General features: G+C 42.0%; 1 protein-coding gene across 2 annotated transcripts; it reads right to left on the bottom strand.

The window, feature by feature from the left end:
• Positions 1 to 41,157: 41,157 nt before the first annotated feature.
• Positions 41,158 to 58,479, bottom strand: LOC120033682 (pseudouridine 5'-phosphatase). 2 transcript variants are annotated; one of them, XM_038980117.1, is made up of 4 exons: positions 58,425 to 58,479; positions 57,282 to 57,500; positions 55,194 to 55,423; positions 41,158 to 41,942 (listed from the first exon to the last, which is right to left on the bottom strand). In XM_038980117.1, exons 1-4 carry the CDS (start codon positions 58,465 to 58,467, stop codon positions 41,766 to 41,768), a joined length of 669 nt encoding a protein of 222 aa, XP_038836045.1. In that variant the 5' UTR covers positions 58,468 to 58,479; the 3' UTR covers positions 41,158 to 41,765. The 2 variants fall into 2 exon arrangements, with proteins under 2 accessions (XP_038836045.1, XP_038836044.1); XM_038980116.1 differs by lacking the exon at positions 58,425 to 58,479 and adding an exon at positions 58,136 to 58,300.
• Between the last annotated feature and the right edge of the window lie 13,610 nt (positions 58,480 to 72,089).

The raw sequence follows: 72,089 nt of genomic DNA, 5'->3' as shown, positions 1-72,089 counted from the left end.
CTTCACGTCATGTTTACCATTTCCCCTAGGGTTGGGTTGCCAAATTCCTCATAATCACTACAACACCTCACCACAACATGATGTCGCCAGTCAGAGGTCAGTGTGGACAGAATCACATACCTTGTGTCCCATGGCACACTATTCTCTACATATTACACTATTTTTGTTAGGGATTTTGGCACTGAAGCCCTTTATCTACTTCCTCAGAGTCAGATTTACTTGTGGATACCATTTGAATGTCCCTGCATGCAGTTTGAAGGAAGTTGCCAACTAGCATTAGCGCAATTACTCCAAGTCTATAGAAACAGCTAGCATTAAAGGGATAGTTCTATCGCTCTAATTTCCTTCATACTGGACACAAAGTTAATCTGATTCTTGAGAAGTTGATAAAGGGCATCATTGCCAAAATCCCTAACAATCCCTTTAATCTCGAAGCCACTGCCAAGCACCCATTGTTTTAAAACATAGAGGTGACAAAACATCACTGAACGTATTATTCTAATCTTGGGCCACACACACACACACACACACACACACACACACACACACACACACACACACACACACACACACACACACACACACACACACACACACACACACACACACACACACACACACACACACACACACACACGCCGGTACAGTCTACCTAAGGTAAGTGTCTGTCACGTTCCTGACCTTGTTTTCCTTTTGTATAGTTGTGTTTAGTGGGTCAGGACGTGAGCTGGGTGGGCAGTCTGTGTTGTTTGTTCTATGTTAAGTGTCAGTGTTAATTGACCTTGTATGGCTCTCAATCAGAGGCAGGTGGTTGACGTTTTCCTCTGAATGAGAACCATATATAGGTAGGTTGTTTCACATTGTTTGTTGTGGGTGGTTGTCTTCCGTGTCTGTGTATGTTGCACCACACGGGACTGTTTCGTTGTGTCGTTCGTGTATGTAGTCTGTTCCTGTTCGTGCGTTCTTCGTATATTGTAAGTTCTCAAGTCCAGGTCTGTCTACATCGTTTATTTGTTTTGTAGTTTGTTGAAGTGTTTTCGTGTTTCGTCTTTACTTTAATAAACATCATTATGTCCACATTCCACGCTGCGCTTTGGTCCGCTCATTCACCACAAGACGACCGTTACAGTGTCACGCAGAACCATCCAACATTCTAGTCAGAAATATAAACATTCCCATCACATGGTAACAATGACATTCTCATTTTTGTTATTTTTATTTTTATTCATACAAATTTTGATGTGTTCTGGTCATCTTTTTAGCCAATCAACTGCATTGAAACTGAAAGTTTGCCAAGTCTGTAGACGACAACCATTCTCTCTCTTGACATTTTGAACGCACTCTTCTTATCTCAATATAGCTTTACCTCTTCCTGCAGTTACTGTAAAAAGGCAGAATCTATTAGGTGTGTCCCAGAGGAGGCTGGCGGGAGGGGCTATAGGAGGACGGGCTCATTGTAATGGCTGGAATGGAATCAATGGAATGGTACCAAACACGTCAAACAAATGGAAACAGTGTGTTTGACTCCCTAGAGTTCATTCCAGCCATTACAATGAGCCCGTCCTATAGCTCCTCCCACCAGCCTCTGGTGTATACTGTATCAACCACCATTGCGTAGATTCACTCATACAATATTTGTGATGTTTGAGTTTCTCCGAGAAATCCAGCATTTCCAACGGCACTGCCAACCGCATTGTGCTTAAATTATAACCACTTTTTCCTTTTTCCTATTTAGGAGGAATGATTTACATAAAACATAGACCCCAATTCTATCTCCACAATAGTGTTTGGAAAAACTTCCAACATCTGTATCATTTGGGTTGAGCATTGAACACCACACTGCACACCAGTCTAAGTTATATTGAAACAGGAATTACTTACAGTCTTTAGTTTGGGTATCTACTTGGCTTAGTAAATATATAAAATCAGAGTTGCTATACGAATATTAACATGTCTGTTAAATAGGAATGAACTCATGATTAAATCATTATTTAATAACTCCCTCTGCCTAGATAAATTAAAGGGGATTCTTTAAAGCAAGACATTTTTCAACAGTTACAGGTTTCTTTCGGATTATAATGTTATGCAAATGATTTTAAAAAACAGTTACTGGAGACAAGAGATGCTAAAGCTACTGTAATAATGAAATATTCATGTCCTTTTCCTTTTTAATCAAATGAACAGGAACACAACAGGTCAATGGTCACACCGGTAGACATACAGTAAGGAGCTAAGTGACATTGGAAACTGTTTGGTATCTGCCCCTGCATGTCAGTGGTATGTTTACTCTAAAAGACAAAGCTATTGCTGGATTTTCAATAGTGTTCTTTTTCTCCTGACTCTGGCCTTGGCTCCTCCTTGTTCTTACTGTGATCGTTGTAATTGAATGAGGAAAGTGAGGTGCCCAGACGACTCTGAGCCTCATGAACTTGGAGTGATTTTATGCCCATCGGGGTTGCCCCCACCTCTGAACATGGAAAGTCCAGACCTTTGATCCAAATCACAAAGCGCGGCTGCCACAGCAAGTGAGCACGATAGACAGAAACAGTTTGTTATACACTCAGATAGAAATAGGTTTGGTAGATATCCAACCTAACAAAAGACCCCGATCACAATAATGAAGAAAGGTCAAAGTCCTCTGACTATCGCTGTTAGGTATTTCTTACTGGATTCTCTCTCGTCATTTACTGTACCACTGATCCTCTTTAGCCGCATCTATGATGTCTTGACTATAGTGTACATGTTGGTTCCTGGTCATCTATGACCTCTACTGACTCACCATTTCCCAATCAACTTGGCTATGATCACCACAAGTCATCTCCAGTCACACCCTCTTCTATGACTGAATCTGGATCCTACAGTAACATACTGGATCACAGTGTGGTGAATTAATGAAGTTCTCTGTATGTCTGGTCTACAGTAAAATGGCTTTCAGCTAGATTATGATGATCTGTAACACAGTGGGGAGGAGTGTGAAATTCCTCCATTCTGAGGGTGATTAGGAAGTCTTTAGCCTAGCTAATTTGTCAACGAGAGGCCCCTTCAACGGTTGGACTGTGAATAAGGCCTGGGATGCTCAATAAAGGACTCTGTTAATCAGGGGAATGAGATGACGAGGACTGTTGGATTCCCCGTGGATTCAAGATCCCCTCCTAAATGGGGTTTATGATGATTGGCTGGACTCGGGAACAGATTGTAAATCATTAGGAGCAATGACTTCTGTTGTCACAGAGGTAGCCTTCAATCTTTCTCCATATCCATATTTTTGTGATGATTTGTTTCACATTGTATGGTTTCATACTTTGTTTATCGAACATTACTGTAGTGTAAAATGTAAACCGGCCTCTAAAAGTAATGTTTGTGCTATACCTTTGTACCTTCCACTTCAGTTGGTGATTACCTAAAAGAACATGCAATGCTCTCTTACCTAAGCCCCTAAGTCACGTCTTGTCCTGGGTGGCTGTGGAGTGTGAAATATGGAATGCACAGGAGGCCTCAGGTTCTATCATGAGGAGTCTTTGCAGAACACCTGAGCCCGTATACATAAAACAGTGTGCTGATCTAGGATCAGGTCTTCTCTGTCAATATAGTCTTATTCATTATGATCTAAAAAGGCAAAACTGAGAGGGTCTTCCATAGTGGGCTTCAGTGGATGACAGCTTCTTTCAACATTTATCCACAGAGTTTCTGTCTTTCACTGTTTTAGGGAACGGTATCTCAGACCCAGAGTAAGCCTAGCAAGAAGCATATTTCATAGATTTTTGCCATTTAAAGTGCTTTTTACTCTAGGATTAGGCTTAATCTGTTTCTGGCAAACCGGCCCTAGAGTTTGTTTGTTTAAGTGTGTTAGTTTGGATCAGTAGCATCGATGTCAAGATCATTGAGGGGCAGCGGGACAAACATGGCAACATGGAGTGTTTCCTGACAGGCTGCGGCCTGGGCACACACACTGTTGATGGAAATGCTCACGTACTTACCCTCGGCTTTATGCAAAACATGTTATGATTGCCACTGCCATGAAAAACAATGGTATTTTATGTATTTATTTGCCTTGGGCAATCTGAAAGCTCATTTGTTGAAGCAGCCTATTGTTGGTGTCTATCTAGGGATGTCAAAATGCTGCAGCTGCTGAATTAAGTAGCAAAACAGCTATACTTATGCATTGATTCCTTAATTTCACATTTGTGAACACCGATACACATCAGAGAAATACCATTGACATTTTAAAGGTTTTCATTTCTTCCCAAGCCAAACCAAAATCCAGTATGAGCACCAAACACGGTTAAATACATGGTTCCAATTTGTCATCTGCCGTAATTGTCTGTTTTGGCAACACTATTCCACTCATTGAGGAGAAACCCATTACCTATTATGAAAGACAGACATTTCATAAAACAAATCAATGACTGTGTCAATTTACAGTGAAATACCACGAAATATGGGACTGAAGCTACAGTATATTTAGATATGAGTGTATATCAGTGTATTCCTGTGAAATAAGCTGGATAAAAAAAGACAAAAAAGTTGGGAAACATTTTTATTTGATATGAGCACCAAGCATGAAATCATTCACCAGCATGTGTTTTTTTTTGCATTGGGACTAATAGTCTCTCTATGAAAAATAACTGTCACCCCTCAACCCCTTCTTGTCATGTATTTCACTCAGTCACATGTGAACGTGTTAATGGTAAGGTTTGAGGCATTCCCATACTGTATACTATTCATGTAGGAGTCCATCTCACTCCCATTTCTTATACATGTTGTCACAGAGACCTGTGTAATAGACTGTGTTTGTGTCCCAAATGGCACCCTTTTTGCTATTTAGTGCACTACTTTTGGTCAGGGCCTATAGGGAAACCCATAGAGCTCTGTTCAAAAGTAGTGCACTACATATGGGATTTTGTGACGCAACCTGTGCTTTTACATATCTCTTCGTTTGACCAGAACATTCTGACCTGGTCTAATACTCTGTCGCACAAACTCAACTGCAGCTCTCTTTGCTGCAGTCGAACACACAGGGAACCAACTTTTTATTTATAAAACGCATTTTGAGAAGAGCAGATAGCTGGTCATGTATGACATCACCAAACCAGTTATATCACCCACAATTCATCTTTAAGACTTCAACTGTGAACATCTTTAAGGTAGAGGCCCAGTGGGCTCATGGGTTCTGGTCTTTAAAGCAAAGCTAAAGCATAATAGTAGCCTAGTGTATCAGTGAATTGATGACGGTCAGTTTACTAAAACGGAACAACCAGCAAACAGGGACTACAGTAGCTGATGATTCAACTCACATGGCACATACACAATGTACACGGCTCTTCTACATGGCTTGGTAATGTGAACATGGCCAGCCAAGGTGCACCTGGTGCACAGGGTCCAACCTATACACCTTTCCCAGAAGTTCTCTCTCTCTCTCTCTCTCTCTCTCTCTCTCTCTCTCTCTCTCTCTCTCACTCTCTCCATTTGTTTTTTATTCATCATAAATTCTCTGAAACCACTTAGAAGGTCTTCCGTGGGTCTGGGACAACGCAGCTATAGTTGTGTAGCTCTGGGAATTCATTGGGTTTCTCTTGTTGTTGTTATTTTGGTTGTTGTTGTTATTTTCTCTAACCTTGTCTCTAGCTCTCATACTGTTCATGACATGATGTGAGGACATGACTGGCCCATGACTGACCCATGAGTGACCCATGACTGGCCCATGACTGACTCAGAGCCATCCAGGCCTTGAAAGAGAGAGGCTGAGAATGCCCACCCCTCAGAGGCTCTGCTTTGGGCAACACTCCCTCTAACATGCAGCATCCCTTCACAACCAATGGCTCTCCACACCCCCTGTAACTGGCATGCAGCAGGAGCACTGCCCCAGTTCTCCCTCCCGTTGTGAAAGCATTCCCGGATGGCGCTCATCCGCCTCGCCCGCACGCGCCGAGAGAGGACATGCATAAAACAAGGCTGAGCTGAGCCCCCGAGGTTAGTGTGTGGACGAGGGCACAGACGCAGAAAATTCACTGACACAGAATACCTCTTATAAAACAAGAGAAGAAAGGATATGCTGCTGGACATGTTGGGAGTTGTATGCAGAGTGCAAAAAACACATCTTTTTTTACGCCTTTGCGTGTCTTTGTTTCTATATTTCATGAGGAGTGTACTGGGTATTTCTGTTGTTGGGTACATTCTATGTAGTGTATTGTATATAGTGTCTGCAGTAATATGACATCTTGAGGTTAGATATTGTACACGAGAGTCGTCTTCTGTATGTTTGTGGATATTACTCTAGGGTCACAGAAGCTGATCAAGGTAGGAGAGAAATCGTTCATCCAAACGCATCAAAGAAGGATAGGATAGCTTGGCTTGTGTCCATTATGATGTACAGCAGAGTACACATCAGTAAGGGACAACAGATCACAGAGGCTGAATACCAAATGGCACCCTACTCCCTACATAGTGCACTACTTTTAAACAAAGCCCCCTCCTCACCTTATGGGCCCTGGTCAAAAGTAGTGTACTATTGTAGTGCCAATTGGGACGCATCCAGAATGAGCCATGAACAAACAGGGTGTTGGATCCATGGGACATTTTCTTGGAATGACTTGATAGGTTTCGGTTCGGGTCGATGCAGTCACCACCTGCTGCCCATCTGTAATGTATTGCTGGCTCCATCATTCACGTCAACACCTGTGTGCCGCCTCTCTAACCCTGCAGCTTCTCTTGGAGAAAGCTCCCTGTCCAAGCGGTTACAACTTCCTCTGCTAAGAGGGCAATAGGGGTGTCAGAGCCGTATATAGCCTTAACGTATAGTCATGGCTCTGGATGTGGTTGTCACGCCTACTCCCGCTCCGGCGCTCAACGTCGCCGGTCCACTAACCACCGGCCCTCAGTAGTGTCAGTCTTCAGGCGGTATTGGTTTAGTTTTTAATGTCCAGTACGCTTCTCTTGTTTTGTACATCTTCATGTTCCTTGTTCTTAAACCCTCCAACCGCACTTGCTTCCTGACTCCCTGCGTCTTCGTTACAGTGGTTCCTGTTTTGAAGCTGTTGTTGTTCTGTCTTGTGCGTTCACGATCAATCTTGGAAAAATAAAGTAAGAAAAAACGATGCATAATTTGTCTTCCATTATTGAAATGAGCTTGTTTTAAGATGTGACATATTGACAAAGCTACTTAACTCCATTTGAATGGGTGTCAGTTATATTAACCATTTGATGGAAGGGAGGCCTTGACCCCTGAGCTAACCTGGCGAATACAACGTCTCCATTCGGCTGAGCTAGGAAGGGGGCCTTAGCTTGGACCCTCCATCAACTCTACCAGGCTCTCTTTATAGGCTACAGGAGCCTGTGTTGAGGGAAGCAGAAGTACAGTACATTACTTCCATCAAGATGCGTTCAGACGGAGGTGCTGAATGCGTTCAGACGGAGGTGCTGAATGCGTTCAGACGGAGGTGCTGAATGCGTTCAGACGGAGGTGCTGAATGCGTTCAGACGGAGGTGCTGAATGCGTTCAGACTGAGGTGCTGAATGCGTTCAGACTGAGGTGCTCTGGTGACTTCTAGATGAGAAATGACACATTTCAATGAACCATTCATGCCATAATGAAGCTTCTGAATTAGCCACTTCTTGTTATCTCTTGAGGAAAAGCAAATCTTCCCTCATTGACATTTTTACAAGGAAACAGGCATCGCTATAACAGGAGAGTGTAGAAGTCATGCGATATAAATCAGGAACATCTTAACATGGTTCTGATTGATTAATCATTGTAGACACCAATGGTTGGGAGAATCAATTAGGTATTGAACCAGCCTCCGGCTAATAGCAACCATTTAACTGGGCTTAAACAGCGAGACTGGTGATTGCATAAATCACAATATCAACATCTGTTTGTGTGTGTGCGCGTGTGTACGTGCGTGCGTGCTTGCATGCGTGTGTGTGTCCCAATCCTTCACAGGCATTACTGATTACTCTATCCAGCTCTACCCACAGGATCATAAGGAGAGGCTGACTATAGTGTCCCCAGATACGCTGTCCCATCCAGTAATGGTCAGTAATTGGATCTATCTGGAAATACTGTGGTGGCAGTGGAACCCATGGGGACGCTGCCAACGAGGGCTTCATTTGAAGGTGGAAATTGTGTGTGGAGATTAAAACAGTCACCTCTGAGTGAGTGTGTGTGTGTGTGTGTGTGTGTGTGTGTGTGTGTGTGTGTGTGTGTGTGTGTGTGTGTGTGTGTGTGTGTGTGTGTGTGTGTGTGTGTGTGTGTGTGTGTGTGTGTGTGTGTGTGTGTGTGTGTGTGTGTGTGTGTGTGTGTGTGTGTCGTTTGTTTGTGCGTGCGTGCGTGTGCACGTGTGTTGACCCACACACCGATGATGTCCATGTCCCCACTGAGTAAGTGCCATCAGCTTTCTTGTTCTGTGTCTATAAAGTATAACATGTAGGTATACTATGTGAAAAGTCTGTTGATATTACATGAAATCGGTTCAACTGTGCCTGGAACTGCCCATGCTCAGGTGTTCCAGTGAGACTTACTCAGAACCCTACGGGCAAATAAGTCACTGGATCACAGGTGTAAAACGAATCCCTGCATGGACTATAGTAGTTGCTAGGCGGATTTGTCAACAATTACAGAACATGTCCTGGATTTGACAGCCATGAAGTAGGGTTATTACAAAAGACAGACAGGCAGATGCTGCCTCCCATTTCTTCCTGAAATGTCTTGCACAGCCAAGGACACATCTGACAACGCAATTAAATAATCAACACATCATTTATTTTGAATTATACTCAAAATGATTCAATGCTTTTTGTATTATTATGTTACAGTGAATAGACACATTAGTCATCACAATTCAAGAGACCGTCCATTAAATGATGATGCTTCAGGTTATAATCATCAAATGTTTATTTTAATTGTGCTCAAAATGATTCCATGCTTTTCCTCATGATGAAGTCGTAGTGAATGGTTGACAATCATATCTCTGAGCTGGACTGTTGGCTGACAGTAGTGTTGCAGCTGGTCTCTCTCTCTCTGTTGAGCTGAGCTGCCTCTCTCTCAGTCTAATTGTCACCGTCTTAACGCTTCGTTCTCCTCTTCTCTTCCCCCAGCTCTCTCTCTCTCTCTCTCGCTCTCTCTCTCGCTCTCTCTCTCGCTCTCTCTCTCTCTCGCTCTCTCTCTCGCTCTCTCTCTCGCTCTCTCTCTCGCTCTCTCTCTCTCGCTCTCATTGATGTCACCTGTTAAATCCACTTCAATCAGTGTAGATGAAGGGGAGGAGACGGGTTAAAGAAGGATTTTTAAGCCTTGACACAATTGAGACATGGAATGTGTTTGTGTGCCATTCAGAGGGTGTTTGGGCAAGACAAAAGATTTAAGTGCCTTTGAACGGTGTATGGGGGGCGTGCAACTCAATATTAGGAAAGTGTTCCTAATGTTGGTATAATCAGTGTAGGTCAACTTAAGATTCCACACCTGTGTAGCTCAATTGGTAGAGCACAGTGCTTGCAATGCTGGGATCATGGGTTCAATTCTTTCCACCAATACAAAAAGTATGTGTGGACTAATGTGCTTTGCGATCTTTTCTTTATTTTGAAGTAACTATCAAGTTCATCCATCATCACATTAAACTCGACTCAACCCTGTAAACGCTCCTGCAGTATTCTAATTGTTAATCAAGCTGAATAAAGTGAATTGTAATAGGCTTTTAATAGCTATTGATCTTATGGCTGTCTGCATTTGAGAATAATTCAATTTGGCTTGGGTACCATGTTCCACCAGCTGGTCTCTAAACTAGCCTAGTCTCAGACCAACAAATGAGTCACAAGCCAACAATACGTTATTTTGCGTGTAAAGACAAAATACACAAAGGATATTCATTTGCTTCATTATACTATTAAGTTACAGAATAGCCCAACGGAAGTACTTCTGATTCTGAGTGATAATTCATTAAGCCGGCCCATTTCATTCTCATTCGAATATCTATGTCAAACTCTCAGAAAGAAGACTATGAACTATTTTGTTAATTCGCTTTGCATTGTTCTCCATCTGCAACAGTGTGAAAAGCCTCCCCAAATCCAGCGCTCTCCGGCGTTAAGCCTGTCTAATTCAGTCCGAGTTAGAGCGTGAGGCTGAAGCAGCGACTGCAGACAGTGTCTATAAACACAATGAGTGCCATTTGGTACACAGCCTATATCTGAACAGTAGCCTAGCTATCTGGCCGATGGCACAAAACTCATTTGTAAGCCATGAATGAACATTGGCTTTTTTTTCCGGAGCAGATCAGGATTTGGCACAGAGTATGCCATATGTGACATTGGTGAGGAGGTTTAGACAGACTGGATTCAATTGGATGTTTGATGAATGGTCTGTACAGTGAAAGGCATTTGACGTGACTCAAACTTGAAGAGGAGGTGGAGACCGGCTACATGTGTTTGTTGACTGCAGTGATCAAGTTTGCTTACAATTTTTACATACACCATACTTCAAATATATCCAGTCTTGGTCATGAATACAACATGCATTGTGTGTTTTGCACATTGTGTGTTTTGCACATTGTGTGTTTTGCACAATGGCTTCTGCAGACACCAACAAAGACTCAAGGTCTCTATCAAAACTGAAGAAAACATTTGCTACCCAAAAGTGTACAACGGAAAAATATGCGATCTGACATGCAGGTTGAGTTAGGAAAAGCAGATGTAGCCATGATTCATTGGAACAAACGATAACTCCATGTCCAACACAAAAAAAAAGTACACCATGACATCAAGCACTATCTGAAGAGACGTATAAATAGAAAGACAATCAAATGTGCAGTTTCCTGGACACAGATTACACCTAGTCCTGGACTAAAAAGCAAACTCAATGGAGAATCTCCACTGAAAGTGCTTTTTAGTCCAGGACTAGGCTTAATCTGTGTCCAGGGAAACAGTCCTAACTGTTCATCGATAAAGACAAAGAGTATTTGTTGTTCCCCACTTCTAAAACATGAAAGTCCTCTCCTTGGATTACCCACCCACACCATTTGAAGGAGGGGAAGAAAGGAGGGAGGAGGTAGGAAGGAGGGAGATAAAGGAGGGAGGAGGGAGGAAGGAAGGAGAGAAAGGGGGAGGAAGAAAGGAGAGAAAGTAGGGAGGAAGGAAGGGAGGGAGGGAGGGAGGGAGGGAGGGAGGGAGGGAGGGAGGAAGGAAGGAAGGAAGGAAGGAAGGAAGGAAGGAAGGAAGGAAGGAAGGAAGGAAGGAAGGAAGGAAGGAAGGAAGGAAGGAAGGAAGGAAGGAAGGAAGGAAGGAAGGAAGGAAGGAAGGAAGGAAGGAAGGAAGGAAGGAAGGAAGGAAGGAAGGAAGGAAGGAAGGAAGGAAGGAAGGAAGGAAGGAAGGAAGGAAGGAAGGAAGGAAGGAAGGAAGGAAGGAAGGAAGGAAGGAAGGAAGGAAGGAAGGAAGGAAGGAAGGAAGGAAGGAGAGAAAGAAAGGAGGGAGGAAGGAAGTAGGGAGAGAAAGAAAGGAGGGAGGAAGGAAGGAGGGAGAGAAAGAAAGGAGGGAGGAAGGAAGGAGGGAGAGAATGGAGGGAGGGAGGAAGGAAGGAGGGTAAGAAAGGAAGGAGGGGAGGAGGAAGGAAGGAAGGAGGGAAAGAAAGGAGGGAAGGAGGGAGAGAATGGAAGGAGGGAAGGAGGAAGAGAAATGAGGGAGGAAGGAAGGATGGAGAGAAGAAAAGATGCTCCACTTGAGCTGGGCTCACACAGGGAGAAAACTTTTAATTAAAGATCATTTCTGCATCATTTATGAAGGCACCCTCTCTGCTGCCCAGGTTCCTGGGTTGGCTTCTTTCTCTACGTCCCAAATGGCAACCTATTCCCTATGTAGTGCGCAACGCAGGTGGGTGACGTGACGGAACACAGCCCATTGGAAAAAACTCCTTTCAAAACAATACATGGTTTAAGCATGAGCACAGAACAACTCTCTACTCTCCTGCTGCTGCCTGAACAATGAACAGAGAGAGAGAGAGAGAGAGAGAGAGAGAGAGAGAGAGAGAGAGAGAGAGAGAGAGAGAGAGAGAGAGAGAGAGAGAGAGAAAAAAAAAAACTAATTACAACACAGTTGTACAAAACTACATTACTTTTCGGAAAACACAAGCACAAAGCAAAATGCAGTGCTATCTGGCCCTAAATCGACAGTACACCGTGGCAAACTATTTGACCATGGTTATTGATCAAAACCTTAGAAAAACCTTGAGAAAGTACAGGCTCAGTGAGCACAGCCTTGCCATTGAGAAGGGTAGACACAGGAAAACCTGGCTCCCTGTAGAGTAAAGGGGTGCCACAGCACCACAGCAGAACCCGAGACGGATCTGCATTTTCTGACAAAATGTAAAAAAATATAAAACAATTAGAGAGTGTCATTTCCACAAATTTGAAACCCTTATTCAAGGTTTCAAAGACCTCTCTGTTGAGAATAGGCTACCCGTCCTGTTGGGGGAGGACTCAGAGAGCTGTGGGTTGGCAGACCAACCAACCTGCACATGTCCACCATGACATTGTTGTTGTTCAATGTATGGTTATTTTGACCCTTGATTATAGTTGTTACTGTTGTCAAGATGACAAAATTGATTATTATTATTTTAATTATGTTAATATTGTAAATCTCCAAAGTAAGCGTTTGGCATTGTGTACATTGTTACGTCATGCCAATAAAGCAAATCAAATTGAATTGAATTGAGAGAGAGTGTGAGAGAGAGAGTGTGAGAGAAAGAGAGTGTGAGAGAGAGTGTAAGAGACAGTGTAAGAGAGTGTGAGAAAGAGAGAGAGAGAGAGTGTGAGAGAGAGTGAGTGTGAGAGAGAGTGTGAGTGAGAGAGAGTGTGAGAGAGGGTGAGAGAGAGAGATAGTGAGAGTGAGAGAGTGAGAGAGAAAAATATAGTGCGTGAGAGAGAGAGAGAGAGAGAGAGAGAGAGAGAGAGAGAGAGAGAGAGAGAAAGAGAGAGAGAGGGGGGCAGAGAGACAGACAGCGACAGAGGGACAGGGACAGAGACAGAGAGCTACTACAGTGCAGTTGGAGACTTTTTTGGCATCAATTATATCAACAGAGAGAGAACATAACATACTATGCATCCATGGGAACATTATAAATCCTCTCTGGATCACCCATCCCGGATCGGGGATAACTGTCATCAAAAACACTGACTAGCATAGCCTAGCCTAGCGCCACAGGGATATAATATAATATAATTTCATTAAATAACAAGTCCAATACAGCAAATGAAAGATAAACATCTTGTGAATCCAGTCAACATGTCCAATTTTTAATAAAACTTTGATGAAAAATACATGTTGTACATATAAGTAAAGATAAACATCTTGTGAATCCAGCCAACATGTCCGATTTTTAAAATGTTTTACAGCGAAAACACAACATATATTTATGTTAGCTCACCACCATATCCCAAAAAACACAGCCATTTTTTCACAGGAAAGATAGCTTTCACAAAACCCACAAATAGAGATAAAATTAATCACTAATCTTTGAACAACTTCATCAGATGACAGTCATATGACATCATGTTATACAATACATTTATGTTTTGTTCGATTATGTGCATATTTATAGCCAGAAATCGTGGTTTTACATTGGCGCCATGTTCAGAAATGGCTCCAAAATAGCGAAAGTAATTACAGATAGCAACGTGAAATACAGAAATACTCATCATAAACTTTGATGAAAGATACATGTTTAACATATAATTAAAGATACACTGGTTCTTAATGCAACCGCTGTGGTAGATTTAAAAAATACCTTTAGTAAAAAGCACAGCATGCAATAATCTGAGACAGCGCTCAGCCATTCTCCGCCATGTTGGAGTCAACAGAGTCAACAGAAATACGAAATAACATCATAAATATTCCCTTACCTTTGATGAACTTTCATCAGAATGCAGTGCCAGGAATCCTAGTTCCACAATAAATCGTTGTTTTGTTTTATAATGTCCATTAATTCTGTCGAAGTAGCAACTTTGGCTAGCATGTGTAGCTCACGTGTTCACACACATTTGCGCAATGAATGAAAACTTCAAAAAGTGATATTAAAAGTAGAATAAACTGGTCAAACTCAGTTGAGAATCAATCTTCAGGATGTTTTTCTCATATATATCCAATAACGTCCCAGACGGATAATTTCTTCTTGTCTATCTAACGCAGTGCAGACAAAGACATGACATTCCCAATGTGCGCGGCCAAGTACTGGCAATCTGCCTGACCACGCACTCCAAAGGCTCTCATCCGGTCCCACATGAAGCTATATGCTTCATTCCACGTTCTACTGCCTGTTGACATCTAGTGGAAGGCGTATGAAGTGCATACAGATCCATAAATATAAGGCAATTGAATAGGCGATGCCTTTCACAGCGACCCATTTCAGAATTTTCACTTCCTTTTTGGAAGTTTGCCTGCCATATGAGTTCTGTTTTACTCACAGATATAATTCAAACAGTTTTGGAAAGTTCAGAGTGTTTTCTATCCAATAGTAATAATAATATGCATATCATATGATCTAGGACAGAGTACGAGGCCGTTTAATTTGGGCACAAATTCATCCAAAAGTGAAAATGTCACCCCCTATACCTAAGACGTTTTAATGAAGTTGGCTGATGTTAATTACAGCTCTGTTAGGACTATGCTTTTCAATCTACAGTAGTTTGTCTCTCAATACATGTAAAGATATGCTTGAACATATAGTGGCTCACTCATCTCAAGTTTCCATTCAAGCTTATAAATGTGATGTCTGTTTTAAAAAACAAATGTTATTCACATTATGCATTTATGCTAGATAGAACAACCTATGCTTTCTCTTTCACTGGTTTCACTGTCTGCAGAGTAAACTAAGCCACAGCTACAGCCCCAGGCAATTACAGTTACCATTGATGTGCCCTGACCAGCGGTTGTTAGACAAAGTCATATCCATCCAGGCCACACATTTTATAGCACAGATTATTCTGTGCTTTAAAAAGACTGATGTGGTACGTCAACCAATATTGTATCTAGTCTCTGTATCACAGTGTCTGTCTGTTGGTGTCAAACAGGAATAGTGGTTGTCCTATTAGTATTGGTTCCTGTAACTACCTTGAACATGTGTGGAGATCAGAGGTTGTACTAAGGGACAATAGAATCCATTGAAGAACAATGTCATCCACTTCAGAACATCATGGTCCACTTGACAAAAGTGCCATATTCACCCAGATTTAAACTCCGTACTACACGTTATCGCATCAGGGTTATTCATTCAGAGATTTATTTTGTGTTATTGCTCTCCTCAGTGATTTGTTTTTAAAAATGGGAAAGTTTCCCTCGAGTATCTTCTCTCTTTTTCTTCTGCATTGTTTCTGACCATACTGAATGGTGTAGGCAGGGCAGACATACATTTTTTGTCTGTTTCTGAGCTAATATCCTGCAATTGACACTGTCAAACGCTCCCTAAAACACTTCTGCGAGCAGGCCTTTCTAATCGACCTGGCCCATGTATCCTGGAAGGATATTGACCTCATCCCGTCAGTCGAGGATACCTGGCCGATCTTTAAAAGTAATTTCCTCACCATCTTAAATAAGCATGCCCCTTTCAAAAAATGTAGAACTAAGAACAGATATAGCCCTTGGTTCACTCCAGACCTGACTGCCCTCGACCAGCACAAAAACATCCGGTGGCGGACTGCAATAGCATCGAACAGTCCCCGCAGTATGCAACTGTTCAAGGAAGTCAGGAACCAATACACACAGTCAGTCAGGAAAGCAAAGGCTAGCTTTTTCAAACAGAAATTTGCATCCTGTAGCTCTAACTCCAAAAAGTTTTGGGACACTGTAAAGTCCATGGAGAACAAGAGCACCTCCTCCCAGCTGCCCACTGCACTGAGGCTAGGCGACACGGTCACCCCCGATAAATCCATGATAATCGAACATTTCAATAAGCATTTCTCTACGGCTGGCCATGCTTTCCTTCTGGCTACCCCAACCAACAGCGCCGCACCCCTCGCAGCTACTTGCAGCTACTTGCCCGAGCCTCCCCAGCTTCTCCTTCAGCCAAATCCAGATCGCAGATGTTCTGAAAGAGCTGCAAAACCTGGACCCGTACAAATCAGCTGGGCTGATACGTGGACAACTACAAATACCTAGGTGTCTGGCTAGACTGTAAACTCTCCTTCCAGTCTTATATCAAACATTTCCAATCCAAAATCAAATCTAGAATCGGCTTCCTATTTCGTAACAAAGCCTCCTTCACTCACGCCACCAAACTTACCCTAGTAAAACTGACTATCCTACCGATCCTCGACTTCGGCGATGTCATCTACAAAATAGCTTCCAATACTCTACTCAGCAAATTGGATGCAGTCTATCACAGTGCCATCCGTTTTGTTACCAAAGCGCCTTATACCACCCACCTCTGCGACCTGTATGCTCTAGTCGGCTAGCCCTCGCTACATATTCGTCTCCAGACCCACTGGCTCCAGGTCACCTATAAGTATATGCTAGGTAAAACTCCGCCTTATCTCAGTTCACTGGTCACGATAACAACACCCACCCGTAGCACGCGCTCCAGCAGGTATATCTCACTGGTCATCCCCAAAGCCAACACCTCCTTTGGCCGACTTTCCTTTCAGGTCTCTACTGCCAATTACTGGAACGAATTGCAAAAATTGCTGAAGCTGGAGACTTACATTTCCCTCACTAACTTTAAATATCAGCTATCTGAGCAGCTAACTGATTACTGCAGCTGTACATAGTCCATCTGTAAATAGCCCACCCAATCTACCTACCTCATCCCCATATTGTTTTTATTTACTTTGCTGCTCTTTTGCACACCAGTATCACTACTTACACACCATCATCTGCTCATCATCATCTGCTCATCTATCACTACATCTATCATCTATCACTGTTAGTCTTCTAAATTGTAATTACTTTGCTACTATGGCCTATTTATTGCCTTACCTCCTCACGCCATTTGCACACACTGTATATAGACTTTCTTTTTTTCTATTGTGTTATTGACTGTACGCTTGTTTATTCCATGTGTAACTCTGTGTTGTTGTTTCTGTCGCACTGCTTTGCTTTATCTTGGCCAGGTCGCAGTTGTAGTTGAGAACTTGTTCTCAACTGGCCTACCTGGTTAAATAAAGGTGAAATACTTTTTTTTTTACAGTTTGACATGACTCAAGCATAATCATTTGGATGAGCAGCATAGAGAGAAATATGGATGCTCCCAAAAGCAGAACAGTGTAGCAAACTGACTGTGAGGTACAGTTCTCCACGCATTGTGTACAAAGTAGTAGAAACTCGAGCTGGTCGGCAAATATGCAGATAGGCGGCGATAGGGCTGTGGCGGTCATGTCATTTCGTCAGATGGTGATTGTCAAGCAAATAACTGCCATTTAATCGAGTTTAGAATAAGGCTGTTATGTCACAAAATGTAGAAAAGGTCAAGGGGTCTGAATACTTTCTGAATGCACTGTATGTACATATTTAATCATGCTTAATAGGTTTTATGTAAATAGCTAAATAAATGAGTGCAAATCTTTTTCACCAATGGTGACCCCAGAGTTGGCAATGGGCCAGATTTACATTGCTAAGGACGACATTTCTGAAGTAAGGAGTGGGCTGTACTCTGCGGGGAGCTCAAACTTCATCAGTCTTAATACAGAGAACTTGCAGAGATGCCATTATGACATCGAGCTTCCTGCCTGCCTGCCCTTGGACATGCTGACGTGACCACCACCTCCGACCACCACCTCCGCTGACCATCTAGCAGAGCTATGAGCTTCCAGATCCTCTCATGACCTTGGCTACCCATCTGCTGGATGCTTCAAACAGACTTGATCAAGCTGATCTAGCTACTGTAGGGCGGCAGGGAGCCTAGCCGTTAAGAGTGTTAGGCCAGTAACTGGAAGGTCGCTGGTTTGAATTCCCGAGCCGACACTGTGAAAAATCTGTCATTGTGCCTTTGAGCTAGGCACTTAACCCTAATTGCTCCTGTAAGTCACTCTGGATAAGGTTGTCTACTAAAATATACTGTGGTAGCCTATATTTCTTTTTAAATAATTGTTTGTGCTTTGATAAATAATTCAAGTGCTTTGAGATTCTGTCTGTAATGAAATAATAAAAGTTTGATAAATGATTGTTATTATTATTTCCTTGTCCTCAATGCTTCTTCCTTAAAATGTTCTGTTAGAGAAGGACAAGGCTGTTCCTCTTGAGATCACCTAGGTCAAAACTTGAAAATGTCTAAATCGCTTGCAAAGTTAGATGTATTCATAATACTTTAAATAATAAAGAAGCACTTTAATGAACTTCCACTGTCCTCCAAGACTTGCTTAATTTCCTCATCACTTTAATATATACTGAACAAAAATACAAACACAAAATGTAAAGTGTTGGTCCCATGTTTCATGAACTGAAATAAAAGATCCCAGTAATGTTCCATACGCACAAAAAGCTTCTTGCCTCCAAATTTTGTACACAAATTTGATTACATCCCTGTTAGTGAGAATTTATCATTTGCCAAGATAATACATCCACCTGACAGGTGTGGCATCAAGCAGCTGATTAAACAGCATGATCATTACACAGGTGCCCCTTGTGCTGGGGACAATAAAAGGCCACTCTAAAATGTGTTGTTTTGTTACACAACACAATGCCACAGATGTCTCAAGTTTTGTGGCAGCATGCAATTGGCATGCTGACTGCAGGAATGTCCACAATAGCTGTTGCCAGATCATTTAATGTTCATTTCTCTACCATAAGCCGCCTCCAATGTCATTTTAAAGAATTTGGCAGTACTTCCAACAGGCCTAACAAACGCAGACCACATCTATGGCGTTGTGTAGGTGAGCGGTTTGCTGATATCAACGTTGTGAACAGAGTGCCCCATGGTGGCGGTGGGGTTATGCTATGGGTAAGCATAAGCTACAGACAACAAACACAATTGCATTTATCAATGGTAAATTGAATGTACAGAGATACCGTGACGACATCTTGAGGCCCATTGTCGTGCCACTCATCCGCCGCCATCACCTCATGTTTCAGAAGATAACGCATGGCCTCATGTCGCAAGGATCTGTACACAATTCCTGGAAGCTGAAAACGTCCCAGTTCTTCCATGGCCTGCATACTCACCAGACATGTCACCCATTGAGCATGTTTGGGATGCTCTGGATTGACATGTACGACAGCCTGTTCCAGTTCCCGCCAATATCCAGCAACTTTGCACAGTCATTGAAAAGGAGTGAAACAAAATTCCACAGGCCACAATCAACAGCCTGATCAACTCTATGCGAAAGAGATGCCTCGCGCTGCATTGACCTCGCGCTGCATGAGGTAAATATAGTCACACCAGATTCTGACTGGTTTTCTTATCCACGCCCCTAACTTAATAAAAAAAATGTATATCTGTGACCAACAGATGCATATCTGTATTCCCAGTCATGTGAATTTCATAGATTAGGGCCCAATATATTTATTTAAATTTACAGATTTTCTTATATGAACTGTAACTCAGTAAAATCCTTGAAATTGCATGTTGTGTTTATATTTTTGTTCAGTATATAGACTGTACGTATTATCACAATGAGAGCACTGAAGTCGTAGTACTGTTCCACAGATATGTCTATGGAAACTGCAAACCTTACATATTCAAATGCATCCTACTCAGTTGGGAGAGGCTAGACGGACAAGCCTGGTGACCAAAATTGATGACGATGTACACTGAGTGTACAAAACATGACATAGACTGACCAGGTGAATCCAGGTGAAAGCTATGATCCCTTACTGATGTCACCTGTGAAATCCACTTCAATCAGTATAGATGAAGGGGAGGAGACAGGTTAAGAGGGATTTTTAAGTCTCGATGCAGTTGAGACATGGATTGTGTGTGTATGCCATTCAGAGGGTGAATGGGCAAGACAAAATATTTAAGTGCCTTTGAGCAGGATATGGTAGTAGGAGCCAGGCGCACCGGTTTGAGTCTGTCAAGAACTGCAAGAACTGTATCACTGTGACATCTAGATGGTTACTATACTAGCAAATACCAATATTACAAGTTATTTCTCTTGTAGGCTGCTATCCTCCTCGAAATATAATTGAGTGGGATGGAACAAATTGCCCACGTTGCTCCCGCCAGCGACATGTGATCTGCTGCCCAGTGGGAAGCAACACTAGTGGGAACTGGGAAGCACCTCGATACAACATCGTTGCACTGGTCATCCACACCGGCTTGTCATTACGTTAGCTAATTGGCATGTCACGGTGATACTACAAGTTATTTCTCCCTAACCCATCGAAATAAACCTAACTTTCTTTTGCAAGCACCATTATGCTGTTGTTGCCAGCTAGCCGGCATAAACTAGCTAGCTGGGAAGGGCTCGTCGTCAGGATGATTGACTGAACTGACTGAACTGAATCCATTCGCCTCGACTCAACTTTCAGCAGCGCGACATACGTCATCAATTTGAGCACCAGGCGTGTCTGCATAGCCTCTCCCTACTCAGTTCAGTCATTTCCCACAGTCTATTGGTCAACAACAATTTACCCTTCGCTAAGCTCTCCCCTCCCCCCGGTTACTGTTGCAACCTCGGACAACATTTTCCCTGGAAGACCAATTCCCCATTGAACCGCTGAGGGAATCCCCTCACAATGAACTCAAACTGTGTTTCTCATAAGGCCGCTGGGCCAGATGGATTACCAGGACGTGTACTCCGAGGATGCGCTGACCAACTGGCAAGTGTCTTCACTGACATTTTCAACCTGTCCCTGACCGAGTCTGTAATACCAACATGTTTCAAGCAGACCACCATAGTCCTTGTACCCAAGAACACTAAGGTAACCTGCCTAAATGACTACTGACCCATAGCACTCACGTCTGTAGCCATGAAGTGCTTTGAACGGCTGGTCATGGCTCACATCAACACCATTATCCCAGAAACCCTAGACACATACCGCCCCAACATATCCACAGAAAGATGCAATCTCAATCACACTCCACACTGCCCTTTACCACCTGGACAAAAGGAACACCTACATGAGAACACTATTCATTGACTACAGCTCAGCGTTCAACAACATAGTACCCTCAAAGATCATCACTAAGCTAAGGACCCTGGGACTAAACATCTCCCTCTGCAACTGGATCCTGGACTTCCTGACGGGCTGTCCCCAGGTGGTAAGGGTACGTAACAACACATATGCCACGCTGATCCTCAACATGGGGGCCCCTCAGGGGTGCATGCTCAGTCCCCTCCTGTACTCCCTGTTCACCCATGACTGCATGACCAAGCACGACTCCAACACAATCATCAAGTTTGCAGACGACACAACAGTGTTAGGCCTGATCACCGACAACGATGAGACAGCCTATAGGGAGGAGGTCAGAGACCTGGCCGTGTGGTGCCAGGATAACAACCTCTCCCTCAACGTGATCAAGACAAAGGAGATGATTGTGGACTACAGGAAAAGGAGGACCAAGCACGGATGAGAGCTTCAAGTTCCTTGGTGTCCACATCACCAACAACTATCATGGTACAAACACACCAAGACAGTCGTGAAGAGGGCACGACAACACCTATTCCCCCTCAGGAAACTGAAAAGATTTGGCATGGGTCCTCAGATCCTCAAAAAATTCTACAGCCGCATCATCAAGAGCATCCTGACCGGTTGCATCACTGCCTGGTATGGCAACTGCTCGGCCTCCGACCGCAAGACACTATAGAGGGTAGTGCGTACGGCCCAGTACATCACTGGGGCCAAGCTTCCTGCTATCCAGGACCTCTATGCCAGGCGGTGTCAGAGGAAGGCCCAAAAAATTGCCAAAGACTCCAGCCACCCTAGTCATAGACTATTCTCTCTGCTACCGCACGGCAATGGGTATCGGAGCGCCAAGTCTAGGTCCAAAAGGCTTCTTAACAGCTTCTACCCCCAAGACATAAGACTCCTGAACAGCTAATCAAACGGCTATATGAATTGTCCATGCCCTCCCCCATTTTTACGCTGCTGCTACTCTCTGTTTATTATCCATGCATAATAAACTCTACCTACATGTACATATTACCTCAATTACCTCTACTAACCGGTGCCCCCGCACATTGACTCTGTACCGGTACCCCCTGTATATAGCCTCGCTACTGTTATTTTATTTCTGCTCCTTAATATTTTTTTATTTTTCTTGTTTTTTATTTTTCATTTTATTTATTTATTTTTTACTTCAGTTTCTTTTAGTAAAAACTTTCTTAACACTTTTTTTCTTAAAATTTCACTGTAAGGTCTACTACACCTGTTGTATTCGGTGCATGTGACAAATACATTTTGATAGACTTTTTTATTTGATTTAATACACAATGAAATCAAACACAGACAAGCCCTTGCTAATCAGGAAACTATTGGGTATGTTGTGGTGGACTTTCATTACAATTGTTTCACAGGAACCTGGTAAAATTGTGTTTGCAGTGTGGCTCTGAATTCACTGCCAGCAAGCAGCCAACGCTATAACCACTTTTGGAGCCAACTAGTGCTCTCAAATGGTATCCTGATGTCGACAGCAGATGGGAGTTACACTCATAACGTTGCTACTTAGCTAGCTAACATACATTTTGAGAAAACAAGTTATATATTTAAGCAAGTCTTGGAACCGGTTCAAGGAAGAGAACCAAAAACCAGAAAATAACTCAATTATTTGAGGAACAGAACCCGAACCTGAAACAAAAGTGATCTACACATTTTTATTTCAAAAAGCATGAGAACTGGTTAATAACATAATTTTACATTACAGGCATTGTTTTCCAGTCCCACAAAAATCACAACAAAGCGCACACTCTGTCACTAAGAAACATATTCTAACTTCTGCCTGCCAGCTAGAAATCTTTGCCTGTGTGTGTGTGTGTGTGTGTGTGTGTGTGTGTGTGTGTGTGTGTGTGTGTGTGTGTGTGTGTGTGTGTGTGTGTGTGTGTGTGTGTGTGTGTGTGTGTGTGTGTAAGCTACCTGCCTCTCCCTTCTGAAGCATAGGTTTCTGTAGCCTACTGACGACGTTACACACATGGTTCAGAAATTAAGGAGAGATGTTTAATTAGAGAAGAATGGAATAACTTGTTCAATGCTAACGATAGTATAGTTATCACATTTCACATTAGATTTATTAACTACTAAAAGTTAAGCTGTTTTTAATTCTAGTGCTGCTCTGCACACACAAGCTTGTTAGCTAGCTAGCGAGCATTTGCTCTGTTCCAGCATTAAACCAACTTGGAAGTTCAAAGAAATTCAAAGTTCCTCCATAGAAGCCGCTCCTCCGTAGGTATAATTTTAGGGGCCTAATTCAGATAATGCATGTCATAACAAGATGCCCAGCACTTCAAGGCAAGCTTCCTACCGTCCTCTCTTATTCTCTCCTCACCTGCAAAATTTCAGTTGTAACTCGCACCCTATGCTGTGACTGGCTACCTGCTCCATTGCAAGCTACTCTATCCGCACAGAGGTTTAAAATAGAAAGGAACTATATAAACCACTACTATTTTAGGGTTCGAACCGGTTCAGAACTTTATTTTGCTGCTCGAAACAGTGGAACTGAAAGAAAGAAAATACAGTTCCAACGAAACGATTGGAAAACAATTTTGGTTCCAACCCCTGATATTAAGTGGCTAGCAAGCTAGCTTTAGCAACTTTTGATGGCCAATGAGACTGAGAACTAGCTAAGCGACTGAGTTAGCAAACAATGTAACAAAAGTATCATTTCGGATTCGAAAAATACAGCATTTCAGGAATCACAGTAGCAAGTACTCCTGCTGCACTGTTCAATTACTTAACCATTAAAATGTTGTTTTTTTTTTTAAAGAAAACTCTCTGGTTTTGCCATAGCCCTGACACTGGTTTCCATGTGATTTAAACGCGAGCTTGTCTAAGGTGTCGGACTCGACGACATTTGCTATCCTTTGGAGCGTCGCCCATAATTCTGGGCGGGGATTAGCAAAGTGCATGAATGTTTATGCATCGTTGGTTACAATGGCTCACGTACACTGTGAAATGCATCTACAGTAAATCAAAAGGATGACACAATGATTGATACAACATGACACGTGTCACTCCACATGGTACACCCGAATGTATGAATATTCTGTACAGGTATTTGCTATCGCCTATTAGACTGGCATCAAGTAATACTAAAATACCAGATGTTTCACCAGATGTATGAATCTGAAGCATCCGGTTGGCATTTCCACTCACCATCAAATATGGTAATGAGAGGAAGCCCAGTGGCTGGCAGTGGGAGAATATGGAGCGAGATGGATTTTGGCCGACATTTTGCTCATTTTGTCATCGATTAAACATTTGATCTCAACACAGTTTTCTGTTCCCAAAACGAAAATATGTTATGAACAGAGTGGACCACACGCGCGCACTTCACAGAATAGGTGTTCCATAACTGAAATATCCAAATACATGCTAGGATGTCAATAGAGTCTCGCTAGCTCGTGCTTGGCTCTGCCCACCTCCTTGATTGTTCTGCCCACTATGATTCATTTGCTCCCATTGGAAACGACAAGCTCTGGTCTATCTTGGGTTAGTTATACAAATCTTTGCTACAAAACTGTAATTAAACAAATCTTTGCTACAAAACTGTAAATTCAGGTCTATAAGTAAATTCTATATTGTATCCTGTAGGTTTTTGATCATATGCACAATACAGTTGTTGCTCTTTTGTGTTTTCAATATATTTACGGTTTCCCAGACTGCGAATAATGGTATGGTATGTCTGTGACAGGTGTAAAAAAGTATTGAAAATGTATCCTATGCTCAAAGCTTTCTTTTCTTTCATGAGCTGCTTGTTCAGTTCAAAGTCTCCACTATTCACCCTTGTTGCTTAAATCCGGGGCTGCAACTCTCTCTGTCAGTGTGTTTTAATGTTTTAATGGCTCCTACTCCTTTCTTTGATTATTGCTTACAAAATTGATGTTGATATAACATAATCCTCCACTGGATTTGTCTCTCTCCGCCTTACCTAATTGTTTTTGCGCTTCTGCACCTCTTTTCAGTCCACCATCTCCCAGTGGTGGAATTGTACCTAATTTCTGTTTTTCTCCTTCCTTTCGTTTTGAATATCTGTTTCCCTAAGATAACATAATAACCCAGAGAGAGGCTTGCGACGAAAGCCTCTCAACAATTCATTATCCAGAAATTGACAGCAGGATGAGTATAACATTAATGGAAAATGAATATACAATGCCAACATATAGATAGTTATGTATGTCTCAAAAACTAGACTACAGCCTATATGTACCATAAAACTGCTCTGTATAACCTAGAGGCCATTTCATGCTCTGAAAATAGTCACTTTTATATGTATTATGCTATGCTGTGGTACATGCATCAACCAACATCGTATCTAGTCTCCCAGAGTATTATGGGCTGTTTGTCAAGTAGTATTCAACTACCTTGAACATGCTAGTTCAGAGGTTGTACTAAGTGCCAATATATCCTCTGAATCATCCAAGTCTTTGCTGACACTAGTCAGAACGCTATGTCATCCATTTCAGAACATCATTCACTTCAGAAAAGCCGCAGGAGTTTTGCCAGATATAATATTTGATTTGTCATCAGTATCTTAACGTTGCACCATTGTTTCCAGCTCTAGCTCCATATATTGTCACGTCCTGAACTGACAAACAGTTGCCCAACAGCCCGGCCCCTTGATGAACGAACAACTTCAAGGAACAACCTGCTAAATGTGGATCCGGTATCCTCTGTCTTGCAGCGGAGAATGTCTATTTGTGGTGCGGTTTAGACATGAATTAATTCAATGTGATTTAGAATTCATGAGGAATGGCTGCTAACATCTTTCACCAGTCAACACGGTTCGTCTTCTCATCCCTCTCCATCCTCCTGTTTTACCTGGCTGACAAATGAAAGGACTAATTCATGCAGATGCATCGCAGGTCCCTCAGAGAGAAAGAGGGAGAGAGAGAGAGTGGGAGAGAGTGAGAAAGAGAGAGTGTGTGTCAAGTCGGACGCATCTCTTCTCTACAGTACATCTGGGAGTCGTACACATGAGAGATGAGAAATGAGCCTCCCTAAAAAAACTTTGGGGGGTCTCTAAATAATGCTAATTTAACCATTCTCCTATTTGTTTAAAATGCCATTTGTACTACTGCAGTGGTATACATGAAAATAAAAGCTTATTCCAAATGAAACAACCCCCCCTTCCCCGTCCCATGTGGCTGCACTTGTCATCCCGGGACAGTCCCGTATTGCAGGCCTTTTCAGGTGTCCCAACTTTAATTTTATACAAAAAAGGTAATTTTGTCAGCAGGGTGCATCAATGAATTCAGGCTACAAGAGTGTACAGTCGTGGCCAAAGGTTTTGAGGATGACACAAATATTAATTTTCACAAAGTCTGCTGCCTCTGTGTCTTAAGATATTTTTGTCAGATGTTACTATGGAATACTGAAGTATAATTACAAGCATTTCATAAGTGCCAAAGGCTTTTATTGACAATTACATGAAGTTGATGCAAAGAGTCAATATTTGCAGTGCTGACCCTTCTTTTTCAAGACCTCTGCAATCCGCCCTGGCATGTTGTCAATTAACTTCTGGGCCACATCCTGACTGATGGCAGCCCATTCTTGCATAATCAATGCTTGGAGTTTGTGGGTTTTTGTTTGTCCACCCGCCTCTTGAGGATTGACCACAAGTTCTCAATGGAATTAAGGTCTGGGGAGTTACCTGGCCATGGACCCAAAATATCGATGGTTTGTTCCCCAAGGCACTTAGTTATCACTTTTGCCTTATGGCAAGGTGCTCCATCATGCTGGAAAAAGGCATTGTTTCTCACCAAACTGTTCCTGGATGGCTGGGAGAAGTTGCTCTCGGAGGATGTGTTGGTACCATTCTTTATTCATGGCTGTGTTCTTAGGCAAAATTGTGAGTGAGCCCACTCCCTTGGCTGAGAAGCAACCCCACACATGAATTGTCTCAGGATGCTTTACTGTTGGCATGACACAGAACTGATGGTAGCGCTCACCTTGTCTTCTCCGGACAAGCTTTTCTCCGTATTCCCCAAACAATCGGAAGGGGGATTCATCAGAGAAATTTACTTTACCCCAGTCCTCAGCAGTCTAATCCCTGTACCTTTGGCAGAATATCAGTCTGTCCTTGATGTTTTTCCTGGAGAGAAGTGGCTTATTTGCTGCCCTTCTTGACACCAGGCCATCCTCAAAAAGTCTTCGCCTCACTGTGCGTGCAGATGCACTCACACCTGCCTGCTGCCATTCCTGAGCAAGCTCTGTATTGGTGGTGCCCCGATCCCGCAGCTGAATCAACTTTAGGAGACGGTCCTGGCGCTTGCTGGACTTTCTTGGGCGCCCTGAAGCCTTCTTCACAACAACTGCATGGCAAAGAGGGACTTTGCAATTAATTGCAATTCATCTGATCGCTCTTCATAACATTCTGGAGTATATGCAAATTGCCATCATACAAACTGAGGCAGCAGACTTTGTGAAAATGAATATTTGTCATTCTCAAAACTTTTGGCCACGACCGTAAACCAAGGGCACTACCCTCCTGTGGATGTTTGCTCCAACTCCAGTTGTAACCATCGTGATTCAGCTTCTCAACTATTAGAATCAGGTGTTCTAGATTAGGGTTGGAGTGAAAACCTACGGACGGTAGCTCTCCAGGAACAGGTTTGGAGAGCCCTAGTGTAGACCCAACGACAATCGCTGAATGTTTTTTTTTGTAACAGATGTCTCTTTCCATTCGTCAAATGTCCCGAGTGCACAGTGCACTGTTTAGATGCTGGAATTATTTCAGCATCTAAACAGTGGATGAACATGCGCAGGTAGCCTACTTTCCGAAGTGATTTGTTTGACAATATGATGAAAACATCATGGCTGGTTGTGTTCACGCCAAATTAAAAAGTGAACAAATGTTCAATTACATCTTTATTATTAGACCCATTATTGCACTACAGAGAAAAGAAAAAGGTTTGTTTTGAAATGTCTGTAGTATTCTGTTCATGTACAGTATCTGAAGAGGAGCGCTATACTGTCTGTCCTGGTGATGGTTTCCCCTCTTTTTAAATTCAAACTCGCCCTTTTTTACACTCTTTTCTAATACAACTCTCTCTAATTGAAACCCATTCCTCTGGCCAGTGTTAACTTAATTCCAGTAGACAGTAGCTCTTCTCAAAATTCAGCAGGCAGACCTTTGGTAAATAAAGGGCTGGCAGGCTGAGAGGCGGTGCACATGACCTTGGTTCTGGTGAGTCAGGACAAGCTGAATTAAAAAAGCTGCTAGCATCCATGGCTGAATGTTCGCCATTGTACGTGAAGATGCAAGCAACAATAGCAGAATATGCGGTCTTCACATGAAGCGAACACTTTCTACGGATGCGTGAGTGGAACAGTACTATGACCGTCACCAAACATACTGTAGGCCTGTGTGTGTTTCATTTCAAGTGATCCAATCACAGGAGGTTGGTGGCACCTCAATTGGGAAGGACGGGCTTGTGGTAATGGCTGGAGCGGAATCAGTGGAATGGTATCAAACACATGGTTTCTATGTGTGTGATGCCATTCCATTAGCGCCGTTCCGGATATTATTATGAGCCGTCCTCCCGTCAGCAGCCTCCACTGGATCCAAGCGATGAAGAAATAGGTTGATTTTCTTAACATTGCTCCACAAGGAGCTAAAATGAACAAGTAGCTAAGTCAAGTCATTGTAATTAACATAGTGTACAATGATGTCTCCTCGTCTGTTCATCAATTTTTTTTAAAATCCCTTCCAAACCTGTGAAACGACTTGGTGTATGTGCATAATCTACAGTTGTTTCCATCCCCTAGTGTTGTTGCTGGAGCTAGGCCCATGTCTGGAGGCTAGCTAGCTCCAAGCAGGAACACTAGGCATAGCCTGCATCCCAAATGGCACCCTATCCCCTTATAGTGTAATATTTCTGAACAGAGCCTCATGGGCCCTAGTAGTGCAATATATAGGGGATAGGGTGCCATTGGGGATGCAGATAAGCACCCTAGGTAGCTCCATGCAGGAAAACTAAGCGCCCTGGAACTAAACTCCCCCCACCATGTTTCCCACAGAGAGGGAAGCTCCCAGGATCCCTTTGATGAGCGCAATTTCCGTCTAATTAATGAGGTGAAATTAGGGGATACGGGGCTTTTTTTTTTTTTTTTTTTTTTACATCAGCCTTAATTCTTCTGATGGCTCATTAAAAACCATTCTGTAAGCACCCTGTGATGTGATAGCCTGCCCCTTCTGTGTGCAGAGAGAGGTTGGGGGGGGGGTCTTTCTATGAACTAGGGTACCAGTGAGGATTTCCTAAACTGAACAATGATAAGTCATTGATAATAATCTTTTAAAAAATAATTGCGTCATTACATGAAGATATAAAGGGGATCATTACTATATTCAATCAAATTCACGAGTTGATTTAAAACCTATGTTTAACCCTTTATCATGGTTGGTGTCTTGACGGATTTGTCCAAAACGTAAGACATTACTTTTCTGTCCTTGCATTCATGGCAGTGTAAGTTGTCGTTATATCATACATTATGCATGAATCAGTTAAATTGGACATTGAACTTGAACCCTGTAAGAATCCTGGATCGACAGAAGCTGTTGGACAGTTTTTTGTATAGAGATCTCAGAAATGCAGGGTAACTACGTAACACTTCGTGTCTCCTTACGTTACGGGGTGAAAAGAGGTTTCATGGGCACACAAATGACATTTTCTGAATGCCAGTCCAAGTGACGAACAGCTGTTGTGATGGCACATGCGATGCAACAACAGGAGAAGGGTGTAATTGCACACTGCAATTAGGGGTGTTTTCTGATATAGGCGTTTCTTGATATCAAGTTACTCCCATTGATGCTCGCTATTGGTCCATGGCCGTTTCTTTCACGTCGGAGACAACAGTTGTTGACAACTGTAGCATTGTAACTAAGCTTAACCGTAACCATTTTCGTAACCTCAGTCTCCTAACCTGCCACACTAATTCACCTAACCTGCCAGGCTAATTATCTTAACCTGCCACATTAGTTATCCTAAACTGTTTTGTAAACAAATCATCTGTGTTGAGAAACCATCAGTATTGTAAGACCGGAATTGACCAATGGCAGGTATCAATAGGCATTTCATGATAGCAGGACACACCCACATGAAGAAACGCCCCAAATTGCAATCTGCAATTACACCATATTTGACCGCAGCCCAAGTGCTGGGGAAAAAAAGCTGTTTGAAAGCAATGGCCAGAATATTTTGCTGTCTAATTCGTTATCCTGGTGAAGACAGTTGTGCCTGGATCCACGTTGGACCGAATATCCCTAGCGAATTGATGTTGATCATTTGTTGTCTGCTTGACTTACAGCAGGGTCTCGTTAGATTTAACAGAGAAAGCATCAAGGTAATGAGTTCATTTTTTTGTGCCTTGAATTGGACACCGAGTCTAGGTCTACTGTGCGCAATTCTGTAGGATAGACCGTTGCGTAACACCCAGCGCTATTCCTTTTAATTATTTTATATAATGACAACACATTACATAGCCTAGTGGGCTCATTCACACTATGATCTGGTAATGTAAATGTAATGAAATAACATGACAAATATATTGTGTTTTCCATGTTACACTTGCAATACAAGGGGCTTGAAGTAGCCTGCTTGAAAAGTCCTTGGAATTATTGCAGCCAATTTTTAAATTCTTCTGTTGCCTTAAATTATCTGTGATAACATTTTTGATCAGTTTTTGTGCTAGATGTGGCCACTTTCATTTGTTTCCGGCTGTTTCAAATTCTAATGTTGGCTTCAACTTGGCTTTACATACAAATACTTTCATTAAAAAAGGAAACTGTTTTTTGGTAACGTTCTCATTATGAAAACAGCGATAGTGAGATTCAAATGGTGAGATGAATGCTATGTCTATTCATGACTTTAGCCTACAGAAAAAAACACCATGCAGGCATCCAATCTATTTAGTCAGGAAGTCCACATTACTCTCACAAATTTTAGAATGTAATAATCATTTGAATAAAAGTGGTAGAGGCCTACTTTTTTTTACACTTTTTGTATGCTTTTGGGGTTAGAATGAGGGTTCTGTATTAGGCCCTATATGTACATTTCAATACTGTATAACATTGAGAATCTTGAAAATTACAATTAAGTGCTTGAAAAAGTCCCTGAAAGTCCTTGAATTTGACTTGCCAAACCCTGCTTAAAGGATGTATAGTCCTAGTCCTATGTTGTTGTATAGCTGGAGTAATGGGCCAATTTGCACAAGTACCCAAGTAAAACTACATAAAAATTATATATTTTTTTGTTTCGAAACATTTTGAAAAATGTATCCCAATGTCACACATTAGCCCCATTATTTATAGAAAGACCCATAAGCCATCTCTCCCCTCCATACATCTCTCTCTCTCTTTCTCTCTCTCTTTCTCTCTCTTCTCTACCCCATCCAACGGTTTAGTTCCTGGCAGGGTGGGAGTGGGTGGTAGAGGCTCCGGGAGGTTGAGTCCCCTGCGGCGAGAACAAAAGGCCAAGGAAAAATGTCATCCTGGCAGGCCACACCATCAGGGACGGCCGCTAATTTATCCCTGTGATAATTCCGTTTGTCAGGGTGTACCACCGAGGAACGAGCTCTAGGCCAGACAGACACAGGGGGATCACAGCCAGGCAGTCCCGTAGCCTTATACAGCCTTACGTTGTGCCTCAGTGACTATTTCTCTAGAAAAAATCACTATGTATCAATTGTACATAACTGCCACTACCTGGGACCTTGCTTCTGTTTCTAAAGTTCCGCTGTGCACAGCTTCACACTGTACAAAGGGCAGCTTTCTATTTGGAAAGCAATATAATCTTACTCAAACCTGCCCTGACATTTCAAAACACCTGCATGTACCACAGACTAAAAACTATTTCCTCTCCTTAGACCCTGGCCTTCAGAGGGCCTGTGGTGCACACAGTCATCATGTAGCATACTGTAAAAACAGAGAGTATGAACCAATCCCTGGTAGTTTCATTAAAGCAAAGATATTCATATCAGGTATTTTTTACAGACCTATTTACTCAGATTTGGCCTTAACAGAATGTTTATTTGATTGAATGCTCATAGATGTACAGTTAAAGTTGGAAGTTTACAGGTTGGAGTCATTAAAACTCGTTTTTCAACCACTCCACAAATTTCTTGTTAACAAACTATAGTTTTGGCAAGTCGGTTAGGACATCTACTTTGCGCATGACACAAGTAATTTCTCCAACAATTGTTTACAGACAGATTATTTCACTTATAATTCACTGTATCACAATTCCAGTGGGTCAGAAGTTTACATACACTCAGTTGACTGTGCCTTTAAACAGCTTGGAATACTCCAGAAAACGATATCATGGCCGTCGAAGCTTCTGATAGGCTAATTGACATAATTTGAGTCAATTGGAGGCCTACCTTCAAACTCAGGGCCTCTTTGCTTGACATCATGGGAAAATCAAAAGAAATCAGCCAAGGCCTCAGAAAAAAAATTGTAGACCTCCAGATCTGTACAAACAATAGTACGCAAGTATAAACACCATGGGACCACGCAGCCGCCATACCGCTCAAGAAGGAGACGTGTTCTGTCTCCTAGAGATGAACGTACTTTGGTGCAAAAAGTGCAAATCAATCCCAGAACAACAGCAAAGGACCTTGTGAAGATGCTGGAGGAAACAGGTACAAAAGTATCTGTAGCCACAGTAATTTCACATTCTTAAAATAAAGTGGTGATCCTAACTGACCTAAGACAGGGAATTTTTACTAGGATTAAATGTCAGGAATTGTGAAAAACTGAGTTTAAATGTATTTGGCTAAGGTGTATGTAAACTTCCGACTTCAACTGTATATACCCTTAAAAATGATTTCAGGACCTTTGGCCTACTGATTTACCAGTTCATCCCCATTTAACGCTGGCTGGTCATTCCGTGTTGGAAGGCAACGGTTTAGACATAATAATTTATAGTTTGAACCAAATAAAAATCAATATGTTCATTTATCGTCAATTTCATTATTTTGTATTATTACTTCTGTCTATATTAAAATATCAAGGCAAACATTTTACTGCTTTAAATGAAATAACAAATCTATACAATTGAACTGATTTAGCTTTTTATCCATAACTACGGGATGAATAAAGTATGTTGAAAGTGGTGCACTCAAACACTGTATATCAAAACATCTTGAATAGTTGCTTGTCAACCCTGTTATGTGACATTATCCATTCAAAATATGTCACCTTGGGACATTCATTCAGTCTCAAGACTCTGAGTCACATCAAAAACTCCATCGACATCTCAATACAAAAGACTGTGTCCTTTCTATCCTTGCAAATAAAACTAGATAATAAATCAACAGACATGCAGTGAGTGAGACACTTCATATTCAGACCAAACACATTTGGTCGTGTCCCAAATGGCACCCTATTCCCTATATAGTGCACTACTTTTGACCTGGAGCACAAAATAGGGAAACGGTGACAATTGGAATGCACACTATCATGATCTGTGTTTATCAAACAGTCACAGATGGATTTGTTTGCCGTTGCCTGTACAAATGGTAGTTTGCCATTTGCTGCTGAAATGCATCCTTGAACCGCTGATGAATTGAGCCAACAAATACAACACAACATTAACGGGAGTATAGAAAACATGATTTCTTTCAGCATATTTCAGCTGAATTCTATAGCCTCCTTGACTCTCACGGCCCAGGTTTAATAAAGTATTTCAATCTGTTCAGAATGTGAAACTCAAGTAGTCTACTATGTCTTTATTCCAACATCAATTAAATGTTTTTGTTCAGTTTCTTCTTTTTAATAAAAGTACATTTGTTCAAAGGTTTAGCAGACTCATTTTGTTCTTTCATAGATACGTTCTATTATACGTCTGTTTGGATATTTAATGAAACAAACATAGCAATTTTAGACCAAAAAAATCATCAACCGATAAAACTACTTTGAACCCTGGACAATACCTAAGATCCTGTGTAGTCTACATGCATACGTGTCCGGGCACATACACTCCACCAACGTGTGTGTATGTTGAGTGGAGCTTACAGTAGTCAAACTGATGCACATCCATAATGCAGTATATCAGGGGTAGATGGCAGCCCGGTGTTACTGACATGTTGCACATTCAGATGCCAGAGGCCATTTTAACAGCGCCCACTTTTAACTGCTTAAACGGATTTCAGCCCTAAATGCATATTTATATTTCAGTTGCTTACATTGCTTTTAATGTGGCGTCTTCTTCGAGAGATCTCTGGAGGAGATGGAGACGGAGGGTTTGAGTAGTTGATTCTATGCGAAGATAGGGGATCTAGTCCTACCACCAGACCGAGTGCAGACTGTTTGTGGGGCTCCTCAGTGAGACTAGCACTCGTTCGTTACTTTGACACTGTGACGGTTGAAGCCCACTTCAGTGTTACTCTGTTAGTGTTCCTGAGCTAAGGAGAGAGAGGTGCATCGATCATCTGAAGAAGAAATCCTTGTGTTAACAATGTGTGTACTTAACTACTGTATACCTCCATAAGTAGACGTGTTCCACAACACAGAATGTGATATACACATGTTTTTCAATGTCATACATCGGAGAGAGCATTAATCGGTAGTCACATCTACTCAGTGGTGGAAAAAGTACCCAATTGTCATACTTGAGTAAAAGTAAAGATACGTTAATAGAAAATGACTCAAGTAAAAGTCACCCAGTAAAACTCTACTTGAGTAAAAGTATAAAAGTATTTGGTTTTAAATATACTTAAGCATCAAAAGTAAATGGAATTGTGCAAATATACTTAAGTATCAAAAGTAAAAGGATAAATCATTTCAAATTCCTTATATTAAGCAAACCAAATGGCACCGTTGTCTTGTTTTTGTGTTCAGCATGTGTTCAGTGAGTCCGCCAGATCAGAGGCAGTAGGGCTGACCAGTGAGTCCGCCAGATCAAAGGCAGTAGGGCTGACCAGTGAGCCCGCCAGATCAGAGGCAGTAGGGCTGACCAGTGAGTCCGCCAGATCAGAGGCAGTAGGGCTGACCAGTGAGTCCGCCAGATCAAAGGCAGTAGGGCTGACCAGTGAGTCCGCCAGATCAGAGGCAGTAGGGCTGACCAGTGAGTCCGCCAGATCAGAGGCAGTAGGGCTGACCAGGGATGTTCTCCTGAATTGGACCATTTTTCTGTCCTGCTAAGCATTCAAAATGAAATTAGTACTTTGGGGTGTTAGGGAAAATGTATGGAGTAAAAAGTACATTATTTCATTTTGGAATGTAGTGAAGTAAAAGTTGTTAAATATAGAAATAGTACAGTACAGATACCCCAAAGAAACTGCTTAAGTAGTACTTTAAAGTATTTTTACTGAAGTACACCACTGCATCTACTGGACAAGGATTTATTTTCATTTGTGACTGAAACAAAAATCAGATCCTTACTCTTGGCTTCAGGGTGGGTGTTTGTTATTTTGTGAACTGTGAAAAGGAGATGTGTTGTTGCCATGTATTATATGATTGTATACATTCATATAAGGTGGCTCCAATTCCATGTGAAACACATGGCACATCCTTCAACTCTATCCTCCGACGCAGAGATTTAGCAAACTGTGATGACTACTCAACTATAATATCTGAAGCTCCGTTTGTCATCTCATCTTTCTTGGTCTTTGTTTTCAACCCACACGTGAAAATGACTAGACACATACAGCCTATTTCTATGCCTGCGTCCATAATGACACCCTATTTCTTTGATAGTGTGACCGGGGCTCTGGTCAAAATGTGTGCCTTGTACAGGAAACATAGGGTGCATCCCAAATGGCACCCTATCTTATTGTTATGATCTGGTGGAACAATCAAATGAGTGTGATTCAAGTCTAAATAACGAATCACTTCACATGATGAATTAGTCTGTGCAGCATGGTTGAAATTACAAGCATTGGACGGTATTAACATTTGATATGGTTAGATTGAATGTTGCAATGTATTTCAAATGAAAAACCAAACGTTCCATGTTTGCTCTCACATCCCAAAATAGCACAAGGGACTCGGAGGGAGAAACCAGGGAAGGATGAACATTTCTTGTTCCATTATACTTTATTTCAAATAGATTAATCAATTTTTCATTGTTCTATTTGAAACATACATTTCTTGTTTCCTTGCATACACAAACGTGTACGCGACATTGTCATCTGTAACAAGCTACCTGCTCGTGTAATAACATATTCTCTCATCATACAATAATGCATAAACCATGAGGTGTAGCCCGATATATTTGCATCTTTGAAAGATTGTTGGGTCTTGTCGAAATTGCAAAGCACTCATCTCCATATCCTCTGCTACAGAAGACCGGCTCCTCTTGGCCAGAAGAGTCTTTCATATCTCAATCCGAGCTCCACGAGATCCTTTGGATGCCAAGATCTGAGTGAACAACTCACTATGGATGCTCTCTCTCCATTTTCACAAGTCTACAGTTTGAAAGGAAAATTGTAACTCGCCACATCATCATGAGGATGCATAATGTACCATGATGTAAAACGCATCATGAGGATGCATAATGTACCACGATGTAAAACGCATCATCATGAGGATGCATAATGTACCATGATGTAAAACGCATCATCATGAGGATGCATAATGTACCACGATGTAAAACGCATCATCATGAGGATGCATAATGTACCACGATGTAAAACGCATCATCATGAGGATGCATAATGTACCATGATGTAAAACGCATCATCATGAGGATGCATAATGTACCATGATGTAAAACGCATCATCATGAGGATGCATAATGTACCACGATGTAAAACGCATCATCATGAGGATGCATAATGTACCACGATGTAAAACGCATCATCATGAGGATGCATAATGTACCACGATGTAAAACGCATCATCATGAGGATGCATAATGTACCACGATGTAAAACGCATCATCATGAGGATGCATAATGTACCACGATGTAAAACGCATCATCATGAGGATGCATAATGTACCACGATGTAAAACGCATCATCATGAGGATGCATAATGTACCACGATGTAAAACGCATTATCATGGTGATGGTGCAAGTGATACTTTGCTTCCTGAAAGTCCAATATGTCCAAGACTTGACTGCTAAAATGCAAAACATTTTGTCACTGTATCAACAGTGGCCTAATGAAATAAATAGCAAAATAATCTCAGCAAAAAAAGAAACGTCCTCTCACTGTCAACTGCGTTAACATATGTGAATATTTGTATGAACATAACAAGATTCAACAACTGAGACATAAACTGAGCAAGTTCCACAGACATGTGACTAACATAAATGGAATAATGTGTCCCTGAACAAAGGGGGGGTCAAAGTCAAAAGTAACAGTCAGTGTCTGGTGTGGCCACCAGCTGCATTAAGTACTGCAGTACATCTCCTCCTCATGGACTGCACCAGATTTGCCAGTTCTTGCTGTGAGATGTTACCCCACTCTTCCACCAAGACACCGGCAAGTTCACGGACATTTCTGGGGGGTATAGCTCTAGCTCTCACCCTCCGATCCAACAGGTCCCAGACGTGCTCAATGGGATTGAGATCCGGGCTCTTTGCTAGCAACGGCAGAACACTGACATTCCTGTCTTGCAGGAAATCACGCACAGAACGAGCAGTATGGCTGGTGGCATTGTCATGCTGGAGGGTCATGTCAGGATGAGCCTACAGGAAGGGTACCACATGAGGGAGGACGATGTCTTCCCTGTAACGCACAGCGTTGAGATTGCCTGCAATGACAAAAAGCTCAGTCTGATGATGCTGTGACACCGCCCCAGACCATGACGGACCCTCCACCTCCAAATCGATCCTGCTCCAGAGTACAGGCCTCGGTGTAACGCTCATTCCTTCGACGATAAACGCGATCCGACCATCACCCCTGGTGAGACAAAACCGCAACTCGTCAGTGAAGAGTACTTTTTGCCAGTCCTGTCTGGTCCAGTGCCCATAGGCGACGTTGTTGCCGGTGATGTCTGGTGAAGACATCAGGTCTACAAGCCCTCAGTCCAGCCTCTCTCAGCCTATTGCGGACAGTCTGAGCACTGATGGAGGGATTGTGCGTTCCTGGTGTAACTCGGGCAGTTGTTGTTGCCATCCTGTACCTGTCCCGCAGGTGTGATGTCCGGATGTACCGATCCTGTGCAGGTGTTATTACACGTGGTCTGCCACTGCGAGGACAATCAGCTGTCCGTCAATTTATTGCCCTGGCCACATCTGCAGGCCTCCTTGCAGCATGCCTAAGGCACGTTCACGCAGATGAGCAGGGACCCTGGGCATCTTTCTTTTGGTATTTTTCATTCAGTAGAAAGGTGTCTTTAGTGTCCTAAGTTTTCATAACTGTGACCTTAATTGCCTACCGTCTGTAAACTGTTAGTGTCTTAACGACCGTTCCACAGGTACATGTTCATTAATTGTTTATGGGTCATTGAACAAGCATAGGAAACAGTGTTTAAACCGAAGAGCTGTGAAGTTATTTGGATTTTTACAAATTATCTTTGAAAGACAGGGTCCTGAAAAAGGCTAGTTTCTTTTTTAGCTGAGTTTATATTTTTGGGGTGGATTTGTCCTTTAAGGCTGTAGACTTAGAGAGTGGGAATATGAAAATGGATCAGTTGCATCCATAGAGAGTTCTTCAATCAGATTTTGGCATTCTTTTGCCGACTCAAATGCAGCCTGCACTCCGAAGATAGGCTTACTGTAGATGCCGTTTTTGCTTAAGAACTACACACCAAATCTGTTTTTACGTCGTCTTGGGGGTGACCCACCTTGCACACAGTGCAGTTATTTGTTTAGAATTTTCTTGCTAGTATGAACAAACAAAGAGGAGTTCTTTATTATCACTATCACGGAATGCTACTCCAATAAACTAATTTCAATTTACAAAGTAAGCCTCATGACTTGGCACATGGCTTCCTCAACCACTGAACTGCTCTTTGCATAGTAATGGTTTTCTATGTTGTTCAATACAAACTTGGAACTTTCGGATAAGAAACATCTTGAGGACCAAGGCCCATATTCACAAAGTCTCAGAGAAGGAATCAGTTTTGCCTTTTAGATCATAACAAATAAGAGGGGGAAGCTGATCCTAGATCAGCACTCCTACTCTGATGGACTTTGTGCATATGGGCACCCAAATGTTTACCCTAAACTGTTTGTTGGCCCTTGCTGCTATTAATAACTGAAACCAATGACTTTTATGAGTCATAAGTCTAGAGAAAACCCACTGCTATATCCCAAAGCAATAATGCACAAGTCTCTGTGTCTATTTAATCCATTGCTTTCATTTTCTCAGGTGTTTTATCACATTAAAGATGAGTCTACATGCCTGAAGGAAAGACATTAACTGCTTTCTGATTTTTTAATGAAAGCCACCATATACTGTATATGTCTTGATAATGCATGACAGTGAAGTCCGAATGACAGTGAAAATGTACAAGGACTGTCTGCCGTTATCAGATGAGCTTTCTCATTGAGCTTCAACCAGTGGGCTCGACAGCCAGTAAGAGGATGGGAAGAAAAAGAAAAGCTTTGTTATAACATTCTAAAATGAGGTCATTCAATACAATGTCTGTTTTTCAAACTTCCCCTGTTGCGTGACACTTGTCTGAGTGCTGATAAAATCCTGTATAGAAAACCAACTGACGTTGAAAATGAATGGGGGTCCACCGTCCCTCTTCTGCCCTCCCCGGCATGATGTGAGGACGGGCCTGAGAGGCATGTTAGCTAGCCTCTCTCCCCTCCCTCACTTGCTCGCCTCTCTGTTTCTCTCCCCCTCTCTTTGTCTCTGGCAGAATGAGAGTTGAAAGGTCAGTAGGGAGGGATAAAATAATAGTTATTGGCAGTAGATGAAGAGACTGCTAATTTCCTCGGAGAGATAGGAGCCATTGGGGCCCTTCTAGTCACAAGCAGTCAGGTGGACTGGCATTACAGGTGGAATAGGAAGCTCTGATATCAGTTATTGCAGAGTGCTTTTCCGATGCAGGTAGTGGCTGGATCATCAGGCTAAACTGATGGTGATTGGTTGCCCAGATGAGAGACGTACCCAATAGGCTGCTCCTGGGCGGACCAAGTACCTCTCTCTGTCTGCTCACCATAGTCATAGACCTTGAGGGGAGGATGAATGCTAGCAGCAGAGAAGAGAAAAAGCTATTATGTCCCAACAAAAAGGACAATATGCTTTGTGAATAGCGACTGCAATATGGTGAGATGGACTATTCAGTGTATTCCACAGAAACGCAATAGAAAATGCATGTTGAAAGCCCACTTGGTAACTCCATGTGCATTTTACAACAATACTGGTCAATACTGTATCTGCACTGAGCTACTTCTACCATTTACCGCAATAAATGTCTCTGTCGCCACTTATTTGATACAAAGAAAATGCATTTCAAATAGCAAAATATAACTCCTTTAGACTGTGGCAAATGGCATTGGTCATTATGTACCATTCATACCCTGATCTCACTACATTTTTTAGACACAATGTTCCAACACCATCACACTTATTGCGTAAGTACACACCCAGACATGCATAATGTACAGACACACACATGCATATACACTGAGTGTACAAAACATTGGGAACACCTTCCTAATATTGAGTTGCACCCCATTTTGCCCTCAGAACAGTCTCAATTCGTCTCCTCCCCTTTAGCTACACTGATTGAAGTGGATTTAACAAGTGACATCAATAAGGGATCATAGCTTTCACCTGGATTCACCTGGTCAGTCTGTCATGGCCCTAATGTTTTGTACACTTAGTGGATATACACACACACACACACACACATACACTCTTCAGGGCATGAGGGGCTAAATGACTTGTAAAACGGCTGAGTGATGAGGAGGAGAGGAGGAAAAGCCTCAGAGATTAGCCCAAGTTGAGGATGAAAGGCCAGGGATGCGTGGAGGCCGGGAGGAGGAAGAAGGTTAGTGGATGGAAGGATACTACAGCAGTGAAATCCTATTTCAACAGCCTAAGGGAGATGAGGGAACAGGGCTCTGCATTTGCTCTCGGTAACTCTACTCCTGTGTTCAGTCGTTTCAGGGGTTTTCTCGGGGAAGAGAGAACATGTGAATTCCAGCAGCACTGCTGAGGCAAACATGAGTGAAGATGAAAGAGCTGAAGATTTCTCTCACCATTTTTATTGGATTACACATCCAAGCTGGGAAAAGTGTCTTTGGCATTTCAATAGGGCCCACTCAAAGAAGAGTGGCAAATGGTATGAAAAGGGGAAAAGAGGGAGAATCGAACAGCTTAAACTGCCGTTGGTTAAGAAATCTGTTCAAGGACATTAACTCAGAGACGGATGCATCTTTACCTAGAATGACTGTGTTGGACTCTGGTCAAAAGTAGTGCACTATGTAGGGAATAGGGTGCCATTTGGGATGCACACCATATCACAAAAAAAGCCTTCAAACTGATCGGCAACAAGTTGCTTACAATACCAACCTGTGTAAAAGGTTCAGACAAAAAAATGACTACTCATTATGTTGACAATTCAACCATTATTCTCAGCCGTTCTCATTATTTGGCCAAAGCAATATTATTAATATTCGACTAACATCTTGATCACAGTTCCAAGTAACAATCAAATTCAGAGTCATTGCATAATTTGGATCATCATTGTGATTAGCATCATTACATTGCTTTGATCAGGCTAAATGGTGAAAATGGGGGTAAAACGCATGGGTGGATTCTAGGTTCTCAGCCCTGAGCAGGAAGCGGAGATGGAGCTCAGTCATAGGCCGGCAGGCCGAACATCTCTGGTTTGAAGTCCTCCATGGTCCTCAGGACCAGTGTGGCCTCCTGGGTAAGGCCTCGGTCCAGTTTGTCATCAGGGATCATGACCACCTGCATCCCAGCCGCCAGGCCTGCCTTAACACCCATAGGAGCATCCTCAAACACCAGGCACTGTTGAGAGAGGAAACAAGACAAGCAGGTGCTGGATGTCATACAGTGCTAAATAAAAAGTGAAAGGAGACAATAGGATTTATAAATTCACATGGGAGCATAATGAAGTGAACAATGGTTCATGTAATTTTGCTATACAGTCAATTACGTATATTAACTTAGTGTGTCCACTACAGGAGGTTGAAGGCAAAATATCAGAAGTACCAGAAGTTATCAATTTTTTAAATAGAGGAAGTATGACAAGGTTTATGATGCCTCATTATGCAATCACAACATAAAAACAGTACAGTCTATTGGCACAGCACAAAGCACAAAGTCTTGGACTGAGAAGCCTATGTCTATAAACTGCAACTCAGTGTCTGGTGGAGAAAACAGAGCAGAGGAAGGCTGTCATACTGAAGAACTCGTGTTGACATGAGGTGACCCACAGTATGCTTCGGACTCTTACCTTTGCGTCACAGCTGCATGAATAGAGGCAGCATACAAATGAGAAGCCAATATGGAAGCAGTGTGGAGAAGAATGGACAAAGAACTGAGTGACCAGAGCTTCCCTTTTATTCATTGGGAACTTCCGACATCCTGCGCTTTTTGAACCTCAATAGCTATGCTTCCTGGCTTTTCAAACAAAACGCCCCCTCCAAAGACGTCTCCCGCCACGCTACCTAATTCAAGGTTCAATTAATCCCTATAATTTGAATGAGTGCACAAAAATAATAAGAAGATTACACTATTTTCTGCAATGTTCTTCCTTCTACGTCATTTCCCTCCAATTTGCCTTTGACTTACCTCACACACTAATGGTGACAGACAATGTAATTTAATTGTACCAGATTGACCTAGCAGCTTCGGAAATGCCCTAAACCACAACTACCAGTCAGTCTCTTCACTAATTCTCAAATGGAACTAAAATAACCTAATAAAAGGTTCCCAGGTGGAACAATAGAAGCCGACTCGAGGACTCTAGAAGACTTGACTAATTGACTCTTGTGATGTCACAGCCTAGAAGTAGCCTAGGAGAGGGACAATAAGTATGGAAACACAGAGCAGCAAGGCTACCGAGAGGCCATTGCTAGATAGTTGCTTCCAATCAAGGGGCAATAAGACTCTGAATAAGGCAATGAGCCTGGAAAATGAACCTTTAAATCAGTGTTCAATGGCTGCATTGTAATGGACGAGAGGGAAACAGGACTCAAATGCACTGCGGCTCCATGTTGGCTCAGGAGGAAGGCACATAGCCTGAGTGCCAGTCTGTTTGTGCTATCATGCCAACTCCTTGTCACTCATTGTCATGCCAAACATGTTTGACTTGACAATGAGCAATGGAGTTTGCAAGGGCACAAGCAGATCTGTGACCAGGCTACAAGTCACAGCAGCAAAGCGAGACTGGGGTGGTGATTTGCCTTATAAAGGGTCAAGGGTCTTTTCTCCCACTCATTGTTAGGACAATGGAAGTTTGCTTCAAAAATCTATATTTTATTGTTATTCAACTACCGGCCTGCTACACCATGCATTGGGAAGAGTGAACGGAGAACAGACAGAGAACCCAAAGTCGTTCGCCACGCAGGCCTCCAACAGCCAGTCCCATGGAAGATTAACAACCAGTCCCGAGGCATACACCCAAACACATGCAACATTCATCAGAACCAATTGAATCTGTATTCACAGTGTACCCAAGGCAGTCACTGCCGCAACACAAGAAGAGTGGGAGACTCAGTGTGTGTGTGTGGACACCTCCCAAATGACACCCTATTCCCTACATAGTGCACTGCTGTTGACCAGGCTCGTCTCAAAAGTAGTGCACTACGTAGGGAACAGGATGCTATTAGGGACGCACTTCAGACTACAGTGGCTGGTGCCAAGACTACTGTGATTAGCCGGCTCAGCAGCACGTCACACACACTCCCTTTACAACGGTGTATTAAGGGGAGATGACAGAACATAGCATATTGTTGTTATGGAGCAGATCCAGGGCCTGCTTGGCAGCCAGCACCAGCTATTTCAGCAGAATGGACCAGGACGTTTAGTTGTTTACAGGACTATCACAGGACACTTAGGACAAGGAGAGAAACGTTTCCCTCAGAGAGACTGGGACTGGAGAATGGGATTGAATCCTATGGACAGTTATGAGTTTTAATCATATGGACGCATGTTATGTGACTGAGTCATATGTATTGTGTGATTTAAATCCGATACACTATATATACAAAAGTATGTGGACAGGATTCGGCTATTTCAGCCACACCCGTTGCTGACAGGTGTATAAAATCGAGCACACAGCCATGCAATCTCCATATACAAACTTTGAAGAGCTCAGTGACTTTCAACGTGGCACCGTTATAGGATGTCACCTTTCCAAAAAGTCAGTTCGTCACATTTCTGCCCTGCTAGAGCTGTTCTGGTCAACTGTAAGTGCTGCTATTGTGAAGTGGAAACGTCTAGGAGGAACAACGGCTCAGCCGTGAAGTGGTAGGCCACACAAACTCACAGAACAGGACCGCCGAGTGAAAAAAAATTGTCTGTCCTCACTCACTACCAAGATCTAAACTGCCTCTGGAAAGCAACTTCAGCACAATAACTGTTCGTCGGGAGCTTCATGAAATGGGTTTCCATGGCCGAGCAGCCGCACACAAGCCTAAGATCACCATGCGCAATGCCAAGCATCGGCTGGAAATGGTGTAAAGCTCGGCGCCATTGGACTCTGGAGCAGTGGAGATGTATTCTCTGGCGTGACGAATAAATCTGGGTTTGGTGGATGCCAGGAGAACGCTACCTGCTAGAACGCATAGTACCAACTGTAAAATTTGGTGGAGGAAGAATAAATGGTATGGGGCTGTTTTTCCATGGTTCGGGCTCAGCACCTTAGTTCCAGTGAAGGGAAATCTAAACGCTACAGCATACAATGACATTCTAGATGATTCTGTGCTTCCAACTTTGTGGCAACAGTTTGGGGAAGGCCCTTTCCTGTGTCAGCATGAACATGCCCCCATGCACAAAGTGAGGTCTTTGTGCATACCAGAAATGGTTTGTCGAGATCGGTGTGGAAGAACTTGACCAGCCTTCACAGAGCCCTGACCTCAACCCCATCAAACAACTTTTGGGATGAATTGGAACGCCGACTGCGAGCCAGGCCTAATCGCCCAACATCAGTGCCGACCTCACTAATGCTCGTGGCTGGATGGAAGCAAGTCCCCGCACCAACGTTCCAACATCCCAGAAGAGTGGAGGCTGTTATAGCGGCAAAGGAGAGCACCAACTCCATATTAATGCCCATGATTTTGGAATGAGATGTTCGACGAGGTGTCCACATACTTCTGATCACGTAGTGTATGTTATATGATGGAATGTGTTATGTTATTGAATCATATGGACTCTATGTTATGGTAGACGAGTGCGTAGGCTTGCTGCTAGACAGTAGGCTACTGCCTACAGTAGGCTTATGCTACTGTAAACAGAAACCAGGGTCTGGATCTGACACACAGACTTGACCTGGCAGCATGGTCAGTCCTTGGGGGAATACTCATTAGATGAGACATTTTGCCCAGATGGAGAAGCAGAGAACCGTAGGTCACAGTCGCCATACGCACTCAACCTACACATGGACCCTATAACCTTCTACTCAACCTACACATGGACCAGGGAAATAAGGGAATAAAGCTGGGTCTACCAAATCTACACGCAGATGAATGAGGAGAGGAAGGTACAGTGGGGCTCAAGTTATTTTACAGAAAACAAATTAACAACAGACTTTCAGCATTCATATAGGAAAGGGCACTCAACATGCTCGGCACTGACACAAATGACTGATGATTGGCTTAAAGAAAATGACAGAAAGAAGATTGCGGGATGTGTTTTGATAGACTACCATTGATCAAAACCTATCGCTGAAAAAACACTTACAGTTGAAGTCGGAAGTTTACATACACCTTAGCCAAATACGGTTTTAAACTCAGTTTTTCACAATTCCTGGCATTTAATCCTGGTAAAAACTCCCTGTCTTAGGTCAGTTAGAATCGCCATTTTATTTGAAGAATGTGAAATGTCAGAATAATAGTAGAGAGAATGATTTATTTCAGCTTTTATTTCTTTCATCACATTCCCAGTGGGTCAGAAGTTTACATACACTCAATTAGTATTTGGTAGCATTGTCTATAAATTGTTTAACTTGGGTCAAATGTTTCAGGTAGCCTTCCACAAGCTTCCCACAATAAGTTGGGTGAATTTTGGCCCATTCCTCCTGACAGAACTGGTGTTGCGTCAAAAAACAGAACACTCAAAACATGAGCACAATGGCAGCTCTTCCTTTAAAGAACTCCAGGCCTCAAGAGGGCAGATAACCCCAAAACACGGGTGGAACTAAAAAATTGAGCCAGGATTTCTGGAGGGACTACTTTTACATGCGCACCTGGCAGATAAGCATGGGTATAAAATGTTTGGGCTCAGCTTTGCTTGGGTCCTCAACATACAAACAGCTCATTGTTCAACCCTAAAGACGCAACTGGTATGTAATGTTTGGAATTATTTATTATGTTGCATCCAGTGCTTAGCACAATTTACATGTTTAACTCTGGTAGGAGTGGTGACTTCTTTTGTTGTGGATATTTTCTGACTGCAGAAGTAATTGCTTGAAGTGATAGATTAAATTGTTTAAACGTTTACTTTATTCAAAGCCATGCTTTGTTGCTGTGTAATGCATTGTTGTGTAAAATAATGCATGTTTATTCTCTGTTTAAGGTTATCAACCTATTCCCTATTCCTTATTCCTCTGTCATTCAACTACTCTATTCAACTGTTTCAACATATTCAATAAATGGCATCAAAACCATAATAAAACACTGGAAAGGAATTGAGTTGTCCCTTTGCATCCTTCACGTGTTGAGCAAGCCGTTTTCAAGTTTGGGCAGAGCTGAAATAATTATAACACCTAGACAACTTGACAACTGGTGTAACAGTTAGGTTTGTAGGCCTCCTTGATCGCACACACTTTTTCAGTTCTGCCCACAAATTTTCTATAGGATTGAGGTCAGGACTTTGTGATGGCCACTCCAATACCATGACTTTGTTGTCCTTAAGCCATTTTGCCACAACTTTGGAAGTATGCTTTGGGTCATTGTCCATTTGGAAGACCCATTTGCGACCAAGCTTTTAACTTCCTGACTGATGTCTTGAGATGTTGCTTCAATATATCCACATAATTTTCCTACCTCATGATGCCATCTATTTTGAGAAGTGCACCAGTATCAGGGTTGGCGCCCCCCCTTGATTTGTGCCGTGGCGAAGATCTTTGTGGGCTATACTCGGCCTTGTCTCAGGATGGTAAGTTAGTGGTTGAAGATATCCCTCTAGTGGTGAATCATGTCTCAGCCTCCAGTATTTATGCTGCAGTAGTTTGTGTCGGGGGGCTAGGGTCAGTTTGTTATATCTGGAGTACTTCTCCTGTCTTATCCGGTGTCCTGTGTGAATTTAAGTATGCTCTCATTCTCTCTCTTTCTCTCTCTCGGAGGACCTGAGCCCTAGGACCATGCGTCAGGACTACCTGGCATGATGACTCCTTGCTGTCCCCAGTCCACCTGGCCGTGCTGCTGCTCCAGTTTCAACTGTTCTGCCTGCGGCTATGGAACCCTGACCTGTTCACCGGACGTGGTACCTGTCCCAGACCTGCTGTTGTCAACTCTCTAGAGACCACAGGAGCGGTAGAGATACTCTTAATGATCGGCTATGAAAAGCCAACTGACATTTACTCCTGAGGTGCTGACTTGCTGCACCCTCGACAACTACTGTGATTATTATTATTTGACCATGCTGGTCATTTATGAACATTTGAACATCTTGGCCATATTCTGTTATAATCTCCACCCGGCACAGCCAGAAGAGGACTGGCCACCCCTCATAGCCTGGTTCCTCTCTAGGTTTCTTCCTAGGTTTTGGCCTTTCTATGGAGGTTTTCCTAGCCACCGTGCTTCTACACCTGCATTGCTTGCTGCTTGGGGTTTTAGGCTGGGTTTCCGTACAGCACTTTGAGATATCAGCTGATGTACGAAGGGCTATATAAATACATTTGAATTTATTCCTCCTGCAGCAAAGCACCCCCACAACATGATGCTGCCACCCCCGTGCTTCCTGGTTGGGATGGTGTTCTTCGGCTTGTGAGCCTCCCCCTTTTTCCTCCAAACATAACGATGGTCTTTATAGCCAAACAGTTCTATTTTTGTTTCATCAGACCAGAGAACAATTCTCCAAAATGTACGATCTTTGTCCCCATGTGCAGTTGCAAACCGTAGTCTGGCTTTATGACGGGTTTGGAGCAGTGGCTTCTTCCTTGCTGAGCAGCCTTTCAGGTTATGTCGATAAAAGACTCGAGTTACTGTGGATATAGATACATTTGTACTGGTTTCCTCCAGAATCTTCACAAGGTCCTTTGCTGAAGTTCTGGGATTGATTTGCACTTTTCGTACCAAAGTACGCTCATCTCTAGGAGACAGAACGCGTCTCCTTCTTGAGCGGTATGACGGCTGCGTGGTCCCATGGTGTTAATACTTGTGTCCTATTGTTGTACAGATGAACGTGGTACCTTCAGGCATTTGGAAACTGCTCCCAAGGATGAACCAGACTTGTGGAGGTCTCCAATTTTTTTTTCTGAGGTCTTGGCTGATTTATTTTTGATTTTCCCATGATGTCAAGCAAAGAGGCACTGAGTTTGAAGGTAGGCCTTGAAATACATCCACAGGTACACCTCCAGTTGACTCAAATTATGTCAATTAGCCTATCAGAAGCTTCTAAAGCCATGACATAATTTTCTGGAATTTTCCAATCTGTTTAAAGGCACAGTCAACTTAGTTTATGTAAACTTCTGACTCACTGGAATTGTGATACAGGGAATTATAAGTCAAATAATCTGTCTGTAAACTATTGTTGGAAAAATCACTTGTGTCATGCACAAAGTAGATGTCCTAACCGACTTGCCAAAACTATAGTTTGTTAACAAGAAATTTGTGGAGTGGTTGAAAAACAAGTTTTAATGACTCCAACCTAAGTGTATGTAAACTTCCGACTTCAACTGTAAGTGTTAGGGATTGGTATCCTCTCAGTCATGGATAGAGATACCCATCAAATAGAACGCAGTTTTTTTTATTTTATCGAAGCCTCTCTAATGCAAATTCGGTTGAGTGTAGTGTACCGCAGGGCAGCCGTCTTGGGTCATTGTTTTCTGTTTCTATTAATGACCTTCCACAGAATATACATTAAGGGTACAAAACATTCTTAACATCTTCCTAATATTGAGTTGCACCCCCCCGTTTGCCCTCAGAACAACCTCAATTTGTTAGGGCATGGACTCTACAAGGTGTCAAAAGCGTTCCACAAGGATGCTGGCCCATGACTCCAATGGTCGTGGACCATTCTTGATACACATGGGAAAATGTTGAGTGTGGAAAAATCCAGCAGCGTTGCAGTTCTTGACACACGCAAACCGGTGTGCCTGGCACCTACTACCATACCCCATTCAAAAGCACTTAGATATTTTGTCTTGCCTATTCACCCTCTGAATGGCACATACACAATCCATGTCTCAATTGTCTCAAGGCTTAAAAATATTTTAACCTGTCTCCTCCCCTTCTTCTACACTGCTTGAAGTTGATTTAACAAGTGACATCAATAAGGGATCATAGCTTTCACCTGGATTCACTTGGTCAGTCCATGTCATGGAAAGAGTAGGTTTTCCTAATGTTTTGTACACTCAGTGTATGTCGGCTACAACAGTAAAATAAGTAATTGACATCCGTAACATAGAGCTCCAGTCAGTTTTAGAATGGGCATCTAGCAATAGGCTGGTGCTAAATATATATATTTTTAACTAAAAGCAACGTTTATGAGACAAATCACTCACTCAACCCTAAAGCTCCTCCAGATCTATTATTGAATAATGTGGCGATTAAACAACTTAAGGAGACTAAACTACTGGCCGTAACCCTAGATAGCAAGCTACGGTATCATGGTCAAATCATATAGACTCAATAGTTACTCAAATGGGGAGAGGTCTGTCCATGATAAGATGTTGCTCTGCTTTCTTGACATCTCAGTCGACCAGACAGGTCCTACAGGCCTTTGTCGCACCTGGACTACTGCCCGGTTGTGGGGTCATGTGCGGCAAAGTGGGACATAGGTGAATTACAGTCGGTCCAGAACAGAGCAGCACGTTTTGCATTCAGATGTACACAGATGGCGAATGTCAGTAACATGCATGTCAATCTCTCCTAGCTCAAAGTAGAGGAGAGACTGACTGCTTCACTATCGGTCTTTGTGCAAGATATTGACGTGTTGAAGGTACTGAACTGTCTGTTCAAGCAGTTGACACACAGTTCGGACACTCATCGGTACACAAGACATGCAACCAGGAAGTCTCTTCAGTCTCCAGGTCCAAAACAGAGGCTGGGAAACGCACAGTATTAATAGAGCCATGACTATATGGAACTCTCTGTCACCTCAGGTAACTCAAGAAAGCAATAAAAACAGATTTAAAAAACAGATAGAACACCTTACGGCACAAAAGGGACTGTGAAGAGAGCCATTTTGATATATTTTCTATTGTAATTTACACTGTTATGTATTGAATTATGTAGGTGGGTGACCTTGCACAAGCCTTGGCTTGTCTGAGCCAGAATGGCTCATAGGGCAGGAGACATCTCCTGCTCCTGAAGCGTGAGACAGAATGGATTGAATGGACTTTTGACACACACCGTTGTTTGACAGTGATCCATTCAACAAATCATTTTCCTTTCTCCTCAGGTGTTAGATATCTTAAAAAGAGGCTGATCCTCTGCGCCAACATATTACTTTACTTGTCGCTTTTGTCAACGTCTGAAACGACAAGGCAAACCAACTATGTCAACACCAGAGTGCCCGTGTGTCTTCACTTTCGCACGGCTTTAAGACGGGGCTTGTCACAATGACACCGCCATTCCCTAAAATAGCAGCGTTTGTACAGTCGCTTTCCCTTCAATATTTAATCAGAGCAGTTGACGTTTTGTTTATGTAGGGTAAATAAAACGATCATTCTGCTTCTCGTCTTGTTCCGACGCCATTCTGGCCTGAGCTTAATGCAATAAGGTAGGTAGTGCAGCAGTGTGTTCATTCATCAAACAGTCGGTCTCAGACTGATGCATTCTCAAACTTGATGAATGGTACCTTAGCAAGAAAATACTACATCACAAAGTAAGGATTTGTGCGAGTGTGTATATTCGGGCCTGCAACGTGGGTTGTTGAGTGAGTGAAGAGACAGTGATCGATAGCCTGCTAAATCTTCTAAACCATCTCTAAGCCCAGGGCAGGCTGACTGCAGGATGTGCAGGAACGTTTTATCATCTGTGTTACGGGATACTTTGTTATACACAGGAAACAGGAAATGCAGGCCATCATTTAAAAATATGAAGGTCCTAAATGGCACCCTATTCCCTTTACAGTGCCCAACTTTTGACCAGGGTCCATAGGGCTCTGTAGTGCACTCAAAAGTTGTGCACTATAAAGGGAATAGGGTGTCATTTGGGATGCAGCCCTGGAGGGCACAGTATAAATGCATAACAGGGCAATCCATTGGCCTCCAGAGGGCTGCGTTCACAAGGCTAATGAGTGGTTTGGTCAACCCGAGGAAAATCACATGGAGAGGTTTGTCACTCTAGGCCAGATGGCAGACAGGAGCAGAATAGCTTTCATTTGATGTCTGACGAGTGGCGTTTTCGTCTTTTACTCAGACAAAGACTAGGTTTAGAATAGTATTTTCTAACAGCCGCTGAGCTTGCGGAGCGCCCTGAATCTGTTGAGAGAGATTATGTTTTGAAAGATTTAGGATACATACAGGCTATGGAACAGGTAGACTTCATAAATAACCCTAGGTAAGGGTCACGCTATCTAGAAATGGCAGAAATAGAAGGTCAAGGTAAAGACCTACCTGTTGATGATTGAGTGAAGTCAATTCTCTCCCGCACCACCTTCCACAACTACCTTCCAGATAAGAAAATGATTAACAAACCATGATACTACAGTGGACAAGTCCTTCCGGAAATAGCCTTTGACTTGTCCACCGGCTGTGACTGTGACACTCCCTGGGAGCTCATAAAAATCCCTATTGACCGAGTGTCTGTCCGTAAATCTTATATCTTCATGCCAGTGTTGGCATTTCTTTCCAACAGAATAAAAAAGAGTGATCAATACTGTTAAAGCTCCTCATAAACTCAGACAAACGCGCTGACAATGTATTCTCCCCGTTCCTGATTTGGTGTGGACAGAAAAGGACCCAACAGGCTTCGTGAAACACTAACATGAAGTCTGTGCTCAAAGGACTTTAACAAATAAAATATATTGTGTCTCTGAAATGAATGGGAGTTCATAGGATTTTAGGTCACTAAAATGCAGCACTAGATATAAAAAACTCAAACAAGCACATTACTGCCGAGTATAGGGCAAGCGGTATTACATCTACTGGCATTAAGGACTGACCTTCTGACCACTTAAAGCACCACCGTGTCCATAATCTTTTTGCAGAGAACTTCAAAGCTCAAATATTCCATAGAGCTGATATTTAAAAAAACACTCCCGTTTTTTGGGGGGACTCGCAGCGAGGCCCTACTGTACCGTCTCCGTCAAAGCACATGGGACTGTCTGTTCATAAGGAACATCGTTAGGGCTGTAGAATAGCACGGCCTTCACTATTCAGATAGATCGAGCCTGTTTTAGTCCCTGACCATTTCAATCCACCAGCACCAAACACACTGGGCACAGCAAACGCATCACAGTTCACACTGTGATAGCTAAATTGGAGAATAGAAGAAATTGACTATATGGTTGAGAAATATTGAATAATGTGCCTATTTTGGGATTATAGCAGCAGTTACCATTTATTATGTGGTTGGTGCATCTGCACAGCAGAGAGGCCCACTGGGTCCTGATAGTTGAAATGCCCATAAAATGTGGGGGTGTAGCTGAGGCGACTGGCTGTCCCTAAATCAGCTGTTGTTGTAGCATCATTATATAGCTCTGGAGCCAATACTGTCTCTGTACTGACTCTTTACACCCTCTGTGTGAGCCTCTGTGACTTAATCCCAAATGGCACCCTATTCCCTACAAAGTGCACTACTTTTGACCAGAGCCGTTTGGCAACCCATGTGAACATTAACTAAAGCTTTTTCATGTTTCATTAATCTTAGTTGGTAGGCTGAGCACACACCTTTAGTAAAAACCTTTTCTCTATCTCCCTCAGTCTCCCCCCCCCTTTCTCCCTCACTCATAGTATTTTTTAGTGCTGGGGAGAAAGTGAAAAATGGAAGAGGTGGAGGACTAATTCCTTGCCTTTGGTCACCATAGAGACAGAGTACTGGGCTGGGCACATTACTTACTTGTACCTGCAGTGTTGCATAGCATCATTATGGCCCTCAAAATGCCTCACGTCACTTCATGCCTGTATTCCAGGAAACCTCCCTCCCAATAACGCTGATATAAACAGCAACCTATTAAGCGCCAGAAGAAAAATGCATCCTGAGAAAATGCTTGAAATTTCACTGCATGATTGAATATGTACAGTTGTAGTGAAAGCTTAAAGTAATGCTTACATTTTAGAGGTAAGAAAGGACAAGCAAATACAACTCAAATGTATCACCTACATCTGTCTTTGCTGCAGTTTCTGTAAAATGCCTCACTACAATTAACTAAACTCATTGTAAATTCACCACTGCTTCTACTAATCTGGTGGTAGGAGAGAAGCTGCAAACACAATGTTAATACACGCTCCCATTTTCTTTTCATTGCATTCCGTCTTTCTCCTGTCTCCTCCTTGCAATCCTGAATCGCAATCTGTCCCTCCCTCCCTACTTCTCTCTCTTTCTGTGCTTAGGCAAAACTGTCACGGAGAGAGAGGAGAGGAGCCAGGGAGTGATGCATCATAATTCGTTATTCCACTAAACACTGAACCGATTCCCCTCTCAGCCGCAGTTCCATCTCATCAAGACAAACGCAAGTCCTAACTGGGGATGTTTGGAAGCCGCCAAGATTAAAAAAACAGGACGACAATTAGCGAAGGCTGCTGCTGCAGACCCATTTGCAGAAAAATCTACAGCCCTGCACCTGTTAGGGAGATTAATTTACCTCAAAAAGGAAAACAACAAATCCAAAGCTATTAACCTCTCTTTTCGGGTTCCCTTTTTGGGTTTTCCATTTGATAGCTCTCTGTAAAACTAACTGAATATTTATGTAGTCTTCTAACCCTAATGATTGTAGACATATTTCATAGGTGGGTTTGCTAAAACAGGCATGGAAGGTGATTAAACATGGTAGCAACCTATTTCCTACATAGTGCACTAGCACTATGGGCCCTGGTCAAATGTAGTGCACTATAAAAGGGAATAGGGTGCCATTTGCAATGTACACAGTGTGATTCCTCAGTGTTGTGGGAGTGTTGCGGGAATTTTCATGCCTGGTGTTGACAACACAGATCTGTTACTTACAGCTACCCTTAATAAGCCAAAACATTGGCTTTGAAAATGGAAATGAATGAGAGAGTATGAAGTCGGTTATAGGCGTAATCATTTCCCTCGCTTTCTGGATGTGTAAATAAATGAAAGTCCACAGGGTCCTATAAATAAAGCCTACACTTTCGATAGCCTGGTTTGGATCTGCTACAGTCGATTAGTCAGTGTCTAGATAATAATTCCTTTGGCATTTCTTAGGAACAGGTGATAGCTGGGGCATTGAAGCATGGCAGGACGACACTAGCCTTGGTAACCTTCCTAACAACAGAATTGGTTATGGGCTTAAGAGTTAACCCACTTTCTTGGAGGTATAAATGCAATTCCACAGGTTCCTATAAAAACAATTTAGTTGATCTGCTTAGTCTATGAACGAATATACTAAGTAACAAACGAAAAAAAACGTCTTAACAACTTAATTGGTGTAAAACTTTTAGGGGTTGCTCTTTTTCAGCATTATAAGTTGTGCCAGCCCACTGTCCACTACCCTGTCCCTCTTCGTATCATTTATAGCATCTGAGCCATGATTGGTAAGAATTGGTGACCTTCGGGCTGCTTTCCCCCTCCAACATTACTAGGTGTGTATGAGAGTATCTTAGCATGTCTACTGGTCTGTCCCTCTTATCGTGGCTGGTTATTTTATGCTTAGCTTATTTATTCGTGAGGCAACAAGAATAGGGCAATAGTCTACTCCACTACCCACTGTAGGCTACTGTCCCTCTCACTCGCCTGTCCCTCTTACCGTGGCCGGAGGTGCAGGAGGAGTGAACCTGCTGGCACACACCAAAAAGGAGTCAGGCTGAGGTTTGCTGTTTTTCACATCGGGGTCATCCCCCAGGACGATGTGGCTGAACAGGTCAAAGAAGGCTTTGTGCTGACTGGTCTTCATCTCAAACGCCAGGCCTGCTGAGCTTGTCGCTACGGCGATGGGCACATTGTGTTTACGGAGATGGTGGACGAGATTCTCCACTCCTGGTTACACACAGACACACAGTATCAGTCAAAAGTTTGGACACACCAACTCATTCAAGGGTTTTTCTTTATTTTTACTATTTTCTACATTGTATAATAATAGTGAAGACGTCAAACATATGAAATAATACATATGGAATCATGTAGTAAGCAAAAAAGTGGTAAACAAATCTAAATATATTTTATATTTGAGATTCTTCACAGTAGCCACCCTTTGCCTTGATGACAGCTTTGAACACTCTTGGCATTCTCTCAACCAGCTTCATGAGACAGTCACCTTGAATGCAATTCAATTATCTCATGTGCCTTGTTAAAAGCTAATTTGTGGAATTTCTTTCCTTCTTAATGCGTTTGAGCCAATCAGTTGTGTTGTGACAAGGTAGGGGTGGTATACAGAAAATAGCCCTATTTGGTAAAAGACCAAGTCCATATTATGGCAAGAACAGCTCAAATAAGCTAAGAGAAACGACAGTCCATCATTACTTTAAGACATGAAGGTCAGTCAATACGGACAATTTCAAGAACTTTGAACGTTTCTTCAAGTGCAGTCGTAAAAACCATCAAGCGCTATGATGAAACTGGCTCTCATGAGGACCGCCACAGGAAAGGAAGACCCAGAGTTACCTCTGCTGCAGAGGACAAGTTCATTAGAGTTAACTGTACCTCAGAAATTGCAGCCCAAATAAATGCTTCACAGAGTTCAAGTAACAGACACATTTCAACATCAACTGTTCAGAGGAGACTGTGTGAATCAAGCCTTCATGGTCGAATTTCTGCAAAGAAACCACTACTACAGTTAAGAACACCAATAAGAAGAAGAGACTCGCTCGGGCCAAGAAACACGAGCAATGGCCATTAGACCGGTGGAAATCTGTTCTTTGGTCTGATGAGTCCAAATTTTTGGTTCCAACCGCCGTGTCTTTGAGACGGAGAGTAGGTGAACAGATCTCTGCATGTGTGGTTCCCACCATGAAGCATGGAGGAGGTGTGATTGTGCTTTGCTGGTGACACTGTCTGTGATTTATTTAGTATTCAAGGCACACTTAACCAGCAGGGCTACCACAGCATTCTGCAGCGATACGCCATCCCATCTGGTGTGCGCTAAGTTGGACTATCATTTGTTTTTCAACAGGCCAACGACCCAACACCTCCAGGCTGTGTAAGGGCTATTTGACCAAGAAGGAGAGTGTTGGAGTGCTGCATCAGATGACCTGGCCTCCACAATCCCCCGACCTCAACCCAATTGAGATATTTAGGGATGAGTCTTAACTATTATTCTACAATGTAGAAAACAGTCAAAATTAAAGAAAAACCCTTGAATGAGTAGGCGTGTTGACTGGTACTGTACAGTACACATCATTGGTTTGTCCTACACACAGTAAATAGTAACCAATCTAAACAAATTGAGCCCAATTCAAATCCAGGATCACATTCCCTCTGCCTCATGCCCTATAGCAGGGGTACTCAACTTACGCTATGAGGTCTGGAGCCTGCTGGTCTTCTATTCTACCTGATAATTAATTGCACACACCTGGTGTCCCTGGTCTAAATGTGTTCCTGATTAGATGGGAACAATTAAAAGAATGCAGTGGAACTGGCTTCAAAGGTCCAGAGTTGAGTTTGAGGGCACTAGCACTCTGAATATTGACCGTCTGTAGTGTAGAGTCTTCCTACGTATACAGGACACACACACAGTAATGAAAACATGGGATCAAAGGTTGTTTGTCAATAAACTCAGAGACTGATATTTCATAGGTGAGAACCAACTATTTTGTTCATGTTATGGTAACTATGAAAACTATACCACACTACAACTGTAACACACTACAACTGTAACACACACACACACCTTAGCTACCTTGCATCAATTGAGCTGAAGGAAATATCTTCTCCTGTATTTTTCTAGTCTCACTGAGAAGTTCCTCTGGTGTCATTGGTAGTTCTAGGGAGTCTCGTATAATGGTGGAAGCCTCCATAGCTTTCTTCCCCATCACAGAAGACTTCACGTCCCAGGTGTATTTCTTTCCAAACCGGTCGCATACTTCCTGGTATGCCACCGTGTACAGCGTCTCTGTATCTGCAAGTTCAAAACAGAGCAAAATAAAAGTTAGATGGCTATGTTATCACCACACGTTTAACTTAAAGCTAAAATCCTTAGTTGCTACATCAAATTTTGGACTTATAATGATATATACCCATTGATTCTTGAAAAATATAATGAGCTTACCGGTAGTTCAACTGTCATACCCCATCAAAACCCAAATTATAAGCTTTTTTTTTTACTACAAGTTTTGTAAAGAACAGAAATGTAAACAAACTGTATAGCTTCAAAACATGGTTAAATCTATAATTTTGATGTCATGGATGGTCAGTCCTTGGAACCTCATCTCTATGAATTTGAGTGGTTACATTTATCCACACCCATCCCCTCGGTTTTTTACTGAAACAGAGGCTTTTAACTAAGGATTCTAGCTTTAAATCACGACATGCAGAAGACTATGTAAGACAGCAAATGGAAATGATTAGCGAATGTTATGGTTGTAGAAAGATTCCTTTACAGATAGCTAGCAAACGTTACTCTTAATTTTGCTTCACCATGGTTGACACACATGAATGAATGAGCTGTTACTGAATGCTAGGCCTTGTGTCAAATTTGTTCCAGGCATGTAATTCCATCGTTTCAAATGCAAATAGAAAGTGTATATTAATAACCTAATAATAATCCATCCATGTCGAAAAGAACATGGGTCACCGGTTTAAAACTCGATTGTGTAGACATAATTACAGTAGCTGCCAACACCACGACAAAATCCAATCTTGAAATCGAAGAGCTAGCAAGCTAACGTTAGCGATAGTTAGTAGGAAGATGGACAACTGGTACCAAAGTCTCAGTGCCAAGTTAACTATCAAGTAGCAAACTAAATGTATGATTTTATTAATTTCTAGAACGTAGATAAACCTGTTTACATTACACAATATCAAAATAATTTAGTAATCTCACAATTTAGATTTACGAAAATGACGCTGTCGCAAAAAATGGTCATTCTTTAGTCGGCCAACATTTTGCAATGGCTGATGGGCAAGGTAGTTTTAAGCTCAGAACCCACTTCTGCCTATTCACTCAGAAGAATTAGTCTCATAATATCCCACTTATCTACAGAAATGTAGGCCTAAACTAAATGTTATTTGCTACATTTAAAACACATGTATATATTTGTTAATTTTTAGATAACTTCACATACAAAATATTGTGCTTAAATGTTGATTCAAACAGACAAAGCAGTGTTGGACCTAAACCATTGATGTAAACTGATGAATGTAGGCCTACTTTTCACTTGTCGATATTTATTTGTAGACAGCATTTAAAAGATCAAATATTGGCTATATTTTCATTTAATTAATTCATTAATTAGCATAGTGTTATAAAAAATTATTGAGCATTATGTGGTGACGGCTTGGGGAGGCCAGGATAACTCTCGTTCATCACCCACGATGGCGCCGCCAATGTGTACAGTCCCAGCGCTCTGTCTACACTTTAATAATCCTCGCTTGTGATACAGTTTTGGAAACTGTACTTTCATATTGAGATTTTTTTTTTTTTTTAACTAAAGGTAAATTACTATGCACCTTTTTTGGCCGTCATTGGCTCATCATCACAAGGCCTAGCCTTCATTAGACTATCAGAGACAATCCGAAAGGACACCACCCCTAAAGCAAACCATGAATAAATATAGGCTAGCTGAACACCTAACCCTGACTCTAGTCTAGGCCGATTCCAGCCTAATTATTTTTCATTAAAATGGACTATGTTGGTTTATTGATCCGCATTCCAGGGTGGTAGTCTATATCACACCATTATGGGTGGATTCGTTGTTGCAGATTAAATTAACAGTCTGTGGGCCTGTGTTCTAGCGCCACATTTTACAGAATAATTGGAACCTCAATGTTTGTCTTGTTAAGGTGAGAGAAAGAGACATCGGGGGAATGAGTCCTCCAACCTGGGCGAGCTAATGAGGCTATGGATTCAGGTCTAATTGGGAGGAGCTGAGGCCCAGACTCAAACAAAGTGTAGGTCCCAAATAGCACCCTATTCCCTGTAATAGTGCACTACTTTTGACCAGGGCCTGGCCCATACTTATTTGGGACGTACCTTTTGTTTGAGTCCTTTAGAGTGAGTTTGGCTCTCTTTACCAATTGTGTTTCAGAACTTTGTGTCTTTTTGTGAATTGCTTCAGATCGAACACTCAATTCTATTCCTACCTAATCGTTAACAAAGTGAGCACTGCAGGGAAGAAGAAAAGTCAGGACACCTTAATGTTTTTTTATATTTGATTTACATCATTTGACATTCATATCTATGCTATAATGTATTTACATACTATATATTGCAATCATACAATTTGATACTCTTTATAGCCTTATGCTATACAGTTATAGGCCAGTAAAACTAAATTGACACTTTTTTCTCACAGAAATTAGTATAGGCCTACATTTTAGACTGAAGTTAATTGTATTTATCTAATCATTGTATTACCTTGCAGATACAAACATGACACTTGCATGGAAGGGGAAGGTCTAAAGCAATTAACATCTACACTATTTACATTATGCTGATAAGCTCATTAATTTTGGGCGACTGATTGGTATCAACCTTCGCTGCAATTCCCCCGTCATTTTTTGGCCTCTGCGAGATATTTGCGATCACCCTTTTAAATGAGGAAAAGTGAACTGAAATGCAAATTCAGCAGCTAAGATCAATAGAGTTTGCTCTGGGGAAGCTAAGCAGAGGACCTATTGCGAACACGAACTCAGCCATATCCTTGATGAGTAAGTGTTCAGCAAAGGCCAGGCATGAATCCATAGTAGAGGTAGAAAATTCAGAGGTAGTTTACTCTAATGCAGAGGAAAAACCCTGACTGGACCTGACGGGCCAACCCCAGGTGGTAAAGGTAGGCAACAACACCTCCGCTACGCTGGGGCCCCACAAGGGTGCATGCTCAGCCCCCTCCTGTACTCCCTGTTCACCCATGACTGCGTGGCCATAAACATCTCCGACTCAATCATCAAGTTTGCAGACAACACAACAGTGGTAGGCCTGATTACCAACAATGACGAGACAGCCTACAGGGAGGAGATGAGGGCTCTGGTGGAGTGGTGCCAGGAAAATAAAATGAGCTGATTATGGACTTGATGAGACAGCAGAGGGAGCATGCCCCCATTCACCTCGACAGGCTTCAGTGGAGAGGGTCAAAATCTTCAAGCTCCTTGGCATGCACATCACTAACAACCTGAAATGGTCCATCCACACAGACAGTGAAGAAGGAGCAACAGCGCCTCTTCAACCTCAGGAGGCTGAAGAAATTTGGCGTGGCCTTTAAGACCCTTACAAACTTCTTCAGATGCACCATTGAGAGCATCCTGTCGGGATGTATCACCGCCTGGTACGGCAACTGCACCGTCCTTAACTGCAGGGCTCTCCAGAGGGTGGTGCATTCAGCCCAACGTATCACCAGGGCCACACTGCCTGCCCTCCAGGACATCTACAGCACCCGGTGTCACAAGAAGGCCAAGAAGATCATCAAGGACCTCAGCCATCCGAGCCACGGCCTGTTCACCCCGCTACCATCTAGAAGTAGGAGACAGTACAGGTGCAATAAAGCTAGGACAGAGAGACTGAAAAACAGCTTCTATCTCCAGGCCATGTTACTAGCCGGCTAGCACCCAGTACTCTACCCTGCAGCTTAGAGACTGCTGCCCTATGTACATAGTCATTGAACACTTTAATTATGTTTATATACTTTTACACACTTCATAAATATATATATACTGTATTCTAGTCGAGGCTTATCCTATATAACTACTGCTGTACACACGTTTTCTATTCATATACTGTCCATAATATCTATACACACCATCATATACTGTACATATAGTGTATATTTATATTCTGGGACTCATTCAAATTTTTATATATTTCATCATTCCTTTCTTTAAATTTTTTAGATATATTACAGCACTGGTGGAGCTAGGAACATAAGCATTTAGCTACACCCACGATAACATCTGCAAAATGTGTACAGTATATGATGGTGTGTATAGATATTATGGACAGTATATGAATAGAAAACGTGTGTACAGCAGTAGTTATATAGGATAAGCCTCGACTAGAATAATAAGCCTCGACACGACCAATAAAATGTTGCTTAATTTTATTTGCATTTATTTTTGCTAAATTCGTTGTTATTTAACAAGCCTATTGTAGTATAAGCTATATCAAAGTTATGGTCCTCTTTCATTCACCCAAAATAAATGTCATTGCAGGCCAGGGGGCGTAGTTGTTTTTTGAACATTGGGGGGGACCAATTTTGACGCTGTTGTGTGGGGCCTCCCCCAGATAAAATAAAATTTGAAAACAAATTCCCTGCATTTTAAAGGCCCAACGCAGATGTTTTTATCTCAATATCAAATCACTTCTGGGTAACAATTAAGTACCTTACTGTAATAGTTTTCCATTAAAATAGTCAAAAAGAGGCCTCCCGAGTGGCGCAGCGGTCTAAGGTACTGCATCGCAGTGCTAGAGGCATTACTACAGACCCGTGTTTGATCCCAGGCTGTGTCGCAGCCAGCCGCGACCGGGAGACCCATGAAGCGCCGCACAATTGGCCCAGCAGCGTCCGGGTTAGGGTGAGTGTTTGGCTGGCCGGGATGTCCTTGTCCAATTGCGCTCTAGTGACTCCTTGTGGCTGGGCTGGCGCCAGCTGTACGGTGTTTCCTCCGACACATTGGTGCAGCTGGCTTCTGGGTTAAGCGAGCAGTGAGTCAAGAAGCAGTGTGGCTTAGCAGCGTCGTGTTTCGGAGGACACATGGCTCTCGGCCTTCGACCTCTCCCGAGTCTGTACGGGAGTTGCAGCAATGGGACAAGCCTGAAACTACCAATTGGGGTAAAAAGTACTAATCATTTTTTTTTAAAGCAGTCAAAAATAAACATTGTTGTTTGTTGTTGCTAAAAACTATTTCTCAAGCAAGAATGTCACTATGATTGTCTGGGAGTGGTCTTAACGGTAAGGGGAAGGGTACCTCCAAAACCTGCTAATTAAAATGTCCTGTGTTGATTGTATTTTCAACCAGCAGCTATTAGGAATTAACAGCTGAATGAACAGTTGTTGTACTATATGACACAACATTTGCTATGATACTGCATTTTGACTGCACTGGGCCTCTAAGGTTTGCCATTACTCATGGCCTCTCTTTCCTAAAACATACGAAAAAATAGGGGGAAAAAATAGAGTGATGTATTAAGGACAATATAGGAAATATAATGGGTGTGAATATTTTTACCAAAAAAATGTCAGCCTCAAAAAAAAAAAAAAAATGTATTGAAGAAACTTTATTTGGTTGGTTTTCCACACAAAAGATTAAAACATAAAAAACGCTTGTTTGTTTTTTGAGGTGCATATGAAAAGGACTATTCAAAGATGCTCTGTTGGTCAATATTCTGTGAAAAAATTGGAGCAGAAATCTTATACTAATCTGTCTGTATAGGATTTTATCCATAACCAGTCCCAGGCATAAAACAAGCCTTGGTAAGAAAGTACGTAAGCCTTGTCTGAGCCAGAATGGCCCATAGCGGCAAGAGCTTATCTTCTGTAGCATGAAGCAGCTAGATCTATATACTGTATATTATGCCATCTATTGCACCTTGCCTATGCCGCTCGGCCATCACTCATCCATATACTTACATGTACATATTCTCATTCATCCCTTTAGATTTATGTGTAGTTGTTTGGGGAATTGTTAGATTACTTGTTAGATATTACTGCACTGTCGGTACTAGAAGCACAAGCATTTCGCTACACTCGCATTAACATCTGCTGACCATGTGCATGTGACCAATAACATTTGATTTGATTTGATTTGCCCAACAAAGAGGCATCAGGTCCCATTCTCAACTGGGCATCAAACCCACAACCTTTTAATCTCAAGGTGGACTCTAACCACAAGGCCAAGGCAGAAATTTCAAAATACATACAGTGCCTGCAGAAAGTATTCATACCCCTTGACTTATTCTACATTTTGTTGTGTTACAGCCTGAATTCAAAAGAGATGAAATATTTGTTTTTCTCACCCATCTACACACTATACCCCATAAGACAAAGTGAAAACATGTTTTTTGAAATGTTTGCAAATGTATTGAAATTAATATACAAAGAAATATCTAATTTATATAACTATTCACACCCATTTGATGTGACATCTCTAAATTGAGCTCAGGTGCATTCAATTTCCTTTGATCGTCCTTGAGATGCCACTACAACTTGATTGGAGTTGGCCAATTCAATTGTTTGGACATAATTTAGGAAGAAACCCACCTGTCTGTATAAGGTCCCCCAGTTGACAGTGCATGTTGCCCTAAGTATCTAAACACTGGACTGAAAATCACCATAGACCCCACCAACCAGGGATTCTGTCATGATAGAATGTGCACATTGTGAAGGTGATCGTGATGCATTTAGGAGTGTTGTGGCATTTGATATAAATGTGAGGATGGTTCTTCTATCCCACGAACTTCGTTAGTTAGCTCTAAAGAAAATAATCAAAGTCCTAGGGATTCCTTTCTTGCTTCTCAGCTCATATCAGGTAAATAATATCAGGTAAATAAGGGAGAGTAGCCCATTATTGTCAGGTGACTTGCTGTGTAGAAATAATATTTATTTCCTTGCTCCAGCAAATGTATTCAAAGTGAATAAACAGAGTGATAGGAAAACAATTGTACAATGAGACTGTCACATAGGCCTACAGTGTCATAGGGCTGTAGCCTAATGTGATTGCTGAGAAATGAGCTTTTAAATACATGCTGATATGCTAATATTTACATAGATGCTGATATTTAGTCCTGCAGTTATGACTGTAATGTCGACAGACATAATAAGTACTTTCCCCCCCACTTTAGTTGCAGAGATTCAGAGAGGGCTACAGTCAATGGAGAGTGCTGCAAAGCTAATTAGAAGAGCATACGCAGATATACAGTAGACCGAGACATAGCAGAGTTGCCGAAGGATGTATACATTCATGTATAATTTAATGGCACTTGGTATAAGAGAGGATTCACTTCAAACTACGGGATAGTTGTGTGCATTGGTGCTGGTACCAGCGAGCCCTAGAAAATAGTGAAGATCCACCCAGTCACAAAAACCATGGAGGCCATACATTTTTGAATAGAGAGGTTGCACAGAAAATGGTACCTGTATATCTATCATAGGATGTCAAATGATAACCTCCTCAAAAGAAATCAGCGCAGAGGAACCCAGAATGCAAATGAATGTCTGAACTCTGTAATATGGCCGTGATGCCCCAAAACTGTCTTTGCGGGCAAAAGCTACATTGATGCAGCAGCCAGTATGGCAGTAGCCACGTTCAATGAGGGAGCCACTGCTATCTCAAATGTGATGGACAAATTGTGGCTTGACAGCACTTTGGTAGCAATGAGAGGGGAGAATGTGAGGCGTGTTGTGAGAGCTGATGCTGCTTCAATGGAGTGTGCCAAGAGTAGGCTCAGGTCCCAGGACACGGTCAAGAAAGTAAAGCAGCACCAGCAACACCTCGAAGAGGGCTTTACATATGGGGCAGACATAGCTGATTAATGCACATTTCAACAGCCATACAACAGCCTTGTATTTGAGAAATTGAGCAAAGTGATTTGATAATTTGCCCAAAACTGCAGATTTACCCAACAGACCAGTATTCAAAGCATATGTTCTATTGCTTGAAACAAATGTGTTAAACGTGCTAATGTATTTGTAAAAGGTTTACTGGATGTTTATTTGTCAGTTTAGAAGTGGTACATGAATAAGAGATGAATTAATGTGACATAAATGGTCATAGTTATGGAAAGTACATTTTAATTGCATTAGCCTATCTTTATCGTCCATTTTCTCAAAATGACTTTTCCCATGAGCCAGATGAATTTTTCTCAGTCTTCAAAGGACGTACTTTCACATTATTCCACACACAGGTTCTTAGGTCTTATAGTCAGACTTTTACAGATGCTTTTTTTATATATCTTGTGCCGTTTTGATTTTAAGTGTCATTTTATCTGTAAATATATGCAAAATATGCATCCATCATACATGTGAATAGTGTTCCATGAAATTACAAAAACATTTTATCACCTGTTCTGTAATTGTCTGACCACTGAGTGTCTTATCACTATAAAATTAAAAAAATATTTCTGTCATGAAGCAATGTGTTGAAAAAAAGATTCTCGCAATATGCAAAATAGCGCATTTTAAGGAGGTTTTGCCTGTTGCATATTTTAATTAAAAAAAAAATAATAATACAACTTGTAATGCAAAAATATATAGTATTTATGTGTACTTTCAACTGGTAAAGTTTCAGTCTGATAAGAGTAAAGGGGGAAAAATCTATATTAGCCTGTGATGCCTGGCCTTAAGTACTTTGCACTCTTCCTTACTAATCAATCACCTTAATTCATCAATCAAGTCCAAGGGAGGAGCGAAAACCCGCAAACACTTGGCCCTCCATGGAATGAGTTTGACACGTGCCTTTGAGCATGGTGAAGTTATTCATTACGCTTTGGACGGTGTATCAATAAACCTAGTCACCACAAAAAGATACAGGCATCCTTCCTAACTCAGTTGCTGGAAAGGAAGTAAACCATCTCAAGGATTTCACTATGAGACCAATGGTGACTTTAAAACAGTTACAGAGTTTAATGATAGGAGAAAACTGAGGATGGATCAACAACATTGCAGTACTCCACAACACTAACCTAAATGGCATAGTGAAAAGAAGGAAGCCTGTACAGAATTTTTTTTCTCCAAAACATGCATCATATCTATCCTGTTTGCAATAAGGCACTAAAGTAAAACTGCCAAAAAATTGTCAAAGAAATTAACTTTGTGTCCTGAATACAGTATTATGTTTGTGACAAATCCAACACAACACATCACTGAGTACCACTCTTCATATTTTCAAGCATGGTGGTGGCTGCATCATGTTATGGGTATGCTTCTCATCGGCAAAGACTAGGGAGTTTTTTAGGATAAAAATAAATGGAATAGCACAGGCAAAATCCTAGAGGAAAACCTGGCGCAGTCTGCTTTCCAACAGACACTGGGAGCCAAATTCACCTTTCAGCAAGACAATAACCTAAAACACAAGGCCAAAATAAACTGGAGTTGCTTACAAAGACGACATTGAATGTTCCTGAGTGGCCTAGTTACAGTTTTGACTTAAATCAGCTTGAAAATCTATGTCAAGACTTGAAAATGGCTCTCTAGCAATGATCAACAACCAATTTAACAGAGCTGGAAGAATTGTTTAAATAATAATGTGCAAATATTGCACAATCCAGGTGTGCAAAACTCTTAAGCCATGTTCACATTGGCAGTTTGAAGTGACTCTAAACCAAGTTTTTTGCATATCCCTATTCGAATCTGTTCTTTTTTCCAGCAGACTAAACAACCAAAAAGTACATGGAATCGGATATTTCAAGCCACATTTCAAACCACTTCATAGGTGGTTTGAAGTCAGATATAAATCTGATTCCTGGCCATGCGACTTGTGTCTGAACGTTCAAATCTTATTTATTTGTCCACATGTGGTTTTTAGACTTATTGGGCATACCTTGTTGCTTGCTAGCTACTCTGTTGACAGTTTGACAGGAACACGTTGTAGTCAACTAGCTTGTTAATTGTTTACAAATACATTTCTGAATTTGTTAGAAAGCTAAACAGTTACCATCTTATTCTTTGAGGCTTTAAACTTGTTTTTACACTGATTTTGAACTGGGAAAAGTCCACAGCAGGCATTGTTGTCACCTGAGCCTGCTACATAACTTCTGACTGCACCAACACCAATCAGCCTACAGCACTGCACACACACACATCATTACTATGACAACTAACATAGCCTTGTTCACACTGTTCAAACAGCAAATTACAAGTGACCAAATTGGATTTGTGTCTGAACACACAAATCTGATTTGGTCACTTGTAACTTGTTGTTTGGATAGTCAGTATTCCAAAACAGATTTGAAAAACGAAACTGATTTGAGCAGTAAAATGTAACTAAATGTAATGGAAAATGACTACTTAATCCCCAAAAGTAATTAATGCTACATACTCAAAGAAAGGGTAAAATCTCACCTTTCTGGTAAAAATAGTTATAAATTGCTGCAGTGTAGTCCCTTTTGAGGACACAAGCTCAAGTACACAATACAAATATGATTAAAAATATGAAATATTTGATGTATTCCCTATTCAACAAAACTCTATGACTAAGGCTTGAAATGACTTATATGCTTTCTAAATATAGTATAATCAAATGATAAAATGACTAACTATAAGATTTCACCATTTCTTATAACTGTAAAATACATATGTGTATGTTTAGTGTTAGAGAAAATGTGCATATTTTCTAAAGGTCTATCTTGAGCGAAACGTCTGCCCCCATGCTGTGAATGTCTCACGAAGCTCTAGCTTGGCTTCCTGAACTCGTTAGGAACCCGCCTTTCATCTCATAGTAATATTGTCCAGCTATGACAAACAATGTTTTTTTTATATAAATGTAGTAATTATTTTAGATTAATGGCTGTAAATTGATCTCTGAATGTGGTACCGTGATGAAACCCCTCTCTCTTGCTGCGCTAGGATGTAACGATTGCAGGCATGTGCTTTGGGACATAGTGTTCAGCCAGGAGCGAATGAAATAGTAGGAAGGACATGCCAGCTTCTGTCACACCCCTGATTGGCTTCACCTGTCTTTGTGCTTGTCTCCATCCCCCTACAGGTGTCGCCCATCTTCCCCATTATCCTCAGTATATTTATACCTGTGTTCTCTGTTTGTCTGTTGCCGGTTAGTTTTGTTCGTCAAGCCTACCAGCATTTTCCCCTTGCTCCTGTCTTTTTCTAGTTTTCCCGGTTTTGACAATTCTGCCTGCCCTGTCGTTCTGTACCTTGTTATTATTGACCTCTGCCTACCCTGACCCCGAGACTACCTGCAGTTCTGTACCTTATGGACGCAGATCTAGATTACTGACATCTGCCTGCCCTTGACCTGTTCTAGTAATAAACTTTTGTTTACCTCGACACTGTCTGCATCTGGGTCTTCTCCTGAAACGTGATAGTTTCAAGTTTTTTCAGATTTCACATCCTACTTTACACAGGCTCAGAAAATATTCTACTGTGTCCCGTGGGAATCAGAGATACTTATTGCTCAATGCAAGCCATTTCTATCTACATTGTCCACAGATCGATTTATTAGCGAAATAGACGGTTGGAACTAGGACGAGAACCACGCAGGTCCCCTAAACAGGGCACTTTACATCTAAGAGTTTTTTTAAGGTCTTCAGCGTGAACAAGGCTTTAGAGACCCAGATAGACTCGCAGCTATCATCGCTGCCAAATGTGATTCTAACATGTATTGACTCAGGGATGTGAATACTTATGTAAATTAAATATTTCTGTATTAATTTTCAATAAATGTTGCAAACATTTCTAACAACATGTTTTCACTTTGTCATTATGGGGTATTCTGTGTAGATGGGTAAAAAAAAGTCAAGGGGGTATGAATACTTTCTGAAGGCACTGTATATCTGGGGAAGGGTATAGAACAATTTCTAGAGTATTGAAAGTTTCCAAGAGCACAGTGGTCTCCATCATTGTGAAATTCAAAAAATATAACCAGCCTAGAGCTGGCCATCCAACCAAACTGAGCAACCAGGCAGGAAGGACCTTGATCAGGGAGGTGACCAAGAACCCAATGACAGAACTACAGAGTTCCTTGGTTGAGATGGGAGAACCTGCCAGAAGGACAACAGTCTCTACAGCACTTCACCAATCTAGGCTTCATGGAGAGTGGCCAGATGAAAACCACTCCTGAGAAAAAGATACATGACAGCACACCTGGAGTTTGCAAAAAGGCACTTGAAAGACTGGGATCATAAAGCAAAATATTCTGTGGTCTGATGAGACAAACATTGAACTCTTTGGCGTTAATGCAAAGAGCTATGTCTGGAGAAGACCAGGCACAGCTCTTTACCTGTCTAACACCATCCCAACAGTGAAGCATGTTGGTGGCAACATCATGCTATGTGGATTCTAATCAGGGGCAGGGACTAGAAGACTGGTAAGGATAGAGGGAACAATGAATGAAGCCAAATACAGGCAAATCCTTGATGATAACCTGCTTCAGAGTGCAAGTGACCTTAGACTAGGGTAGAGATTTACGTTCCAACAGAACAATGTCCCAAAGCATACAGCAAAAGCAAAGCTGGAATGGCTTCAGAACAAGAATGTGAAAGTCCTTGAGTGGACCAGCTAAAGTCCAGACTTTAATCTCATTGAAAATCTGTGGAAAGACTTGAAGATTGCTGTTCACTGCTGCTCCCCATCAAATTTAACAGAGGTTGAGAAAATCTGCAAGGAGGAATGGGAGAAAATCCCCAAATCCAGAAGTGTAAAGCTGATACAGACATGCCCACGACGACTCAAAGCTATAATCGCCTACATAATTTCTATCTGGTTTTGAACATTCAATAAGGGATGCACGAATGTGGATATTGCGGACCGATACCGATATCCCTATTTTCTTTTTCAGTTTATGGCCATTCTAGCACAGATAAAAACTGCAACCAAGTAGTTCATAAGGCTAATAAGAAAAGATGTGAAATGATTTGATACATTTTTTATTTGCATCACAAAGTGACTGAAATGGTTTTGGAAAGTTCACAAAAACATCACCGAAGATCATCAGGTAGAAATTGTGTGTGTAGAAAATATGATCTGCATTGCTTTCAAGTGTGGTTGTGTCACTTTCCCTTCTAACGAGACCTGCGCGGCTTGTGAGCATCGTACAAGGAATTGGAATATGTTTGCTTTCAGTGATAGGGTCACAAATAGCTGAAAGCTCCAACCATTCAAAAATTAGAGCTACATTTTTAGGACTTGCTTGGGGGGGGCAAAATAACCCTCTGGTCCCCCTCACTTTTATGCCGACTACTCCTATGTTGTAGGCCTATGCAGTGCTGTTTATTAACTGACCGTTTGATTTTCATCTTTGTACAGTCTAATATAATTGATTTATAGAACAGGAATAGACCTATACAGCAGTTATTTAAAACATTACCTTTGCACCATAGTACAGTGGTTCCCAAACTGGGGAGCACGGGAGGTACTGGAGGGGGTCCACGGCCAGATGCAAAAAGTGCTCAGAGTGGACCTTTTTATCTCCATTTCTTCATTCAAAGACTCCATCATGGACACTCTTGCTGACAGTTGTGGCTGCTTCGTATGATCTATTGCTGTCTCTACCTTCTTGCCTTTGTGCTGTTGTCTGTGCCCAATAATGATTGTACCATGTTTTGTGCTGCTACCATGTTGTGCTGCTGACATGTTGTGTTGCCACCATGTTGTTGTCATGTGGTCCTACCATGCTGTGTTGTCATGTGTCGCTTCCATGCTATGTTGTTGTCTTAGGTCTCTCTTTCAGTGGAGGCTGGTGACTTGAAACATTTAGGAGGATGGGAGACCCACGGAATAGGCGCGGAACGCACGGAGACGACAAAGTGTGTTTCAAAAATCACCAAAGACGAATTATTTTAACCTAAAGCATTTAATAAAGACATTTATAGAAACAATATTGTGGGGAATGGGAAGGCTACTTACACAGTGTTGGAAAGGGATCACAGCAGTGACTGAATGAGGGTATGAGGCATGAGTTGAGGCGTTCAGAGGCTTGACCAGTGCAGGACAGAATTTGACTGGGAAGACAAATAAATATAAGGCAACACACTACACAGTTCGACAAAAGAGCTAAGAATGAGTTAGTCCAAGCAAGGAGTGAAGTCATTGATGTGTAATAATGTGATTGTCTCTACATACAGTAATGAGAGAAAATTGATAGGGGTACTCACAGTACTTGGAGGGGAAACATTCAGTGTGCCAGTGAATGAGCGGGCACATGAGACTTCAGTTCATGTCAGGAGAAAGTTGACAAAGGTAGTGGAGTGGAGTAGTCATCACCTCTTAAATCAGGGAACAGGAGGGGACTTAGCTGTAAATACAAACAGCAGATACATTCCATTACAGCTGCACCATTGTAGGTTTGGACAACAAGTTTCTCTATGAACTTAAACTCAGACATCTCAAAATTCAGAATGTCAAACACAGACTGCGCATCTCGCCCACTTGACACATTAAAGTATCCCATGCAACGTTCCTGAAAAAAAGCCCTGATCACGCACATACAGTACCTGACGATAAATGACAATAATCCTTATATCTAAATACAGTTTCAGTCAGAAGTTTACATACACTTAGGTTGGAGTCATTAAAACTCGTTTTTCAACCACTCCACAAATGAATTGTTAACAAACTATAGTTTTGGCAAGTCGGTTAGGACATCTACTTTGTGCATGACACAAGTCATTTTTCCAACAATTGTTTACAGACAGATTATTTCTCTTATAATTCACTGTATCACAATTCCAGTGGGTCAGAAGTTTACATACACTAAGTTGACTGTGCCTTTAAACAGCTTGGAAAATTCCAGAAAATGATGTCATGGCTTTAGAAGCTTCTGATAGGTAAAATTGACATCATTTGAGTAAATAGGAAGTGTACCTTTGGATGTATTTCAAGGCCTA

This window comes from Salvelinus namaycush, chromosome 40 (genome assembly GCF_016432855.1).
Source record: "Salvelinus namaycush isolate Seneca chromosome 40, SaNama_1.0, whole genome shotgun sequence".
NCBI classification, from domain to species: Eukaryota; Metazoa; Chordata; class Actinopteri; order Salmoniformes; family Salmonidae; genus Salvelinus; species Salvelinus namaycush.
The sequence above is the reverse complement of the archived record's forward strand: the minus strand, read 5'-3'. Positions and strand labels throughout refer to the sequence as shown.

Excerpts from the sequence above, each read along its gene's own strand:
- LOC120033682 (XM_038980116.1), bottom strand. The coding sequence starts at position 58,202 with ATGTCTACACAATCGAGTTTTAAACCGGTGACCCATGTTCTTTTCGAC. Across the intron at positions 57,501-58,135 it reads CATGGATGGATTATTATTAG|ATACAGAGACGCTGTACACG; the intron begins GTTATTAATATA and ends TTGAACTTGCAG. Across the intron at positions 41,943-55,193 it reads CTCCTGCACCTCCGGCCACG|TGCCTGGTGTTTGAGGATGC; the intron begins GTAAGAGGGACA and ends CTCTCTCAACAG.